Source organism: Monodelphis domestica, chromosome 3 (genome assembly GCF_027887165.1).
Source record: "Monodelphis domestica isolate mMonDom1 chromosome 3, mMonDom1.pri, whole genome shotgun sequence".
Lineage (NCBI taxonomy): Eukaryota > Metazoa > Chordata > Mammalia > Didelphimorphia > Didelphidae > Monodelphis > Monodelphis domestica.
Window position 1 is genome coordinate 105,688,853 of NC_077229.1, and position 60,948 is coordinate 105,749,800.

Consider the following 60,948-nt stretch of genomic DNA (forward strand, 5'->3'; position numbering starts at 1 on the left):
AGCACACACTTCCCAGGGTTGTTGTAAAGATAAAATGAGAAAATATTTGTAAATCACTTTGCAAACCTTGAAGCACTATGTAAATGCTAGTAATTATTATTTGCAATCCGTAAAGTTCAATGTCAGTTGCTATCATCATCATCAATACTTGTCTTCAGAGGATAGAATTAGGAGCAATGGTTGAAAGTTGTAGAAAGGCAGATTTGGGCTTAATTTAAGAGATATTTCTTAACAGAGCTGTACAAAAGCCTCTCTGGAGGCAGTGAGCTCTCCCTCTTTCCTGGAGGGGAAAGCAAACAAAAAGCCAGATGGGTGGCCACTTGTCAGGGAAAGATTTCTGCCCAGCTGCGGGTAGAGTAGGTGGCCTCAGAGGTCCACCCCAGCTGAGTTTCTTTACATCTGTAATTCCATGGGCTTATTCTGAGGCTGGAATCCAAAGGGCATGATGTCCAGGTGTCTGTGTCCTCTCCTCCTCTGGATCCTTCTGGAGCTGTCCAGGGGCCCAGGACACCTGATCTTTCCTGTATCCTTAGTGCTGCTGATTCAGCCAGATCATCTCCTCCCTAGCCATGGATCAGAGGATGGGCCAAGGAGGATGGAAGGGATGGAACATCTCAGATGCTGAGACAGGAAGGGGTCCAGGAGACAGACGCCAGAGGGGTCAGCTGATGGATGGATGGATCACTGGATGCAAGGAACAAGAAGGCTGTGGCCCTCCCAGGAGACAGCTTCATTTATGGGCTCACAAAACAGAGTCCTGATGTCAGAGGAAGAGCCCAGGAGACAGAAGCCCTGGACCCTCATTGTATTTGCTCTTGACACCACTCTAGAGCGACTCTGTCCTCTTTCTGGACCTTATTATCCCCAATGATTACATGGTAATAAACTGTTCCCTTACCTAAAATGTAAAGTCAGTAGAGTTTTTCCTCTGTCCACTCCTCCCCTCCCTGTGTCCTGCATTGGTACTCCTCCCAGGTATCTCCTTGAGTGTCTATTGCTTTGGCTTCCCGACTCCTCACAGCTGCGCTCCCTCTCAGAGCCCACAGCTCTGGTCCTTCCTCTGACCTCTGCAGGAAGATGCTAACTGGTGAGCTCATTCACCCAGAAAATCACATACCATCCGAGCAAGAAGGGCCCCTGAAACCCAGGCTGGCAGACCTGGAAGGTCTTGTTGCAGCTTCCTAAAGCAAAAAGGAATTGAACCTCAAGTCAGAAGAGTTGGCTGAAAGTGCCAGTTCTGGTGCTTCCCAGCAAGGTGACCTTAGACAAATTATTGATCTCTCCATGCCTCAGTTTCTTTATTTGTAAAAATGAAGGTAATAAAATGTATATTAACCACCACACAGGGTCACTTTGTAAATTCTAAAAGATTACAAAAATGTGGCCATATTATTATTATTATTATTTAATCCTCTTCTGTTTTAGAAATACTACTGTGTATAGGTCTCAACGCAAAAGAGTGGTAAGGGCTAGTCAGTGGGTGGTAAGTGACTTGTTCAGGGTCACACAGCTAGGAAGTGTCTGAGGCAAGATTTGAATCCAAGACCTAAGATCTCTAGGTTTGGATCTCAATCCACTGAGCCACCCATCTGTCTCATATGGCTGTATTATTATTAACACAGACTGGCAGAACTGGAAGGAACTTTAGACGTAGACAGGAGTTTATTAAGTATTTATTCAGAGCCATATTTGGGGCAGAGATAGAAAGTTCAGAAGAGGCAGGATCCTTGCCTTCAGTGGAGTTCACATTCTTGTATGTTCCCTGATGACTAATAATACAGTATATCATACAGAGTTGTTCAGCCTCTCTCTAGCAATGTAAGTATTCACACTACCCCCATGGTGGTGTAATGGAAAGAGACCTGGTATGGGAGTCAAGAGACCTGTCTTCAAGTCACAGAAGAGGGGCTCAACCCCTAATTCCTAGAAATTATGCTTTTTAATGTAGCCAAGGATGACAGTAACTTTTTTCTCTTTCCTGTCACACTACTGGCTTGTGGTCCCCTAAAAGCCTCAGATCTTTTTTCAGCTAAACTATTATCTATATCTCCTCCATTTTGTATTCATGAGACTAATCTTTTTAATGCAAATGTTCTTTGACTTTATCCTTATTATATTTATCTTGTCAGTTTGGGTCCATTGAGATTCTTTTGAACCCTGACCTTTGTCATCCAGTGAGTTAGTTTGCTATTTATTCCTCCCTGTTTTGTTCCATCCGAGTCATTCAGATGAATTCTGAGTCATTGAGAAAAATGTTTGATAGCACATAGCCAATGGCACAGATCTTTGGGCCACTACTCTGAATACTTCCTGCCAAATTGACAATGACAATGGCTACTCGTTTCTTGATCCCAGGAGACAAGGTGTCCAAGAGTTTGGACCTAGCTTCTAGCTACCATTAAAGTGTTCCTTTCAGGTTTCCCTCCATCTAGCCTAGTTGCTCTCACCTGGATCCCAAGAATGTATTTGCACTCAAAAGGGAAGAGGGAACTCATTGGGTGAAAATGTAATTGGGTAGCATTTTCCATGAAAATCATCCCTTCCCAAATTAACTAACTCTACCTCCCCAGGAAGCCCTCTCTGATTGACAGGAGCTAGGGCCAGACCTTCCCTTTCTTTCCCCAGTGCAGACAAATTCGCCTATAGCTCCCTCTAGCTGCAACTAACTCTCTCCTCTTATTTACACATCTAGGAGTTCTATCGGTTCAATGCCCTCCTCAAAGATAAAACATTGGGTTCTCTTCCCCCTAGAGTGGAGCTAGCATCCTCATCTCCTATCCCCCTAGACTGCCACTTTGTCTCCCAATCTAGCTCCCTGTCTTGCCCTTCCTGACCTGGCTGACGTCATTCTCTGCTCAGGACCCTTGTTCTTGTCTTCTCTCCCTAGTCCTAGACCCAAAGAACTGGACTCAACTCCTGCCTCAGACACTTACATGCTGTGGAATCCTGCTTCCTTATCCATAAAATGATCCCTTCCATCTCTAAATCTATGCTCCTAGAATACATATCAGAGGGTCTGTCATGTGGATGAGGGATGTATTCTGCTCAGCCCCCATAGGCTGAGCTAGAAGCTGCAAAGAGGCTAGTTTGAGCACAAGGTTGGAGAAAAAAAGCCCTCATAAGTCAAGCTATAAAAAAAAGAGAGGGAACTGCCTCCAGGGGTAATGGGTCCCTCTCCCATGAGATCTCCCAAGCAGCAGCTGGATGATCACTAGTCAGGGATGTGTAGATTTTAAAATTAATATCCAATACTCAAAATATTGTATTCAATAAGATTTATTAACATTTAACTTGAAGCAAAAGGAAAGTAAAAGCTAGAGAAACAGGGAAAGCTCACCCAGCCTCACACGTGGAAAAAAGAAGAGAGGGCGGAGTTCCCAAAATTTATATGCAATAATGCAAGAACACAGGTAAACAGAAAGGGAAAAGGAATTTTGGGATGAGGAAAGAATTCTGGGAGATAAAGTTCAAGGGATACAACATTTTCTAATTATCCAGATGTTATACTGGGGATTCCTTCTTAGATACAAGATGGACCAAAAGGTGACTAGAGCTCCTTCCAACTCTGAGGTTCTGAGAGGGATGATATCAATGGTGATGAGGATGCACAAAAGTAACGGTAAGAATAACATACTTGAATACAGTGATTTAAAATTTGTAAAGCAGTTTACATTCACTACTGTAGTACCAACGTTGGGACTGGTGATGATCTTGGTAGCTCCCCTCCAAAGACATCTTTCCCATGGTTGAGGACAGATTCAGAAAGACAGAAGCAAGACCTTGAGTAACCAACTCTTCTCTATCCATCTGTGATGGCATCAAAGACCCCACAACCCTAGCCTTGGCCAGTGGAAGGCAAGCCATGTGGAAGTCAAGGCTGAATGAGGTGGTCCTTACTGGGAGGACTTCCCTCCTTCAAACAGGTGCTTAAGCATCTCTTCCTCTTCCTTCCTCCTCTTCGTTTCCTTCCATGATCACTCCAGCCTTCATCAAACTCTACCTCTGTCTTCTCCTCAACTATCCCTACAGGAATGGAGGCAGGAGGTGGATTGTAGTGAATGAAGCAGTTTTTGGTGACCAGGAGAAGTCAAAGGCTCATGATAGTATATGACTTGTCACAACCTATCATAGTCTCCCACTGAATCCAAAATGGGCTACCCTGGGATTGAGGGAGAGATAGAAAGAGGGAAATTGAAAAGGGAAAATCAGGAGAATTCACATATTCTAGCAATGCTTATAGTAACAAGAGTGTTAGACCGTTAAGAGGGACCTCTAAACACCATTAACATGTCCTTGTTGGTCATTCCTATTTAATTTCTCTAGTAATGCTCACAAAGCATTTTCCTCACAACAACTCTATTGGGTAGAGAGTATAAATATCATCATCCCTATTTTACTGATGGGGAAGCTGTGGCTCAAAAAAATTAAGTAATTTACTGAAGATGAGTATCAAGGCAGGGGCTGGAACTTGGCTCCTTCAAGTCCTTTCCCTGGGCTGAAAGGAACCTTAGAAATGAGAAGAGAGAATGTCAGTGCCAGAATGGTGATCATCATCCCATTTCTATGCCACTTCCATGTTTGTGATTGCTTTCCTCAAACATCCCCAAGAAGGGAGCACTGAAAGTATTATTGTCCCTATTTTACAGATGGAGAATAGAGGTTCAGAGATGGGAGGTCATAGTTAACAATCCCACATAGTCAAATGTCACAGAAGAGAGGCAGCTGGGTGGCTCAGTGGTTTGAGATCCAGGCTAGGAGGTCCTGGGTTCCAATATGTCCTCAGATACTTTCTAGCTATGTGACCCTGGGCAAGTCACTTTACCCTGTTTGCCTCCTCCTTGCCTGAAAGTTTTGTTTTTGTTTGTTTTTTGATGTCACAGAAGGGAAGAAGCTTAGTAGCTAGCTAGTACTAGTTTACATTTACAAGGTGCTTTAAGGATTACCAAGTGCTTTTCCACATTATCTCCCTATGAGGTAGGTGACATTATTATCCCCATTTTAGGGTCGAGAAAACGGAAGCAAACAGAGATTAAGTGACTTGCCCAGAGTCAGACAGCTAGAAAGTATGAGACAGAATTTGACCTCAGATCCTCTTAACTCCAAGCCCAGGCCTCTATTCATCTTGAAAAATAGAAAAACATTGTCTGAATTGAAAGATGTCTTGTCCAACCCCCTCATATAACAGAGAAGGTGGCTGAGGTCCAGAGAGGGGAGGTAATTTGCTAAAAGGCACACAGCAAGGACTAGAACCCAAGCCTCTTCCCTCCCAGCCCAGGGATCTCTCTCCCCTGCTCCAAACTGATCCCTACAGCCCAAGGGATGCTGGAGGGCCTGGAGGTGGGGGGCGGGGGGAGTTGATGTTTTCTCCCGGGGACAGGCCCTGCCAACCTTGTCATCCCCAATTAGCGGGTAATTACCTCCCTGACACGCGTGTTTATTAATCAAATTAATGCACCCCGGGGAGGTGGGAGAGGGGGAGGGCTGACCTTGGCAGTTTTGCTGAGCTGAGGATTCTCCTGGGAGGGGGGAGTCTGGCCTCTTGTCAGATAGTCATCGCGTATCGCTGTGGGTCCCCAGGACAGTTGGGGGCGGCCGGAAGGGGACGTCGTGCCTCCCACTCTCTCCGCCCCTCCCGTCCCTGCCGTACTCCCCTTTCCCCACCTTTAGGGTCATTTCTCCGAGGTTCTCGCCCTAAGGGAGGGTAACAAAAAAGCCCCGAAACAGCCCAAGCCCTCCGGGCAGAGCTTTGAGAGACGACAGAGGGAAGGATTCCAGGAAGATCAGAGCTCACGGAAAAAGAAGTCCGGAGCAAGGCATGGAACGGCAGGCTGGGAGGCCGGAACCTTGGCTTTCTCGGTGACCTTGGGCAACTTCCTTCCCTGTCCGGGCCTCTTCGGCAAAATGACAGGGATCAGTCCGTGCTTTGAGTCCTGGGCGTTCGGCGCTCTCAAAGCGCTTTGGGTAGGGGAATGGGCAGGTGGGGAGGGAGGAGAGGGAAACTGAGAGTTATAGCCCCAGGGGACAGGCGGGAGCATCGCCCATCTTTCATTCCCAGAACCCCAGGATGGAGTACTTTGTCAATAATAATAATTATTATTATAATAATTGGCATATACATCAATCTTTAAAGTTTGCTAAAGTCCTTGACATGTTATCTTATCTGACCCTCAAAGGTAGATACTATTATCCTAATTTTACAGATGAGAAAACTGAAGAAAAGACTTGTCCACAGTCACACAACTAGAAAGGGTTTGACACAGGATTTGAACTCAAGTCTTCTTAAGTCCAAGTCCAGGGCTCTATCTACCTTAGAATGTAGAATACAAACTACATCTTGTCCAACCCCCTCATTTTACAGAAAAGACAACAGATCCAGCAAGAATCTAAGAGTCACAAAGCTAGTATCTGAGGCAGGAGTCACACATAGAGAATCAGTGTGGTATCCACTGCATCTACTGGCTGCCTAAAGAAAGTCTCCTTATATACAACTAGGATCCCCTCACCCTCACCCTCACCCCAAGAAGACCACAGCCATAACCCTTCCTCTTTCCACCAGTACTGAGAGAGAAAATGACAGAAACAAGAAAGAGAAAGAAACAGGGAGAGATCTTGAGATTTAGAGCTAGAAATCATTTTGTCCAACTGCACCCCTTTCACTCCCTTCCTATTTTACAAAAGAGGAAACTAAAATCCAGAGAGGGAGTTGGTGATGGAGCCCAGGGCTGGGTGCCAGGTCTCCTGAATTCTCACCAACTGTTTTTGTTTTTTCCATTATATTGAGAGGAAGACACAAAAAAAAAAAAAGACAGAGGGAGCAGCTAGGTGACTCAGGGGATACAAAGCCAAACCTGGAGATGGGAGGTCCTCTGTTCAAATGTGATCTCAGGTACTTCCTAGCTGTAGGACCCTGGATAAATCACTTAATTCCAATTGCCTAGTCCTTACCTATCTTCTGCCTTGGAACCAATACAGAATACCGATTCTTAGATGGAAGGTAAGGGAAAGAGACAGACAGACAGACAGACAGACAGAGACAGAAACAGACAGAAAGGGAGAGGGAGAGAGACAGAGCTGGGTAATACTAGTTCTCCTTACTAACAATGTGTGTCCTCGGACAAGTCACTTATAATTTCAAACTCTCAAAATGACAGAATAAGGGGGCAGTTAGGTGACATAGTGTATTGAGAGCCCATTCCTATCTATGTGACCCTGGGCAAGTCACTTAACCCCCATTGCCTAGTCCTTACCACTCTTCTGCCTTGGAACCAATATTCAGTATTGATTCTAAGGCAGAAGGTTATGGTTGTTTGTTTTTTTAATGACAAAATAAAGGATTGGATTTTAAAAATGAAGGGATGGGTGTCTCTAAGATTCCTTCTCCAAATCTTGTGACCTTATGAGAAGCAGATAAAAAACCCAAAGAAAAAGAGACTAAGAAAGACATAGAAAGAAGGGCAGAGAGAGGAGAGAAATTTGAAGAGACACGGGAAGATGGACTATCAAAGCCACAAGAACAAGAGAACCTAGAGAAAAGAACAAGAGACCTAGAGAAGCAAGAAGACAGACTAAGAGGGAAGGAGACAGAGTGACAGATCGGCAGAGATGAAGAGATCTGGAAAGACAGAGATCTAAAGGAAGGGAAATTAGGAAAAACAAAGAGAGGTAGAAAGGAACATAGAGGGACAGAGAAAGGAGAAAGGAATTAGAAAGAGAATAGAAAGGACTAAGGGAAGCAGAGGAAAAGAAACATCCTGTGAGAAATAGGAAGGACAGATATAGAGTGAGAAAAAATGAGGGGAGAGAGAAATGGACAAAGAAAGAGTCAAGAAAAAAAAATCCAGATACAAAGCCTGAGACAGAGAGGGAAATAGGGACAAGGATGAAGGTGGGGGTCCAAAAAGATAGATTGCTAGAGATCCTAGAACCGCAGGTCCTCCTGTTCCTCCTCCCCACAGTCCAGCCTCCCACTCTCTCCTCCAGCCCATCATCTCTCCTGCCACTTGGACGTGCAACTGCTGGCCTCTGGTGGCCACAGGTAGAACAGCAGGAGTTGCCTCCAAATCCTCAGATCCTGATGGCAATTGACCAGAACTGTTCTCCCAGCATCCCTGTCCTCCAAACCCCTCTGCCCCACCTGTGGTCCTCTCCTGCCAAGGATGCAGTCCTCGGTTCTCCATCTTCTGCCCCATCCTGCAACAGGGATGACAGATAGGCTCCATCTGCCCCTCCCTGACCCATCTATCCCTTCAGACTGCAGATATGGGGAGCGGTGGGGGGGAGGATTTGCATGCTGCCCCCCCCAACTTAAAATCCAGCATCACTCCTGCTTTGGATTAGTCCCTCACTTTGTCACAGGACATAGAATGTGAAAGCTGAAAAGGTCTTTGGATGGATAACCAGAAGGAACGTTGGAAATCTTTTAATCCAGTCAGTCAGTCCATCACAAAGCAATTTATTGTGTTCAGGGCATTCTGCTAAGTGCTGGGGATGTTAAGACAGGCAGTTAGGTGGCTTGGTGGAGAGAGAGCCAGCCAGGCCCATAGAAGGTGGGTTCAAATCGGACCTCAGACGCTTCCTAGCCGTGTAATCCCTCCCCAGGCAAGTGGTATTCTGGAGCTTTGCTCTTCTGAAGCCCTTAACTTTTATCTCAGAATCAATCCCGTGTATTGATTCCAAGGTGGAAGAGCAGTAAGGGTAGGCAATGGGGTTAAGTGACTTGCCCAAGGTCCTTGGATTATAGTAGGGAGAGATTTGAAACCGGACGCCAACCAAATTCTAAGCCAGGCCAGGTTTGTTTGCTTGTTTTTAAGTGCTTTGAGATGTTTAACAGGCTGGGAGAAGAAGGGTGCTCCAACCTCCTCTAAGACAAGTCCCTGTCTCCCTCCACCCCCATTTGTACCCAAATTTGCCCTTTCTCAGCCTTCCCTCCTGGTAGAGTCTAAGGAGCAGCAGCCCACAGCCACACAGACAAACGCCATTTGACTCAAACATTTATTAAGTGCCTACCCCCCACGTCTCTGCCTTCCAGGAGTTCCGTCTAAAAGGACGCTGCTTATACAGAAATAAGTAGGAATCCATGAGAGCAGGCTGAGATCTTTGAAATCTGAGGAAGGAGAGCCCACTTCAGCTGGGGTGATCATGGAAGGCTTCTTGGAGGAAGTGTGTGGACTGAAGGGAGAACTCCTAGGGCCCTTACAATTCCAACCTCTTTTAACGGAGGAGGAAACTGAGGGCCAGAGTTGACTGGCCCAGGGCTAGGGTCAGAGCGAGGACTAGCAGTCACTGCCCCCTCACACAGGCACCAACACATCCCCACAGCAGAGGGCTCCTGGGCACCGTGCTCTCCTAATCATGTAGGCCATGGGCTGGAGCCAGGAGGCCTGAGGCCTAGCTCTGGGCCAGCCTCTAACCCTCGGGGTCACCTGGGCAAGTTGCCCTGCTCAGGACTGTTCTCTCCTGCGGGGCTCCAGGTTCACTAAGGCCCCTCCTAGTTCTGTGGGCCTAAAATGAAAACCCAGAAGGACAAGGGCCCCCTGTGGGACCTGCCAAAGGCCTGTCACAGAGTACCTCTCGTATCCTAGTCAGGATCTCTGAATCTGCCCCTCTGGGAAAGAGGAGAGGGGGAGGGAGAGAAGGAGGAAGACTATTCTTCCTGAGGAACATGACAGTTTTGGGGTATAACCCCCCCAATCGATGGCCTCTCTCACCCCAGAGACGAGTGCCTCCGGGCTCGAGGCAGGAGCACAGGCCTCGGACTGGGACTTTCAGAAGAGCGAAGTCTCGTTTCCGTTACTGCTCCAAGTCCCTTCTCTCTCAGCAATCGTCCCAGGATTCCTTTTTCAGGAAAGTGCTTTGCAAATGTTAACACGTCACAGAAATAGAGGGCGATGTCCTTTCCATTTCTAGACACTTAAGGAAACTGAGCCCTGAACAGGGAAGTGACTTATTCAAAGACAACACAACAAGGATGGGCATCCGGTTCTGCCGCTCTCAGGGTCTCCGTCAGGAGAATAGGAAGATCAGGACTCATTTCTGTAGTGCTTGAAAGTCCGCCAGATTTAGAGGAGGAGATCCAGGGACCCCCTTCTACCCCCGTCTGTCCTGCAGGGGCTGCCTGAGCCCAGAGGGAATCCTCAGGCCCCATTCCCCTAACCAGCCAGAAGCGAGCTGCCTTCTAGACGTCCCCAAGCCAGGCAAGGGCCGCTTCTGGGCTCTGTTCACCAGCCTTTTAGGAAGGGCTAACGAAGATGTACCAGAGCAGGCACCTCAGTGCGAAGCCGGTGTGTTGTCTGTGGATAAGGAGAAAGGTTGGAGCCGCTGAGGGCCCTGGCCCCGCTTAGCCTTCTTGTTCCAGCCAAGGAGGGGCCCGGGCAGTGTGGCCTGGCCGCCATTTTCCTTGTCACTGCGCAGGAGTCCAACGGAGGACAAGGTGGCCGTCTTCTTGTCCACCTGGTCACAGACAGAGAATGGAAGTGAGACAGTTGTTCCCATATAGCCTCCTCTTCCTCTTCCTATCCTCTACCCATCCTTTCCCACCTAGCATCCTGTGTAATTAGAATATGCTCCCCAGGACTTCAGTTCCCAGCATCCCAAAAGATGTAATTAAAATACGCTCCCCAGGAGGCTGGGAACTGAAGTCCTGGGGAGCATATTCTAATTACACAGTCCCCAAGATTACTCCCAAAATCTTTACAGGCAGAGACAAAGACTTGCCCAAGATTATATTTAAAAGCGGGCTTGTGTTTATTTAAAATGTAATTTTAAATTTATTATAATATTTTGTTTAATATTGTATTATTTTATTTAATATAATCATGTAATTATATTCAATTAATATATTTATTAACACATCACATATTATATAATATATAATTATATTAATATAAAATAATAAATTAATTGTCCTAATATATTAAAATATAATTTTACTATATAATATTAATTATATGGTTTATTCAATTGATTGTTTATTTGTTATATGAATGTAAGTATATATATATATGCTATATTTTTTAAAAATCTCAAACAGAAGATGATACCCATATGTAACAGATCATCTAAAAACAATGGATAATCTTTAAACCACAACAAAATTACCCAGAGTACCATTAGAAAATACTAAATGACAAACAGAAAAGTTAATGAAAGATTCTGTTCAGTTTAAGAAGCCAAAGCTAGGAGCAATGGGTGAAAATTATATAGAGACAGATTTGGCTTGATTTAATTTTAAAACTTCCTGCTAACTAGAGCTACCCCAAACTAGAACTTTGGGACATTTGTGAAGGTCTCCAGGCAAAGCTAGATGATCCCACTTGTGGGGCATGGAGGAAGGCCAGGTTGATTTGAGGCTGTGACTCTGTTATTAAAGAAAGAATGCTCCCAAAGCACCCCTTCCTCCGGAGCCAGGGGGCTGGACGTGGTGATCTCTAAGCCCTCATTCCTATAAAGTATTGCCAGCGATACTTCCTCCTCTACCTCTAGAAAACCTCCCCTAGGGGAGAGCTCAGCGGCTGCTGGCCTTCTCCCCCAACCCCCCAATCCCTCCTGAGGTTCAGGGTTACCAGGCCAAGAGACTCCTCTCGAAGGGGCGTGACCACCTGGATGTCCACCCCTTCCTCTCCCACACCGGTGAGCAGGGCCACCACCTCCGAGTGCTTCCCCCACTTGCAGGGCTCCCCATTCACGGACACAATGTAATCCCCCTCTTTCAGTCCAGCTGCCTGCAGAGAGTAGAGGAGAGGGTGAGCCCAGGAGAAGGTACCCCCCCAGCTGGGGTGGCCGCTCAGACCACTGGTGACGGGCAGCAGCCTCAGTGGAGCCAGGCTGTCTTGGGCTACGAGTGCGGCCCCGGCTTTGCTGACAAAACAAGGGACTTTGGCCATCTCCTTGCCCCTTCTGATTCCTTGTGCTGGCAGAAAAGGCCCCAACCTGGGAGTTGAAAGCCTTGGGGTCTTGGTTCAGCTATGTCAAACTTCAGTTAAGTCACTACACCTCTCTAGGCCTCAGTTTCCCAACCTGTAAAAGTGCTTTAGAGTTTGCAAAGCACTTTTCCCCACAACACTCCTCTAAAGGTAGGGATGATGAGTATTTCGATCTTCATTTTATAAATGAGGACACTCTGAGGAGCCGGGGAAGGGACCAGCCCGTGGTCACACAGCTAACAAGCATCCAATCCAAGTCTTCAGCTAGCCCCAACAATTTCCCATCAGACCCTTCCAGGTGATGCCCAGGTCCTTCCCTTTATTATTTTTAATTTAATTTTCACATCCAACTTCGCTTCCTCCTTCCACCTTCCCCTCTCCATGGAAAAGAAGTGAAATAAAACTGAATAAAAACTAAAATAAATATCCGTTTGGTCATGCACAACCTGTTTCTGCCTTAGCCACAAGGTCCTTCCTTTTCACTGTTAAACCCAAGCTAACCCCACACCCACCGGGCCAGTAAGGTTCTAGGAGTCGGGAGGATGGAGAATCTCTGGGAACTATGGAGGCTTCCTGGAGTGGAGGGTCCTTGCTCAGCAATAAAGGAAAGGAAAAACCAGGAGGGGCTTCCTCGTGACAGGAATGGCTTGAGCAAAGATCAGGAATTAATTTCTTGCAGGACAGAAAAATCTCTGAGGTGGCTGGACAGACAGGATGAGTGGTTAGGTCAAGGCCCTGAGGCAGGAAACCCCAGATCAGCGAGCCGCTGAACCTGAACCTGGACTGGCCCTTTCAAGGCAGGGCACTCTGGCCTCAGGCCAAGCCCCTGCCTCACAATGGCTGGTATCCTGGACAGGACGCTTGGCCCTGGGTTCCAGGCCTACTTAAGCCTCGTGTCACCTGTGTGACTGGCAGCCAGTCACCTTGTCTCTATGAGCCTCAGTCTTCTCATCTGTAAAATGAGAGGGTTGGACCTCTAGAAGGTGCTTCTGGACTAAATCTGTGACTTTATGATGCCCTCTCCTCCTCTGGGCCAGAGCCAGAACACTGGTAAGAATTTAGGCTCCAGGCGGAGGAGGCTGGCAGGAGGGCCGTGAGATATACAGAAGACAGGTCGGTGACCTGAGGCGCCCAGGACTCCCTACACCCCCTTTCCTTCTGCCACACCTGATTCCAAATCGGTCTCTCAGAGCCTTCCTCAGCACATTCCGGGATCTCCACGGACAAAGGGATGCTGAGCTGGACAGGTTACTGCCGGCGTCTATGTTCCTGCCAAGTCCCAGAAGGCAGGGCAGGAGCCTGTCTCCCCATCATCCCTAGGGGTGTCTATGAGCAGAGCAAAGGCTCCCTTTCGGCAGTTTCCTGGCCCACCTCCCTCTTCACCCTGGGGGGCTCCTTGTGGACAGGGCCATATCCCAGGGGATTCGGGGTTCACTTACCTCAGCCCGGCCCCCAGGAATCACAGCTGCAATGAGAACGGGAGAATCTCCCCTGAGAGTGAATCCGAAGCCGCCCTCGCCCCGAGTCAGGCGCGTGGGTCCCTTCAGCCGCCACTGGCTCTTGGCAGAGAACACAGACAGAGGCCCCTGTTGGGAAACAGAAGCCTAAGCCTCAGCCAGGGGCCCTTGCTCCCCCATCACCACACCGAGGTCTCTCCCACAAGAGCCCAGGAAAGGTGCGAGGCTTAGACGTAGAGATCTTGGGGTCAATCACCACTTACTGCCCTTAGTCCCAGACCTCCATTTTCTAGAAATAATGAAGGACTTCTGGGGGATGAAGTCCAAGGGTTCAAGATTCTAATTAATACACAAAGCGTTTAGCAGAGTGCCTGGCAATTGGTATAAATGTTAGTTATTATAACCAGGGAAGGACCATCCCTAGATGATCACAGGGAGGGCCTTGAGGACTCACCAAGCGGTGGAAGATGTCTGTCACCTTCACCTGGGAGAAACTGGGTGTCTTTATCTCTGGCTTCTGGTGGGTCTTGGCTAAAAATAGAAAAAAATTTAAAAAAATTGAACAGATCCAGGACAAAAGAGAAAAGCCAGCACCGGCCTAATCCATCATTCTTCCATTAGGTGACTCCCCCAATAAAAGGGAAACACATATTTTTACCTCCCACAGGAAGCTTTCCAGATTAAACACTCCCTTCTTATCTAGCCCTCAAGATTCTTCTCACCATCTGTCACCTAACTATTAGTCTCTCCCCCAAGAAACACACAGACTTAGAAACGTCACCCCAGAGGAAACAAGAAAAGAGAGACTCTCCTATAGTCTATCACCTATTTTCAGTGTATCTCTACAACCTGGCTTCTTTTGGACCCCGGGTCAACACCGACGTATTCTTGGGCAGTTAAGGGCCACACACCAAACGAGGAGAAAGTGTCCCATCCCCAATTTTAACAAAGAAAGAAAAGAGGCAGATCCTGGTTGGGTACATAACCTAATTAAATGAGAAGTCACCGGCTAACGAAAATCCTTGCTCTTTGGGGGGGGGGGGCTCAGTTTCCCAATAAAGGGTTTGCATCTAAGGTCTCTCCAGAATCTGACATTCTACATTCTATGGACTGCTATGATTTTGTGTCCTAAAAAATCACAACATCTCACATTCTCTGTTGTAAATGAGCTTCCAGAGTACATGCTGGTGACACTCTCTGCTTCCATGTGAAGAGAAGGCATGAGGGGAACAGAAAGAGCCTGGAATGAGGCTCTCTGGGCTTTGGTCCCACTTATGCCACTGGCACCCTGAGTGGAACCGTCCTCGTCCAGATCCTGAAACCTCTGTTCATCCTCTGAGCTCCGCAGATTGGGCACAGACAGGTGTGACAAAGAAACATCTTTGCCATCGCCATAAAGGCCTTTAAGCCCCCGTCCTAGACTAACCTCGTTTGACGGAGGCCCAGAGAATTTGCTCACGGTTACAGAGGTTACCAAGACAAGGAGTAGAATCCAAGCTCCCAAATTCAAATCACCTTCCTGCCTCTCTGTAAAGGAGGAGGAATATGATGTTTTTTTAAATCCTTACCTTCTATCTTAGAATTAAGTATCAGTTCCAGAGAAGATGAGCAGTAAGGGCCAGACAATGGGGGCAAGTGACTTGCCCAGGGTTACACAGCTAGGAAGTATCTGAGGACAGATTTGGACCCAGGACCTCCCACCTCCAGGCCTGGCTCTCCATCCACCTAGCTGCCCCATGATGAATTATTAACAAGTCAATTTCCTTATCTGCAATAGGAGGAGACTATCTACGCCCTTTGAACCATGATGCTGGGGAGATTCAAGGGTCAGTGCGTCCCCCTATTTCCTCCCATTGAAGTAGAATTCTCTCCTCCCTCAACACCCCCAGATCCCACGGCCCCATCCCCGGGGTCCCCACTCACGGTGGACGTCAGGGGCTTCCGCAGTCTCAAAGAAGTCATCCTCGTGGTCGATCTCAGAGTACTTAGCCAGGGAGCGTCTGTGCGCCAGGGACACGACCTCCTGCAGGAGGTCCATCTTTCGAAGAATGCGGCAGACCGCGTGGAGACGCAGGGCTTCTTCGTGATTCATCATGGCCTTCCGCAGGTGCGCCTTCGCTGGGGAGGCTCAGAGAAGTTAGAGGTGCCTATCCCCCCTCGTGCTATGGAAGAACCCCTGAGGTCTGGAGAGGGCCACAGGGGCAGCCACAGAACCAGAGTCTTCTAAATCTAAAGTAATTCAACATTTATCAAGTGCCTCCTATTTGCAGAGTCCCATGCTCTGTACAGAGAGACAGAAAATGTAAGAAAAACGCATCCTCTTGCCTTTGTGGAACTTACAGTCTAGGCAGTGTTTTTGCACAGTCTCTGCACTTTGGCCAGTGGCTGGCACAGAGTGGGTAGCTGTGTGGCTCAATGGACACTGAGTCAGGGCAGGCACTATCTGGGCTCATTGCTCCAGCTAAATACGAGGAATGACCAGGTCACCTTCGGTGTCTTGGAGGCTGCGCTAAGGGAGAGATCTAGCAGGCTTGGGAGGACCAGAGAGAAGATCCAGACATCCAGGTCTGGGAGAATCAGGCAAATGGGGAGGACTAGTGTTAGGATGACAGTATTTAGAGCTAACAGGTTATAATGATAATTATAAATTAATAATTAGTGATCAATTTATTAAGTATAAGCAAAGTTACCATTTATATGGTGCTAGACACTCTAACAATGTTCACAACAATACTGAGAGATAAGTGATATTATTATTATTCCCATTTTACAGATGAGGAAACTGTGGTAGTCAGAGGTTAAATGACTTGTCCAGAGTCAAATAGCTACTAAGTGCCAGAAGCCAGAACTGAATTTGGATCCTCCAGAGCCCAAGCCCAACATTCTATGTACTGTGCCACTAGCTGTGATGCCGTTAGACATTCTCTAAGCCAAACCTCGCATCTGATTTACCTAAATATCAAGTAATAACACTTGTATAACCCAGTGGAATTGCCTGTTAGCACTGGGAAGAGGGGGGGGATGAATCATGGAAACATGGAAAAATAAAAATTAAATTATTTACCTAAAGCCCCACATTTAGTAAAGGTCAGTCAGCCCTTGAATCCAATTCCTTTGATGTCCTCCCCTCCCAACTTTACACTCTACCACATAACTGGGTCAGGCTGGACTCTAACCCCTGCTGGGTCCCTACAATTTTCCCACTTATGTCAAGCTTGCATCCTGAGATTCTTCCTGCTTAAAAAAAAAGGGTTTTTTATCCTCTCTCTCTCTCTCTCTCTCTCTCTCTCTCTCTCTCTCTCTCTCTCAATAGCAAATTGAGCTCTGAGACACTCTTGATTATGTGCCACTGAGGAAGGAATTCTGGGAAGGATTATGGGGCCACAGCACCCCCTCCTCCTCCCCATCCTTGGGGCCCTCTCCTCCAAGCCCAGTGGAACCTTTACCAAGTTTTCTCCGCTCTTCTGAATCCTGAAGGAGAACAGGCAGCGAAGGGCCCTCTGGTGCTGTGACATGGAATTGGATAAAAGCTTTCTCATATTTGGAAATCTCAGAATCTGCTACAACTGCCAAGAGAAGACAGGGAAAGACGGCTGTGACACTCATAATGTGGGAGGGCACCCTACTGTCCTGAAGTCAGGAAGATTAGCCTTCTCTACTGATTCTACAAAAGTCACCTCTTCCAAAGACTCTCCCTGATTAATCATCTAGCCTTGCTCAGTTTACTCTGGAATTCCCAATGCTGAGGAAGAGAGGGATGCTCTCCCAGCAGGCCCCTACTGCTACCCCAGGGCACCTCTCTCTCTCTCTCTCTCTCTCTCTCTCTCTCTCTCTCTCTCTCTCTCTCTCTCTCTCTCTCTCTCTCTCTCTCTCTCTCTCTCTCTCTCTCTCTCCCTCTCTCTCTCTCTCTCTCTCTCTCACTCACACACACACACACACACACACACACACACACACACACACACGTCAGGAGAGGAGGGCAGGGGGATCACTTCTGCTCTCTGGAAGAGCCTCACTTTCTACTTGTCTCCTCTTTCCTGAGTCTGCACAACAGTGAAGATGCCCAAAGCCATCAAGCTTGCCAAGGGTGGTAATTACAACAAATGAGCTGGACAACGGCAATGATGTTTGTTTGGTTTTTTTTAAAGAGAATCAAACGGACAGAGGAGATAACAGTGACAATAAAGGAAACGAGCCCCCAAAGGGGTAGAGATGCTGTCAGTAAGCGAGCAGAGAGGGTCAAAGGAGGTCATGGGCAGAGGAGACACACACGCAAGCCTTCATGGAAAGTGTGACGATGTCAGGGAAACAGTCAACAAAGGAGCTGGATGGGAGAAGGCATAATTGGCTGGCGATGGAGCTAGCATCCCCCTGGGCTTGGGAGGGGTGTGGGATAGGAAGGGAAGCCCAGGGGAATGGGGCTGGATCAGACTGGGAGTTTACTCACCAGGCCCATCACAGAGGGCAATGGCAGCATAGTAGTGGGACAAGCCTCGGAAGTGCTTGGCCTTGACATTCACCATGGTGGTCCAGGAGAAGGGCACATAGTCCCTGACGGGTGGCTGAGCCATGGTCTGGTACACAAGGGAGTACACATCCTCCACCTGCCAGCAGTGGTACCATGAGGGTGACCCATCAAAGCAAGGGGAGCATGTGACCCCCAAACCACCCAAAGCCCCAAAGGAGCCCACCACATCCCACCCCACAGACAGGAGCTGGATCACTCTCTGGCCCTGGTCTTCTCTGTCTCCTCTCCCTGGCTCTATCTCTTTCCTTCTCCAGCCCCCATTCCACTCCTTCTGCTGCATCCTTCATCACCAACTTTAGTCCTCTCTCTGCATATTCTTCTTCCATCTACCCCTCACCTCCATTCCTTTTTGTGACCTTCAAAGTTCTCCCTTCACCTTGCCATCCCCTCCTTTTAGCCCTTCTCCAGGCTCCTCTCTTTCTAAATTCATTCATTCCCTTTTCCACTGCTCCATCATTTCTTTTATTTTTTGTACTTTCTCTGTTCTCTCTCTCTTCCATACTTTCTTCCTCATTCTTTCCATTTACTCCTGTCATCTTCATCCCTTCATACCTCTTCCTCTTCTTTCATACCCTCCAGGATCTTCCATGACTATATACTTCTTTCAATGTCCTCCCACCCCCTACTCATCTTCTGAATCCAATCTGTGCCAGTCATAGTCTCCATCTCTTCTTGCTTCCTTATATCCAATATCTTAACTCTTTTCATCTACTCCTCTATCCTCCCACCCTCCATCTCTCCTGTCTCTTCCTCCATCCCTCTACCCGTCTACATCTCTCTGCCCCCTTCTCTATTCCTCCTTCTCTGCCCCCATTCCTTTTCTGCCATAAGAAAGACCTAAAATAATTTTCATGTGCAGAACACACACACACACACACACACACACACACACACACACACACACACATTTTCTCAATCCCAAAGTTCAACTCTGGAGGCAAAGAGACTAGAGCCATAAAAAAGGTGAAAGAGAAGACAGAAAAACATGGAAACAGAGATAAAGGTAAAGATACAGTGGATATGGGGGCAGCTGGGTGGCTCAATGGATGGAAAGCCAGGCCTAAAGACAAGAGGTCCTAGGTTCAAATGTGGCCTCAGACACTTCCTAGCTATGTGATCCTGGGCAAGTCACTTCACCCCCATTGCCCAGCCCTTACTGCTCTTCTGCCTTGGAACCAACACACAGTATTGGAGATGAGAGATGAGGCAAAGACAGAACAAGAGAGAAATGGAGTCAGAGGCAGAGTTTTGATATTGAAACCAGGGTGTGAAAATTCCCTTCTATTACAGTACTTTCTTGCTCTTCTTTTTTTTTATTTTTAATTTTTTAACCCTTACCTTTTGCATTAGAATCAGTTCTATGTGTTGTTTCATTGGTTCCAAACCAGAAGAGTAGTAAGGGCTAGGCAACTGGGGTTATGTGACTTGCCCAGGGTCACAGAGCTAGGAAGTGTCTATGGTCACATTTGAACCCTCTAGGTCTGACTCTCTTTCTACTCAGCCACTTAGGTGTCCTAGTAGAGTATTTTCTTGACCCTTCTTGCCTAACATCATTTCTGCAAAAGTTTAGAAAATACAAGATATATGGAATAAAAGGAAAGGATCTTTCATGATCTCATCCTATTCCAAAAGGGTTAATTCCACTGACAACCCTTCCATATGTCTCTTCCCAAGTTTAGTGGCAGCTAGATGGCATAGTGGACACAGTGCTGCAGCCCTGGAGTCAGAAAGACTGGAGTTCAAATCCAACCTCTACAAATACCTACTACCTGTGTGACCTGGGACAAATCACTTATCCTCTTTGTCTTAGTTTCCTCATCCACAATATGAGGATAATAACAGTGCCTACCTCCCAAGTTTGTTGTGAAGATAAAATGAAATAATATTTGCAAAGCACTTTAAAAAGAAATATAAACACTGGGATATTGACTGGGTGTCAATTTCTTCCCATCATTCAAATGTCCTTGAAATGTCTAGAAATTAAGCCTCAAGGTCACTATTCAAAACTATGTCACAACTGAGGTTAACCTTTTATTCTTTAACTTTTTTTATATCCAAACTGTGCTACCTTAATACAGCAGTGCTATGTCTATTAATGGCCAACATGTCAACTGAGCCACTTCAAATCATAGTTACAGCTAAAAGGAACCTTAGAAGTCAAAGGCAGTGCAGAACATTGGGAAGAGTACTGTGGCTGAAGTCAGAAGATCTATGTTTAAATCCCACTCTCTCCTGCGTGACTTTGGACAAGTCATTTCCAAGCTTCCATATTTCCCCATCTCTAAAATGAGGCAATAAAACTGAATGATTTCTAAAATTCCTTCCAGCCCTAAATCTATGGATCTATGAGCTACTTCGAGTCCTTTCATCTTACAGTCAAGAAAACTGAAGCCAAGTGACTTGACCAACATGACATGGGTAATAAGTAATAGAACAGCAAGATTTAAACCCAGGCCACAGAATCACCTCCTTTCAGAGTTGTGAGGCTCCTCAGAAGTCATTTAGTCCAATCCCTACCTGGAAAAGAATCCCCATGCTATAATATAAGCAGTACTGGAGCCTTTGTTTCAAGACTTCCAGAGAGGAACCCACTCTGAGCCACACACAGTAACAAACTTCTTTCCCCGTACTTGCTAGGAAGTTTCACCTAACCTCAAGCCCAAATCTGGCTCTTTGCAACTTCTGCTCATTGCTTCTAGGTCTACTCTCTGGGACCAAACTGACGCAGTCTCCTCCTCCTTCCACATGAGGGTTTTTCCAAGATTTAGAAATGGCTGTCATGTTCCCCTGAGGTCTTATCTCCAAGCCAAACGTCGCTCATTCTTTTATCTGGTCATCTATGGCACAGACTCAAGGTCCATAGCTATTCTGGTTGCCTTTCTCTTCATACCTCCTCCCTTATTAATGGCTTTTTGGGGGGTTGAGATTCTCCTGACCTATGGAGCACAGAAATCTAGGTGTTTTACAGGACAGATTTCACCAGGGCTCTCCATTCCATATCCCCAGAGGCCAATGTCTGCAAGTATGATATTCTTATCCCTGCACTATTCCTCAATTTGGGGGTTGTTTATTTGATTGTCCATATTAGGACCTGTTGGCATATCATTTGTTACCTCTGTGTCCTCACTTCTTAATCTCTCGCAATCTGGCTTCTAACCCTGCCACTTAGCTAAAGCTGGACCTCCCGAGCTTACCAACAATCGGTTTATTACTAAATCCAGTGGGCTTCTTTTTAGTCTACATCCTTCTTGACCTCTCTGTAGCATCTGACATTGCTAGCATCTGACAGTTTCTATTCCTAGACATTTTTTTCTCTCTTGGTTCCCATGACACCAGTCTCTCCTGGTTCTCCTCACAGCTGCCCGACTGCTCCTTCCCCATCTCCCCTGCTGGTTCATCACTTCGGTAGGCAAAAAAGGCTGTGTCCTGGGTACTCTTCTTCCTTGGCGATCTCATAAATTCCCACCGGTTCCATTATCCTTCCCACAAATGGTTCCCAAATCTATATATCTCATCCTATTTCTATTCTCAACTCCAATCACCACATCAGTAACTTCCTCCTGAACATCTCTACTGGATGTCTCAAAACAGAAGTTATTATCTTTCCCATTAAACTTGCCCTCCTTCCAAACTTCCTTATCTGTGCCCTTCTCAATCACTCCTTGACTCTTTCTTTCCTCCTTTACCTTCTGCTCAATTCCACATTCAATCAGTTGCTGAGTCTAATGATTCTACCTCCACAATGTCTCTTACATTCATTCCTTTCTCTACTTTTCACTTAGACAAGGCCCCATCCCAGTTCAGGTCCTCATTACCACTCATTCAGACTACCATGATAGCTTCTCAATTGGCTTCCTTGCCTCTATAGTCTCTCTCTTGTTTCCAATACATCTTCCACCTGGCTGCCAGAAGACTCTTCCTAAGGCACAGATCTGACTCCATTTTTCTCCTCTGCTGAAAAACATTAAATTAGCTCCTGAGTGCACCTAGAATAAAATATTCCTCAGTCTGGCTCCCAGATCTTCCACAATCAGGCTCCACCCTACTTTCTCAGGATTCTTTCACACTGCCTTCTTTTACCCACTTTATATCTAGCCAAATTAATGCCATCAAATCCAGTGGATTTTCTCAATCCCTATCCTTCTTGTCCTCTTCAATCTCTGATGCTATCAATCATCCTGTTCACCTTGATTGCCTCCTCCGTGTTTGTGTCTCTCTCTCTCTCTCTCTCTCTCTCTCTCTCTCTCTCATTCTCTCTCTCTCTCTCTCTCTCTCTCTCTCTCTCTCTCTCTCTCTCATTCTCTCTCTCTCTCTCTCTCTCTCTCTCTCTCTCTCATTCTCTCTCTCTCTCTCTCTCTCTCTCTCTCTCTCTCTCTCTCTCTCTCTCTCTCTCACACACACACACACACACACACACACACACACACTCTCTCTCTGTGCGTCTTTCTCTCTCACACACATACACACTCTCTCTCTCTCTCTCTCTGTTTCTCTCTCTCTCTATTTCTCTCACACACACTCTCTCTCTCTGTGTCTCACACACTCTCGCTCTCTTTCTCTCTCTCTCTCTTTCTCTCTTCTCTCTCTCTCTCTCTCTCTCTCTCTCTCACACACACACACACACACACACACACACATACACACACACACACAGGTTTTCTTCTCTTAAGGTTACTGATTCTCCTCCTACTTGTCTGACTTCTTTTCCAGTGTCCTTTGCTGGATCTTTATACAGGTTGTGACCACTGAAGGTGTCCCCCAGGGCTCTTTCCTGGTCTCTCTTCACTTCTCCCTCTACACTGTTTCACTTGATCACCTCACTGTCATTCCTATGCTAATAATTCTCAGATTTGTTTATCCAGCCCCAATCTCTCTCCTCACCTCCAGACTTGCATATTCAACTGCCTATTAGACATCTTAAATTCAATATGCCCAAAATGAACTATCTTTCCCCACCAAAACTCTGCCCCCCTTTGAACTTCCCTCTCACTATCCTTCCTGTGATAGCACCATCATCCTTCCAGTCTTCTACTCAAAACCAGGGTGGTCTTTCTCAATTCTTTACTCTCTTTCCCCATCCCAATATTCAATCTATAGCCAAGTCCTACCAAATTTACCTTCACAATATCTTTCCTATATGCCCCATTCTCCCCTCTGGCACTGCCACCATGCTGATGAAGGCCCTCATCACCTCATGCCTAAACTACTGCAACAGCCTGATGGTTGGTCCCCCTGTTACAACAAGTCTCCCCACTCCACTCAGCTCCCAAAGTGAGCTTCTTAAAGTACAAGTCTGTCTGTATCAATCCTTCTACTCAATAAACTCCAGAGGCTTCCTGTGATCTCTAGGATCAAAAATAAAATCCATTCCAGCCTTCTTAAACTCCTTACTGTTCCCCACACTTGCCATTCCATTCCTTGCTCTTGGGCATCTGAGCATGATTTCCTCCACACCTACAATGCACTTCCTTCCTTAGCTCTGCCTCTTAGAAGTCTGATCTTCTTTCTAAAACTCAATTTCATTTTTTTTCCATTCACAGAACTTTTATTCCACTTACATCAACACAGTTTCATTTTACAGACAAGAAACTAAGAATTATGATGGGAAATGAACTTGTCTGAGGTCACAAAGGTAAGAAGTGGTAGCTCTGGGATTCAAATTTAGGTTCTCTTTCAAAGATTGCCTTATCTCCATTCCCTCTCAAATGCAATCAGCCACTGGCTCAGTCTATTCTGGTTGTGCTCAAGAACCTGAGACGGAGAAGTAGGGATTCATCGAGGGGCCTACCCGGGCTGCTTCTTGAGCAAGTCTCATCTGGGAGAGAGGTTCTCGGGGAGTCCCAGCCAGGGTCAGCTGCTCAAAGACACACTCCTGGACCTGGGCAGTCATGAGTCGAACCAACATGGAGAGAGAGGCCATGCTCATGTCCAGGCTGGGAGCATTAGAGAAATTTTCCTTCAAATAGTTAAAGGCACCTGTAGGATCAGAAAATACCATTTAGGAAATGGTTCCTAATAGGTTCCACAAAATTCCTTTTAAAAAAAAATTCCTTTTCAACCCACTGGGCCAGCTGTAGCCACAGAGAAGGAAAGGAATTGGGCTTTAGGGGCAGGAACGAAGCAATTCTTTCTTAGCAATATTCCTGAGGAGAGCAACAGCCTCTCTCCCACTCTGAGGCTGTCCGGAGGATTCCAAGTCTCTGAGGTGGTGCCTTGTAAACTGGCCCTTATTCTTTTAGTTACAGAACTGAGTATGCTGACAGAAGGGAAAGAAGGAGATCAAAGGGAGACCTCATCATGGTACAGCAGTCTGGGTCTGATGAGTCTGGCACCCAGGGTGCAAATTCTGTCTATCTCCTGTCGAGGTGCCCTCTGTGGCACACCAAAGGAAGAATCTCACGCATTGGGCTGTGTTCCAAGCCCAGAGACCACCAAAGCACTGACACTCTGTGTCACAAAGTCATTTCAGCCCTTTCATCTTTTCCCAGTCACATCTGTGGCCAAGAGATCTTAATACCAGGCAGATCAAAACATGACTCATTTGGGGCAGCAAGGTGGCATGATGAAGTTGGAAGGACTGGGGTTCAAATCTGGCCTCAGACACACCCTAGCTGTGTAACCCTGAGCTAGTCACTTAACCTCAATTCCCTATTTCCTTTCTTCTTTTTTCCCTTAGGATCAATATCAATTCTAAGACAGAAGGTGAGGGTTAAAAAAATAAACAAAAGAAACATAGACTAGTTCCTTCCCCTCTTCTCATACTCTGCCCCAGTGTAGCATTTAGTCTTATCTTCACTCCCCCATCAATTGGTCTCAACCCCTATTCACTGCCCCACAGACTGTTCCACTTGAGTTTATTATCTCTTCATACTGGCTCACCTATATTCAATTTTTGTTTTGCTTTGTAGATAGAATCCACCCCACCCCAAAGTCTCAAGGCCCAGTGATGACAAGGGGGATATCTTCTCCTCCTCTAGACTCCCTTATCCCACATGACAGAGTTCTAAAGAAAAATATGTACACATTATATACAAATTGGGACCTATCATATGGAGATATGCTGCTTCTTCCTAATAGACTCCAGCAAGAAGTGATTCTGTTGCTCAAAGGTGACCATCCCATCCCTAGGGCAAGAGGGAGACCTACCTGCTGCTCTCTGGAAAGCTTCGATGGCACAGTCAATGCCTGTCCTGGTGCCTCGGTCCTGCCGGGCCCCAATCTGGGTATAAAGAGCACCGATGTTAAAAAGGACACTCCCCTTCTCAAAGGCCAGGGTCCTCTGGTGGGAGGGGACCCCAGTGAGGGAATCGTACCTAGAGAAATGAAGAGAAACAGGAATGTGGGTCAAGTTGGGGAGCTCTCCATCTAATACTTAGGCCATTTATAAAACTATCAGCCACCACTTTCTCCTTTCATCGGGCCAATCTATGTGGACCCAGACAAATCCAGAGTACACTATGGGTGAAGAAGAAGGATATGAGGCATAACCCCTGCTCTCAGAGAGTTCATACTCTGATTGAGAAGACAAGACACCCAGAGGAAAGGATAAATGGTTTCTTCATCTGCCTGTAAAGAGATGCTTTAGATTACAGCCTTAGGAATACTAATAACATGGAAATAGGTCTTGATCAATGATACATATATAACCCAATGGATTTGCTCATTGGCTATGGGAGGGGGGTGGGAGGAGGGGAAGGAAAGAACATGAATCATGTAAACATGGAAAAGTATTCTAAATTAATTAATTAAATAAACTTAAAAAAAGATTACTGCCTTAGGAGAGGAAGGGAATAAATTAGGATGTCCTATGAGGTTTTTTGTTTTTTTTTCTATTTGGGGATTCCAATTGCTCAATTATTCTATAATTCCAAGTTTCTGTGAGTCTGAAATTCTCAAAATCCTTCTAAGACACCAAGGATCTGTGAATCTAAGGTTATACAATTCTGTGATTCTAGGAAATAGTTTACTTCAAGCTTTCCCTGATCCAGGATTTTGCCATTCCCACTACAAATGTATATCTATCACACTCTCTCTGAGAACTTCATCAAAGATCAAAGCCAGTTCTTAAGAGTTGTCCAATCCTCTTTGGGATAACCCAAAACCTCCACGAATAGATATCCCCTCTATAGCAGCAACCATGTTTTAGTACCCAGGTTCTGACCAAATATCTCCATTGAAAGGGAGATGCTCATTACATCACAAGGTGGCCCATTTTATATGTTAGACGATTGCTTTCCATCAAGCATGGTAGCTGCATGTGTGGTCAAATTTCAGGAAAATGAAAAGAAAGGAAGAAGGGAATTAAACTTACATTTAGGAAGGTCTGTCAGAACTTGAACATCAAAATAAAGGGCAGAGGCCACATCCTGGATCCTGTCCCCTCACCAGCCCCTGACCATTTCCTGTATTTCTGAGGAAGATACTAACTCATCCCTTGCTCACCAGTGGAAGAAGACGCCAAGATTTTTATTGGGAGAAAAGAAGCGGATGTCCAGAAAATAGAGCTGGTTATAGTATTCCATGAGGAGATCCAGACCAGCCTCATTTCTGCTAGGTGTTCGAATGGCCTGTTAGGGGAAAGATCCAAGATAGTCAAATCAACAAACATTCATGTGCCAGACCTTCAGCTAAGTGTTGGGGATACAAAGAAAGGTGAAAACAGTCCCTGACTTAATGGAGCTTATATTTTTTGGAGAGATTACGTGTAAACAACTACCTACAAATAAGACAGATAGATAGATAGACAGAAGGATAGATAGAGAGATACAGATAGATAGAGAGGTGGATAGGTGGATAGACAGAAGGATAGAGATAGATAGATAGATAGATAGATAGATAGATAGATAGATAGAGATAGAAATATAGATAGATAGAAAGACTGATAGAAAGATAGATAAATGATAGAGAAATAAAAATAAGTTAGTAACTAATTTTTAACTAAGACCTAAAAGAAGCCAGGGAAGATGGGAGGAAAAAGATTCTAGGAAAGGAGGAGAGCTATAACAAATGCATTAAGTCAGGAAATAGACTGTCTTGTTCAAGAATAGAAAGAAGTCCAGTGTCACTAGATCACAGAATAGGAGAGGGTAAAGTGTAAGAAGGGGGCAAGGTAAGAAAGAGTCAGCTTATGGAAGACTTTAAGCCAAATAAAAGATTTTATATTTGATCCTGGATTCAATTAGGCGTGTGTGAGAGAATGTATGTGTATGAGAGAGACAAATAGATAGACAAAGTGAGAGAAAGAAAGATAAAGAGGCGGGGGGGGGGGGGGGGGAGGAGACAGAGACAGAGATAGAGTGCACAGAGAGACAGAGTGACATGGTCAGATCATTTCACTAGCTGAGTGGAGGATCGACTGGAATGGAAAGAGAGTTGAGACAGGAGATCACCCAGCAGACTACTGCAGGAGTCTAGGGGCTGGCAACCTGAACTAGAGTGGGGGCAGAGTCTGAGCAGAGAAGGCAAAATCTAAATGGATCCTGTTGTGGCATGTCCAGGATGCCCTCCAAGTGTAACCCCCTACTCTCCTGTAGAAGTCTTCTACCTTCCAATTAAGCACACTTTCCACTATTACTAAGGAGAGCCATACAGCGGTCTCTCTGAGAGTATGAGGTTTCTCTGTCTAAGTGTGATGATCCAGTTGAGTAATGGAGATGAGAGACACTGTGTGCTCAGGCCCATGTGCATAGGCGTCACACAGTGTTCTGCCATAGCATGAAGGTTCATTTATTAAATAGGTTCGTGATTACATTCTTCTTTGGCACACATATCAATTTTCTACATATATGTTTCCATGGAACTTAACAATAAGACACATAGCCTAAGGAGATAGTCAATGAAACATTGTTGCTATAGATGAATGACATAAACAGGGTGATCTAGAGGTTAGTTCTCCCTGACCTATGTAACCACGAAAATGTGGGTTTCAAGACTGTGAATTGCCAAAACTGTAAAGATAATTTTTAGTGTCTTGATTAAATAAAAAATAAGTGGTCGCCTCAGACACTTCCCAGCTGTGTGACCCTGGGTAAGTCATTTGACCCCCATTGCCTAGCCCTTACCACTCTCCTGCCTTGGAGCCAATACTCAGTATTGACTCCAAGATAGAAGGTAAGGGTTTAAAAAAAAAAAGTGGTCGCAAAAAAAAGTGGTCGCCATGGGAAAAATTCCCAAATATGAAAATACCCAAGTCAGCTGGGTTTTATGGAGATTTTAATTAATACAAATGAAGGAATTAAGGGAAGGGAGAGAAAGAAAGAAGAAATAGTAGGAAGGATCTAGGCCAAATGTCCCAGGCCTGAGCCTTAAGAGAGACTAGTCAGTCTTTTATCACTCACCACAAATCGTCCCAAGCATAAAACTCTAGTCCTTCACTGAAATCCTTAACTCCTACTTAGTTCAGAGAGCCAGCTCCTCCAAACTAACTCCAAACTCCAACTAAGTTCAGAGAGCCAGCTCCTCCAAACTAACTCTAAACTCTCACTAAGTTCAGAGAGCCAGCTCCTTTTAAAGAGAAATTTCTCTTATGTCACCTCCCCTAAATTTTCACATCTACCAATCATAGTAGACGTTACCCCAGGACTGACCATTCTTAGTTCACATCTTCTTTTGTTATCATCTTCTCTGATTAGATTATATCTTCTGAGTATTTCACATCTCTTTGCTAAGTTTGCCCTTTGTAAGTTGCTTGACCTTTTAGTGATTAATTTAACCTTTATAGGTACTTAGTACCCTTTTGTATTGGATCTAAAAACAGACCAACTAGCTTAGGGTTTTTGCTTCACTATAAGTATGAGTTGGGGACTTTTCATTGTTCAGTAAGGAGTTTACAACTTTATCTTCCGCTAAAGTATGCCTAAGTATGGGTGGAGTAATGTTAATATTCCCAATACATTCCTGATCAAGTACCTCCATTTGTTACAATAAGGGAATAGCTTAACCAAATCTTCTAAGGTAGAGTCTAAGCAGTTTTACGATTCACACCTAGGAGAATCATTGGTACTTTTGGTCAGCTTTCACAATCAATCATAATTACCTAGGAGATAGGTAACAAAACATTTTCATATCTAAGTGCAAGGTTAGAGGGCAATTTAATGACAGACCAAATTTGGGGTTTTCCTCAATTTACAAGTTTTGTTTTTCTTGTGTTACTTTAAAGCACCTGGCAATGTTGCCTGGTTTCTGTCCATCAACAAATTCATTGGAGTGTGATAACTGTAAGGAAAGATTTATTATGGTGCTCAAGCATTGGGATAGTGTTTATTGTAGGTCCTTGGAGAATATCTGTACTTGAGTGAGAGAAGGGAGGGGTGATGGGCAATAATCTTTGGGCTTTAATTCTGTAAATACAATCTTTTGGGGGTAATAATCTAGGGGGATTAAAGTGGAATATATATGTATTGATCCTATAAGTATTTGCTCTCATATTATTTCTCCTGTATTGGGGAGAGAATAATAATCATAACAAGTTCATTAGGTAGGAAAGTTGGAGAGAGAGAAGTCACAGAAGGGGATCAGCAGGGGGCCTTGTTTTCAGGGGGTTGCCTTGCAGTTCCCAGCTTCCAAATGTGACCTTGTCAACCAGTGGGAGTTTGTTGGCTCCCCACAGTTTAAGAAATAGACTAAAAAGCTTCTGTATCCAAACATGGGCTATTCTTTGGAGATAGCCCTTCTACAGATTGGCAAACTGATATCACTTTCCAGAGGGCAAAAATGGAATTCCAGAGACTTGGATTCTTGCTATTCCAACCTGGGACAGTTAGTTGGTACAAAGGAGAGAGTGCTGGGCCTGGACTCAGAAAGATCTGAGCTGACCTTAGACACTTATTAGCTTATTAGTATGACCCTGGGCAAGTCACTTACCCTGTTTGCCTCTGTTTCCTAATCTATAAAATGGGGATAATAACAGCACTTACACCCTCCCAGGGGTTTTGTGAAGATAATACAATATTTGTAAAGTTCTTCACCAGGGCAAGGCACAATGTATGCACTATATAAACATTAGCTATAGTCCAGCACCTGGCACATACATGCTCCATAAATGTATGCTCTTATTATTATTACTCAATAAATCACAAAACAATTTAGTCTAATTCTTTCATTTTTACAAATGGGGAAAATGAAGTAAATAAAGGCAAAGCAAGCTGCCCAGGGCTAATCAATCAGCCAATAAGTGACAAAGCCAGGACCAGGTATTTTCTGATTCCTTCCCTCCATCCCATCCTCACTTTGGAGTTCCTTCCCCATAGGCCCTCACTCTCATAAGTCTCATGCGCTACACATGCTTGCCTTCACAGTCCATGGAATACCCAGCCCACTGTGTACACACCTGTCTCAGGTCTGTGAGTTTCTTGATCTCGACTTCATAGGAGGCACTGTCCTCTCCATAGTGCTCCGAGATCATCTCCTAAGGAAGGAAAGGGAGAGGGATGGGGTTCAGTTCTGAAAGTCTCCTTCTAGGAAGGCCACAGATACACTGGAAAGAGTATATAGGAAGGCAGCCAAGATGGCAAAAGGGATTGGAATTATGCCACAACAGAATCCATGGAACAGACTAGGGATGTTTCTTTGAAGACTGAAAACTCAGTAGAGCATAGCAGCTCTTGTAAAGTACTTGAAATAAAATGGTATATTGGAGACAGCCCTGGACTTAGAGCCAGGAAGATCTGAGTGCAAATCTTCCCTCAGACACTAAAAAGCTGTTCGACCGTGAACAAGTCATTTAACCTCTTAGCCTCAGTTTCTTCATAGGTAAAATGAGAAGGTTAGAATTAATGGTATCTGAAGTCTCTTTTAGTTCTAATCTCTATTTTTCCAAGGGTTGATGGGCTATCACAGAAGAAATTTTAATTGTTCCACTTTGCCTCAAAGGACAGAACTAGGAAGAATAGGTAGAAAGTATAGGTTCAGCATACAGAAAAATTACATAAATATTGAAGTTATCCAAAAGTAGAAAGAGCTCAGGAGAGGATTTCAAGGGAGAGCTTAGATGACTCCTTCCTGGATGCATCATAAAGAAAATTCCAGTTGGAAGAATTGAACTAGATGGTCTCAAAGACCCATTCCTACTCAAAGATTCTATAAATTTGGTAAAAGCACCAACTATTGATGGTATAACTCATCAAATTTGTAGATGCTGCAAAGCTGGGAGGGATGACTTACACGATGGATGATATTATTTCGTATGAAGAGGGAATGGTGAGGCTAGACAGTATTTCCTACTTGGGAAACTGATTTTCTGACCTCAAATTAGAGGCTTTATGTTTTCTGTATTAAATTGAATCTTTCTAAATTTGGCCTACCTTGGTAGCCTGTCAAGACCTTTTTGGGTCCTGACTATTATAAAAAGTATTACCAATCCCAATTCTACATCAGCTATAAATCAGATTAAACATGTCATCTATGCCTTTATACAGGTTGCTCATGAAAATATTAAAGAAGGAGCAGGTAGAGGGCTCAGTGGATGGAGAGTCGGGTCTAGATATGGGAGGTCCTGGTTTTAAATGTGGCCTCAGACACTTGTGTGACCCTGGGCAAGTCATTTAACTCCCATTTCCTAGCCCTTATCACTCTTCTGCCTTGAAACCAATACACAATATTGATTCAAAGACAGAAGGTAAGGGTTTGTTGTTTTTTTTATTACATTAAATTAAATTTAAATTTAAAAATTAAAATGTTAAAGAACTCACAGCCAAGGTTAGCATCTGGAATACTCTACTAGAGAAGTCCCTTCAGAATGCTTCCAACCCATACTACTTTTTACGTGTAGTCATTCAATAACAACAATACTAATAACTAAATGTATAAAGTGCTCTAAGGTTTACAAAGCACTTTCCAAATATTCTCTCATTTGATCCTCACAAGCCACAGGTGCTCCTACTAACCCCATTTTAGAGAGGAAACTGAAGTAGACAAAGATCAAATGATTTGTCTAAGGAAACATGGCCGGTGTCTGAGGTTGGATTTGAACCTGAGTTTTCCTGACTCGGGGTCTAGCACTCTATCCATGAGGGTACCTAAGTGCCTCAATCAGTTCCCAATAAACATCTCTCGAGTTCCACAAGGATTGCATGACAGCTTGGCGAAAAGCAGGAGTGAAATCTAGTATTATCATTGCTGTTATTGCAATAAGGAGACCTGGTTTCACTATGAGGTCACAGACAGTCATTTCCCATGAAAGATGCAGTTTAGTATATATAAAATGAGGCTGTAATCACTGCGCTAGCTTACTCTGTGAGCTTTTGGAGGAACGAATTTTATAAACCTTTTTAAGAAGTGCAGACACGGGAGCTGGTATTATTTTTGCTGCTGCTAGAAGCAGGTGCTAGGAAACAACAGCTGAAGATGTTGGCCTTGGCAGAAGAAGGTTGTTGTCAGCCAGGATGCTGGTGGAATTGGGAGGTGGGAGTTAACCCTCCTCATGCTCCCATAATACCAGCTGGAACTCTTGCAAGAAAAGAAATGACCATGAAAACCTAAGGAAATATGGGTGAACTTTGCCCCAGGGTGGTCTGATCTGGGACCCAGCTGTGGCCTCCATTTGGCAGGTGGGAAAAAAAAAAAATATATATATATATATGTGTATACATTAAAAGAAATAATTTAATTAATTAATTAAAATTAAATTAATAGTAATAAAATAATTAAAATTAATAGTAATGAAATTAAATTAAATTAAAGTTAAAAATTAAATTAAAATAATTAAAATTTTAAATTAAAAATTTTTAAAAACAAAGTTGTTTTGCAAGCAGAGACTACCTTTTTCTGATATATGTATATATATGGCAATTTTTAGATTCTGATGGAGGGCTTATGAGACCCCCAAAGAGACCCCCCCCAACTACTGCTTTTATCATTCTGGCATGTGGTTTTTGTTTTTATCTTCCTGGAAAAAAATTATTTAAACCTTTAGCCTCTGTATTGGAATCAATATTGTGTACTGGTTCCAAGGCAGAAGGACTAGGGAAATGTGTCTCATCCAGTCACACACCTAGGAAGTGCCACATTTGAACCCAGAACCTCTGTCTGGCTCTTAATCCACTGAATCACCTAGCTGCCCCCTGAAATGCTTTTTAAGTACCTTGAGAACAAATTCTACCTTAAGACAGTAGAATATGGTTTTAGAAAAAAAGACTGTTTGAACCTTAGAATTTTTGATCCATTATACCAAATCAGGACTAGCAACTGGGACAATGGGATAGGTGATTAGACAAGGCAACAAGGATTTGAGAGAATAAATCTGGGAGTCCTGGGAGACAAGAAAGCTCAAGAACTCGGGAGCTGAGAGTTTGGGAAAAGAGAAGATATCCTGGAGCGGAAAGCAGGTCCTGGGGAATTAGTCGTGAAAGGAAGAGGAGAGGCCCAAGGGAGGCTTGGAGGTCAAGGCTGGATCTGAGCATCCTTCCTAGAACTCTACACTGACAACAACCCAAGTGGAGTGTGAGAGCTCTCTCTTAGACCTGTGAAGATTCCCAGAAGGAAAGATCGCTCTTCTCTTTGGGGAATGGGGCAGGAATCAAAGAAGGCTTCCGGAAAGCAGCAGTTGCCATGCTGGGCCTGAAGAGACAGACAGACAGAATTCCAAAAAGTAGAGATGGGGGAAGGGCACTCTAGGGTTAGGGAATGGAGAGGGCAACATTTAAAAAAAAGAAAGTCGAAACATGTCTGGCTGATGGGTGGAGAGCTGGAGAAGAGGCATCTGTAAGACTAGAGGGGGAAAGACTCAAAATGCTAAGCGGAGGAATCCAGAGTTATCGGGTAGAAACCATAATAATAATTATAAACAGCAGTTGTTCCCTTGCTAGAGTCCTTTCCTTGAAATGGCCTGGAAAGGCGGATAGCCTGAGTGTTATTCTCATTTTATAGGAGTAGAAACTGAGGCAGGAGAACGGTCAGATTTTTCAACATTTTAAACTCAGATGGTCAATTCTTCCCAACCAAGCCAAGCTCCCAATTGGGAAAGGGCCATCTTGCTCTCAGACCAAGGGCCGAGGACTTACCCTCAGCGGTGCGGCCAGATCCAAGTCTTTGGTCTCCTTCAGCCCCAGAGGGATCATGGGGACGCTGATGCCTTCACTGAAACAACAGGCCAAAAGGGACTCTGAGCTCGGAGGTTCCTCCAGGGGGTCCCCCTGCTCCTGGGCCCCTCACCCTGAGCTAAGCAGCTAGCCTAGAGAAGGAAGGGGGGCTGGATCCAGGCTTCTTCACCAAGGCCAGATACTATCTGTAAAGCACTTAGCGCAGTGCCTGCCACAGAGCAAATGTTTCATAAATGCTTCTACCCTCCCCTTTGTGGTGCTATTCCTCCCTCTGCCCCAAATCAAACCTCTGGAGACCCACCCTGGAACCAAGCTTCTGAACCCAGACCATTTTCTGCTTTGGTGCCTCACACAAATCCAGATGGATTCCACCACCACCACCAACTCTCCTTTCTACTTCTACATTTAAAGAACTATATTCAAATCAATGCTACCATATCCTATATGGCCTATCCTTCTCTTCAAACCCTTCAGAGCTTCCTAGACTAAAATACCTCCCCCCCAACCCTCAGGCATCACCCCCTAAGTAGGTTGTCCACTTCCCATTAGAAAGTAGTTCCTTAAAAAAATAAAAGCAAAAAATAAATATGAAAAAATACATTAAGTACATATCTAAAATGAAATAATTACAAATAAAATAATTAAATTAAAAATTAAAAAGCAAAGTTATTCTGATATTTGTATCTCCAGTGCTTATCATAGTGACTGCCAAAGTAATGGGACTAATAAATGCTTTTTTCCTGTATTCTTTCATTCCAACAACCCCTTGAGTCCCTTCTAAGTCTGCAATTTTATGAGCCATAGCTTCCCCTACCACCACCCCCACCCAGAAGCCCCAGCCCTATGGTTCTAGTTATCAAGTACCTGGCTTTCTCCCAACTCCAGATTCAGGGGACCCTGGTTTAAAATGAGGGATTAGAAATGGGATAAGGAGAGGCAATCATTCCTACTCACATTTCTATAGCACTTCATAAACCTTACAGTCTTTTTGCCCATAACAACTTTGAATGGGAGGGAGAGCAAATAGCGCAGACCTGTTCCTCCAGATGGAGAAACTGAGGCTTAGTGAGAAGGAATGGCCACAATTGCCCAACATTACCTGGCTAGCAAGCAAGAGCACTGAAATGAGACACTCAATAGATAGGGTGAGAAAAGCACTGGTTTGGGTTCAGGAGACCAGGTTTTGAATTCTACCTCTGCTCTTTTTTCGTTGTGCCTTTGAACTACATTTCCCAGGAGCCCACTAATATAGTCAGGGGGATATATTGGGTGCAGTTCCTGGTCTCACTCTCTTTGCTTCCTATTGGCGACTGTGGTGGAGCATGGGCTTTTTGAACAGATAGATTAGCGACGGGCATGTGGTTTTATTTTGTTACCTTTTTATTCCTTTATTTCTAGTGATCATTAATAAATAATCTCTTAAAATATAATATTTTAAATTATTACATATTAATTTAATTATTACAGTCTTGGTTTTACTCCTCTAAGACAAAAGTGTTGGATTAAATAAATGATGTTTTAGCTGTGCTCTTTGTGGTGGCCAAAAACTAGAAAACGAGGGGATGCCCATCAATTGGGGAATGGCTGAGCAAATTGTGGTATATGTTGGTGATGGAATACTATTGTGCTAAAAGGAATAATAAAGTGGAGAAGTTCCATGGAGACTGGAACAACCTCCAGGAAGTGATGCAGAGCGAGAGGAGCAGAACCAGGAGAACATTGTACACAGAAACTAATACACTGTGGTATAATCGAACGTAATGGACTTCTCCATTAGTGGCGGTGTAATGTCCCTGAACAATTTGCAGGGATCCAGGAGAAAAAACACCATTCATAAGCAGAGGATAAACTGTGGGAGTAGAAACTCCGAGGAAAAGCAACTGCCTGACTACAGCAGTTGAGGGGACATGACAGAGGAGAGACTCTAAAGGAAACCCTAATGCAAATATTAACAACATAGCAATGGGTTCGAATCAAGAACACATGTAATACCCAGTGGAATCACGTGTCGGCTACGGGGGGTGGGAGGGAGGAAAAGAAAATGATCTTTGTCTTTAATGAATAATACTTGGAAATGATCAAATAAAAGATTATAAAACTAAAAAATAAATAAATAAATGATGTTTAAGGCACCATCTGCTTCTGATTTCATTTCTGGTCTCTTGACCCTATAGTTAGCATTCTTTCTTTCCACTTGATTTCTTGGATAATAAGCTTTCATTCCCAGAGTGAGAATGACTTGAGGCTGGCAGAAATATGTGCCTGGGGGAAAGGGGGAAGGAAAGTAGCCCTTGAAAGCAAAGACCATGGGGGACCCCAAAGTGGGGGAATACTATGAGGTAGTAAAAAAACGAGAAAGAATCTATTAAGTGCCTATCATGTTTCACAATGAGGGAGAAATGAAAATAACTCCAGTCCTCAGCTTACATTCTAGGGAAACCATAAGTATGTAAAAAAAAAAAATACTTGGTGATTTCAAGAAAGAAGGGCTTGTATTGGGGGAAAAAATCAGGAAAGGTCTCAAGTAGGAAATGGAACTTGAGATGGAGCACTTGGATGGAGATTGGGGTTCTAGAAGGTAGATGAGGAAGAAGGATATCCAAGGCTTGAGAGAAAGTTTGTACAAGCAAGGGGACATAAGATGAAATTTTTAGGTAAGAAGACTGGTTTAGTTGGCCTGCTAATCACTTAACCCTGGCTACCTCAGTTTCCTCATCTGTAAAACAAGAGGGAGAAGGAAATGGCAAATCACTCCAGCATCTCTGCCATGAAAACCCCAAACAGGGTCCTGAAGAGTGGGACATGACTGAAAAACAACCAAACAGCAACAAAAAATTCATTAAGGGGAATAATATATGAGATTATAAAGGCTGTTTGGAGTTAGGCTATAAAGGGCTTTAAAATGCCCAATAGAGAAGTTTGTGTTCAATTCTAGAGATAATAGAGAATCGTGGAGTCTATGGAGCAAAGTAAGATCTGTGCTTTAGGAATATGAATTCAGCAGCTGTTTGGAAGGTGGTTTGGAGTAGGAAAAGACTAGAGGCCAAGAGAGACCTCTGTAATAATTAAAAATAAATATATTTATTTCTACCCAGAGATGTATATATTTTTATAAAAGCTTATTAGGAAGGGTAGACAATCATTCCTAAGTAACCTGACTGCATAGGGCCTAGCTTGCTAGTTTCTTCCTCATTCCCCCTCACCTACTGCCTGTCTCTTCTCCTCATGGTTCTCTCATGGTCTTCTCATTGGTCTCCCCCAATCTGCCCCAAACCTTAACTTTTATTGACATACAAAACGTACACCAATGCAACCCTGGTGCAACTGTGGTATGTCAGGAATGTTTGATAGACAGGTAAAGTTACTGAGGAGGAGGAGGGGATGAGCTTCCTTGACACACCTCTCTAATATTATTTTTTTCTGGTGTCTAAAGCTATTTGGGGGGGTGGGGGAAATTTTATTTAATTAATCAATTTAGAATATTTTTCCTTGGTTACAAGAGTCATGTTCTTTCCCTCCCCCACCCCACCCCACCCATAGCCAACGTGCAATTCCACTGGGTTTTACATGTGTCCTTGATCAAAACCTATTTATCTAATATTATTATTATTCAGGGGACATCTAGATGGCCCAGTGGATAGAACTCCAGGCCTGGAAGCAGGACGACTCACTTTCCCAAGTTCAAATCTGGCCTTAGACACTTTACCACCTGTGAGACCCTTGGATAAGTCATTTAAACTCTATTTGCCTCCATTTCCTCATCTGTGAAATGAGCTGGAGAAGGAGATGGCGCACAACTCTAGTATTTTTGCCAAGAAAACCTCAAAAAGGGTTGGGAAGAGTTGGATACAACTGAAAAACAATAATTTAGAGGCAAAAAGGGTCTGAACAATGCTAAATGAGTTGATGAGGAATGTAACAGAATCAAGATGTTTTGGAGTAGAATCAGCAAAATTTGACAATTAACAGCAAGAGAGAGGGAGGAGTTGAAGACTATAAAGTTACAAATCTAAACAACTGAAAGGACCATGCAGCCCTCATCAGAAATAGAAAGAACACTGGGAAAGAAAGATAAGGAGTCCTGATGTGAACATTTGAGTAGCCTGTGGAAAATGACCCCAGCAAAAAATTGGAAAATGAGGGGATGCCCTTCAATTGGGGAATGGCTGAACAAATTGTGGTATATGTTGGTGATGGAATACTATTGTGCTAACAGGAATAATAAAGTGGAGGAATTCCATGGAGACTGGAACGACCTCCAGGAAGTGATGCAGAGCGAAAGGAGCAGAACCAGGAGAACATTGTACACAGAGACTGATACACTGTGGTACAATCAAATGTAATGGACTTCTCTACTAGCAGCAATACAATGACCCAGGACAATTCTGAGGGACTTGGGAGAAAGAATATTATCCACATCCAGAGGAAGAACTGTGGGAGTAGAAACACAGAAGAAAAACAACTGCTTGTTCACATGGGTCGATGGGGAAATGATTGGGAAAATAGACTCTAAACAATCACCCTGGTACAAATATCAATAATATGGAAATAGGTCTTGATCAATGACACATTGGAATTGCACATCAGCTACAGGAGGGGAAAGAACATGAATCTTGTAACCATGGAAAAATATTCTAAATTAATTAATTAAATAAAAATTTCCAAATTAAAAAAGAAAAAAAAGAAAATGGTCCCAGGTAGTTGGGGATGTAGGACTGGAGGTACTCAGAAGAGGGAACCTCAAGATTGGATAGAAAGGTCTGGGTGGAGATGATAATTGCACCCATGGCAGCTGATGAGATCCCAAAGAGGGATGTAGAGAGAAGGAAAAAAAAACCCTGAATTTCTGATAAGAAAACACAAGTTCCAATTCTGGGCTCCATTGCCTGGTCGCTATGTAATCTTTCCCAGAGCCTCCATGCCCTCATCTGCAATATGGAGCTAATCAGACCTGCCTCCCCCTTCCCCAACCTCCCCGACAAGAAGGGCTATGGGGATCCAATGAGAATTTAAATAGGAAACTTTAAATTATTTTAATTAAATAATTAAATGCCAAATAACTACTTAATGATGGAAGAATTAAAGATGACCTAGATGACTACTTGTACACCATCAAAAGTGCCACAAAAATGCTAACTATTTGTTATTAGGAGCCCCAGCTCTGACACTGATGAGATGGAGATCTTCTCAAGGCCTCATTTTCCCCCTTTTGAAAATAAGAAGTCGCTCTGTGGGGTCCCAAGCCAGACCCCTGTCCATCCCCTCGAGCCCTGGGCACCTGTCATTCTGGTACACGTCCATGCTACTGTTCAGCTCCTCCAGTTCCTCCTTTAGCAGCTGAAGGTTGGAATTCACATAGCTCAGCTCCAGGGCAACAGTCTCCTTGACTCGGTGGTTGGTGGTAGCTCTAGGGAAAGACCCACAACATTTTGTTTTGTTTTAATGTGTTTCATTGTATTTTATTTTATTTTTTTTCTTTTCACAACATTTTTAAAGGTGTCTCAAGGGCATCCCTCAAGACAGCTAGATTAGGGTGTTGGGCCTGGAATCAGGAAGACCCATCTTCACTGGCCAATGTTTACTAGCTGGCCAACCCTGGGCAAGTGACTTAACCTGTTTGCCTCAGTTTCCTCATCTGTAAAAGGAGCTGGAGAAGGAAATGGCAAACCACTCCAGGATCTCTGCCAAGAAAACCTCAAATGGGGTCACATTTCAGACACAGCTGAAATGACTGAACAAAAAAAAAAGAGAGAAAAGGGCTGCCTGGGGAAGTCCCAAAGTTTCCAGTACCTGAAGGTTTTCAACTGGAGGCTGGATGGCCTCTGGTCAGGGATATTATAGCATCTATGTGATGTAGTAGGTAGAAGGCAGCTAAACTCAGAGTCAGAAAAATCCAACTTCAAATCCTGCCTTGGACAATTGCTAGCATCATTTTGTTTCTCTCAGCCTCAGTTTCCTCATCTGCAAAATGGGGATAATACCAACTCCCTCCCAGGGGTGTTACAAGGATCAAATGAGATAAAAGTATTTTACAAACTTTCAAGTGCTTGATAAATGCTACCTATTTTTTTTTAAACACTTACCTTCCGTCTTGGAATCAATACTATATATTGGTTCCAAGGCAGAAGAGCAGTAAAGGCTAGGCAATGGGGTTTAAGTGACTTGCCCAGGGCCACACAGCTGGGAAGTACCTGAGGTCAAATTTGAACCCAGGACCTCCCATCTCTAGGCCTGGCTTTCCATCCACTGAACCAACTAGTGCTATCTATTCTTGGCAGAATTCCTATTCTGGTACTGACTGGGAAGACTTAAATCTCCCCTGAGGATGCCAGGTTGGGGAATACCTCCTGCCCACCTCTAGTTCTAGCATTCTAACCCAGATCTCCTGGCTCCTGGATCCTTTCCCCTCATCTACCTGAGCTCCTTCTTCTGTTTTGCAGAGAATGCAAAGGAGGAGGGTTTTTCAGGGTTGCTTTTTTGGTGGAGTGAAAGTGGTGAAGGAGAGATTTATAAACCAAGTCTTCCTAAGACTCCCTGCTTAGGCAAGTCTAACTTTTTTTCCAGGCCTAAGTTTCTTATTTTGTAAAGACACAAGTTTGGATAAGAGTCTCTTTCAGATCTAAATTTTTATATTTTTTTCTTGAAATTATATTTAGAGGTAGAACAGTGTCACAGAATGAGGGCTAGATCTTGAATCAGAGATGTTTCCTTCAGTAGTAGTAGTAGTAGTAGTAGTAGTAGTAGTAGTAGTAGTAGTAGTAGTAGTAGTAGTAGTATCCCTAGAATTTTACACCATAATAATTTTACACAGAGTAAACACTCATTGCCTGACTGACCTGGATTCAAATTCTGGCTCTGCTACTTACTACGTGTGTGATTTGGGGCCCCTACTCCATCTGGGGAGCTATTTCTTCCTCGGTAGGAGGGGAGTCTCTTTCAGCTCTAAACCTGTGATTTCTGTTTTCCAAAATCTTAAACCTTCTCTCGAGTCCCTCCTGTGAGCTGCTGAGACAGCGCCTTCCTCCCTAGAGGGGGGCTGAAGGAACAGAGGAGGCCCAGCTGAAGAAGTCTGGAGGCCTGTGGGGGATGGCCAAGGGAGGAGACAGCCAAGCATAAAGCCATCATGATCAGGGCCTGCAATATCCTCCCAACATCCCGGGGCGTCTAGGCCTTGGCAAAGGGCCTGTGGGGCCAAAATGGGCACAGCGTGGGCAGGGAACATGAGGGAGACGAGGGACACCTGGACCCACATTCCAAGAGGGAGCCTGAGGGGAGGCACTCTTGCAGAGGAGGAAGAAGTGCCAAAGGAAAGAAAAAGGAGGGGCTGGTCAGTGCAGAATTCAGAATAGGAAGCCAGTCATGAGTTCCTGCTCCCTGAAGGAGAAGCCCATGTTACTCTCTCCCGGGACACCCAGAGAGACCCTGAAACACAGTAAAGCTCTGCCCTCAAGGAACTTGTGCCTAGAGAAAAGTCCGTTTAAAATGTCCAGTGGGTGGGCAGTGAGGCAGCTCAGTGGATTGAGAGTCAGGCCTAGAGACAGGGAGTCCTGGGTTTAAATGTGGCCCCAGACACTTCCTAGCTGGGTGCCTCTGGGCAAGTCACTTAACCCCCATTGCCTACCTCTTACTGCTGTTCTGCCTTAGAACCAATACCTAGTATTGATAAGATGGAAGGTAAGAGTTTAAAAAATAAAATAAAATGTCCAATGGGCAGTTGGTGAGGCAGGACTGGAATTTAGGGAATCCCTAGAATGGGAAAGAAGACACAGACCTTGCTTTCAGGAAATCCCTAGAATTGAGAGATGTTCTTTACCCTCAGGATGGAAGGGAAAGACAAAGACCTTGTCCTGAGGATGCATCCAGAATAGGGAAGAGGGGGACACAGATCCTGCCCTTAGAGAACCCCTAAAATGGAAGGAGGAGACAGCTTTTGTCCTTAAGAAGCCTCCAAGACGAGCCCCACATATGAAGGTGGGTTAGACCTAATTTCCACAATGAGTTTCCCAAGGAATAACTCTGGAATGTGGCATTCCCTGGACCATTCTGAGAACCTTCCGACTGGTCCTGGGCACTCACCTGAAGAGGTTCTCTGCCCCAGTGCGTATCCTCATTTCCTTGTTGATCTGTTGGTTGATCCTGGCTCGGTGGTTCTGTAGGCGGCTCCTCTGGGTCTGGACCAAGGGATTACAACCCTGCACAGAGGTGAATGAAGAGAGTCCCCAGGAGGACGTTTGGCCTGTCCAGCTGGAGCCCTCAGATCTCCTTCTCCACCTCTCCCTGCTCTGTCATGCCTCTTTCTAGTCTCACTGGCTCCAGAACTCTCCCACAAAGGTTACTCATAAGAACGTTATCTCGTTCTCTTCTTCCCCCTTGCCCTGAACATCCTCCAGAAACTGGGCACTTTCCTCTGTGCCTTACATTATCAGGCACGAGCCCCTGAGCCACATTTCAGAAAATAAAGAGGATTCTTCCATCATTTAAAACCACTCGTTATTCTATCAAATCTCATCTCAGAATCATAGAAATGAAGAGCAGGAAGAGACCTCAAAGGCTACCAGGTTCAGCCTCTGTCTGACTATAATGTTCCCCATAAAAAGTCACCTATTCCTCTTTGAGAACCTCCAATGATGAGAAGCCTAATTCTTCCCTAGAGGACCCTATGAGACAATATGGATCACGTGACTTTGGAAAACTTAGGTGGAAATTTATTTTTACAAAGAGAGCGTTCCCTACCACAAGCTCAAATCCACCTCTCCTCCCTCTCTCATCCACTATTCCCAGTTCTTCATCTGAGACCAAAAAGAAAAAGTCTGATCTCTTTTCCGGCCCTTCAAATATTTAAAATAACTATCATGGTTCAAGTCTTCTCTTCTCCAGGTTAAACATTCCTTGTTCCTTCAATCAAGCTTCCTGTGGTATGTTCTCCAGTCCTCTCACTATCTTGGTAACCCTCTTATGGTCCAGGCTGAAAAGCATGGTGCTAGGAACAAAATACAAGCCTGATACAGGTACAGTCTGACAAGGGAAGAACACAGAGAGATGTTACCTCCTTTGTTCCAGACATTATACCTCCCTTAATGCAGCTTTGAAGGCCACCCTATTGAGTCAGACATCCACAAACAATTCAAATATTTTCAGATGAACAGACTACCTAGCTACGTGCATCCTGGAGATAAGCTAAATGTTCTGTGATATACCCCAACCATTATTGTACACATCCTGTTGCTCCTGTGCTGCTCATATTCAAGAACGCCCACCATATAAATAAGTGCGTAATATCCCTTCGATGCCATACAGCTTCTCAATGCATGAAAGGTCAATAGCTTTTCCATGACAAGCAGATGGCATCTTTATATCCTTGTTGTTCTACCACAATGCTATCAGTCTGGAGAGCCATACAGGTGCCTGGGGAAGAGTGAGAGTTATTGTGGCTATTTATGTGCTAGAGTGTGAGTCTTTGGAAAGACCAAATTCTAATATTTCCCTCAGAAATCATGGTGAAAGCCAAAGTGTTACCTATAAACAATTTAAAACTAAGCCCGGTCCATTAGTTAATTCACCATGAGAAGCCCCTATCCCTCTCTCTCTTCTCCCCACCCATGACCTCCTAGTTTGGGCTTGGTCCATGTAAACTCAGAGTTTAGATTTTAGATCATAGCTTATACTCTTTTCAATGAGTTTTGATTAGCAATATCAAGTAAGGTATAAAACAGATGATCTGTTCACAAAAAAATGTTCACTGCTGACATGGAATATTTCTAGTTTTGGACAGAATTTCAGGTGTGGAAAAGGGATTCCCAATAGATGGTTAAGAGGCTCCAGATGCTGCTATTGGTGGATGACATAATACTGTAGCACAAAGCCCTAGGATAGTAGAGTAGACTAAGAGTCCAGAGGAAAAATGATATGGATAACGATTAAAAAAATGCCTACTATCCAAACAATGGCATAAAGGTAGGCTGGTAGGCAGTCCAATGAGTCAGTCCATTAGCACAGATGCCTAAGATAGGCATTATGGATGGAATAATGACCAGGACTCAGATTTGAATAGGAAGACATGAGCAAGCTAGACTGTGTCTAGCTTTGTAAATGATGTAGGCTGTCAATGACACCCCACTTTTCCCTAACATAAAAAGTCCATCATTTTAACACCAATATTTTTCTGATGATGTTATTTGGCCAGGCAATATGGAATACCATAATCACAGCTGATGCAGAAGGCAAAATGGCAGATCAAATGAGATAATATTTGTAAAATGTTTAGTACAGAGTCTGGTATATGGTCAACATTTAATAATTCCTTCCCTCCCTCCCTTCTTTTTTTTTCTCTCTTCCCTCCTTCCCTCTACCTATTCTCTCTCTCCTTCCTCCCTTCTCTTCCATCCTCCCTCCCTTCCCTCTCTCTACCTATTCCTTTCTTTGCTCCTTCCTTCCTTTTCTTCCTTCCCCTCCCTCTCCCATCTATTCCTTCCTTCTTTCTCTTTCTTACTTCCCTTCCCTCCCTCCCTTCTTTTTTTTTCTCTCTTCCCTCCTTCCCTCTACCTATTCTCTCTCTCCTTCCTCCCTTCTCTTCCATCCTCCCTCCCTTCCCTCTCTCTACCTATTCCTTTCTTTGCTCCTTCCTTCCTTTTCTTCCTTCCCCTCCCTCTCCCATCTATTCCTTCCTTCTTTCTTTCTTCCTTCCCTCACCTCCCTCTCTCCACCTCTTCCTTCCTCCCTCACCTCCCTATCTCCACCTAATCCTTCCTTCCTTTCTCCTTCCCCTCCCTCTCCATCAATTCCTTCCCTCTCTCCTTTTCCTCCTTCCTGCCTTCCTTCCCTCCTCCTTCCTTCTTCCATCTGTCCTATGAAAAAGGCTACAGTACACAACCAATGCAATAAGCGAAGAAAATGTCATTATCTAGACGATGTATATTCAGAAAAGGGCTTGCCAGGTATCAGGGGTGAGAGATCACAGGTGGACAGTGGAATACTGCATTGGTACCTTGAGAATGTTAAAAAACCTAGGAGTAAGATTCTAATCCATAGAATAGATTCTAGAGCAGCGCAGCTTGGTGACAAATGGATAGCGTACTAAACCTAGAGTCAGGAAGACTATCCCAAAAGAAAATCAAAGAAAAAAATCAGACTGAGTCATTTTTCCATCCTAGGCAGTCAGAGAAAGTCAGAGAACAATGCCGTTGGACACTGGAGATGGGGAACAGCCAGGTACAGCCACAGGTAGACCATTCGTTCCAGCAGGAGAGGCTGTGTACAAAGCCAAGAAGAGGCCCCAGCTCCATCAGTCAGGCCTGACCTTCTGAAGGGTAGAGGAACAGGAGGTTACTGGCACCTTGGTTACTCACTACCCAGTTCCGGATCACAGATCTTGGACAAACTTAGGGTGTCGTTTCAGGACATTGCCACTGAGCAAGAAGCAAGTCAGAAGTAGGCAGCTAACTGTGTGACTGACCCCAGAAGCAAAACAGAGCTGGGGTCTCAGTTCTAGCCTCCAGCTCAGCCTGAAGCCTACAACATAATCAACAAAAGAATCTGGGATCAAAAGGGAGCCTGAATTCTGTAACTGCGAACAAGTAGTGTTTTAGCTCAAAGTGGCTGAGTCCAACAATAGTCTACTGGAACTCCAGATGTGGCAAAACCACAGGCCTGTTGCTCATCCCCAAATTCAGGTAAAGAACTTTACAGAAGATAACAACCAGCCCTTGCTTTGGACTAGACTACTCTGGGAGCACTGAACACTTATTGATTCTCCCTCTTGAGCTGTTCCTGAAATTCTAAAATAACACAAAATTCAATAATCTTTGGAAAATGGGGGTAGTTAGGTGGCAAGTCACTTACCCCCATTACCTATCCCTACCCCCTCTTTTGCCTTGGAAATTTTACTTAGTTCCTACATAGTTAACATACAATTTGGAGGGAGGGAAAAACAGGAAAAGCAAGATACAGAAATTGAGACACCTAGTTTCCTATTGGTGGAGGGGAGTGAGAGATACTACTTGGGGGAGAGGGAGAAGGTTAGTGGAGGGGATCTAGAGAGGGGAGAGAGGTGGTTTTGTTACATAAGTTGGGTGATAGTTGGGAGGAAAAGTAATCTTGTAACTTCCTCAAAAATCAGGAGACTTACATGAAGTTGAGACTTAACTTCACAAAATGGCAGGTAAGGAGCAAATGGTACTCATGCTATTTCTTAATGTAACAGGAGTCAAAGATGCTACCCAAGTTGTGAACCTGGGTGATTGAAGGAGGGGTGGTACCCTTGACAAAATTAGGGAAATTGGAAATAGGTTGGTAAATCTGGGTGAGGGGAGAAGTGATTAAACAGTGGGGTATGGTGGAAAACAAATTATTGAATGGGGGAATCGGGTATCAGATTGGAGCAAAGGCGCAGCCAGTTTGCTAGGATACAAACAAAGACATGGTTTATTACTAATAGATGGAGACCAGACTATGAAGAGCCTTGAATGCCAGGCTACACTTACACATTACCGCCAGGATAATAGAGAGCCAGAAATAGCTTCTCAAGCAGGAGAGGCGCAGGCAGAATATAGCAGAATAAGAATAAGAAGGATGTACTTTGGGGCAAATAGGGAGAAACTGGGCAGAAGTGTACGGCAGGAGTCTCCCTCTAGGAAGTTTATGGGAATGTCTGGAAGGAGGAAGACCCAGTCCTTGGGTCTTGTCAGATTAAACCCTCTCATTCCCTCATTCTTTGACTTCTTGCTAGGCAGGATAATCATGCTTTGACCTAATTTATTTAATCTAGACATCCTCTTCTTCAAAGGGCCTTTTTCACAGTGCAACAGTGAAAAGAGCAGATAATCCCTAACATACTATAAAAATTTGGGTTATTACTGGAGGTGGCAGTGGTAGGGGGAAAAGAGTGCTAGAGTTGGAGTCAGGTAGCCTGTGTCCAAATCTCAACTCTAATTCTCAACAACTCTGAACTCAGGCAAGCTTCTATCCTGGGCCATGACTTGCCCAGTTCTTCAGGCTGAAGTCAGAATCTAGCAGAGAGTCTTGAAGAGTGACTGACCTGCTTCATCCCTTTCTCAGGGTAAGGACCAAACCACCTGCCTGGGATCTTGAAGGAGCAGTAAATCATAGGAGGAAATCACAATAGAGCAGGGTATTAAACTCAAATATAAATGATCTCTGCCGGGAGAAAGAAAAGAAGAGAAGTCGAGAGAAAGAAAGAACTAGAGAAAGAAAAAGAAAGAACTAGAGAGAAAGAAAGAACTAGAGAGAAAGAAAGAACTAGAGAGAGAAAGAACTAGAGAGAAAGAACTAGATAAAGAAAGAATGAACTAGAGAGAGAAAGAAAGAACTAGAGAGAAAGAAAACTATAAAGAAAGAACTAGAGAAAGAGAGAATGAACTAGAGAGAGAAAGAAAGAACTAGAGAGAAAGAAAAAACTAGAAAGAAAGAACTAGAGAGAAAGCAAGAACTAGAAAGAGAAAGAACTAGAAAGAAAGAACTAGAGAGAAAGAAAGAACTAGAAAGAAAGAACTAGAGAGAAAGCAAGAACTAGAAAGAGAAAGAACTAGAAAGAAAGAACTAGAGAGAAAGAAAGAACTAGAAAGAAAGAACTAGAGAGAGAAAGAACTAGAGAGAAAGAACTAGATAAAGAAAGAATGAACTAGAGAGAGAAAGAAAGAACTAGAGAGAAAGAAAACTATAAAGAAAGAACTAGAGAAAGAGAGAATGAACTAGAGAGAGAAAGAAAGAACTAGAGAGAAAGAAAAAACTAGAAAGAAAGAACTAGAGAGAAAGCAAGAACTAGAAAGAGAAAGAACTAGAAAGAAAGAACTAGAGAGAAAGAAAGAACTAGAAAGAAAGAACTAGAGAGAGAAAGAACTAAAAAGAAAGAACTAGATAAAGAAAGAATGAACTAGAGAGAGAAAGAAAGAACTAGAGAGAAAGAAAACTATAAAGAAAGAACTAGAGAAAGAGAGAATGAACTAGAGAGAGAAAGAAAGAACTAGAGAGAAAGAAAAAACTAGAAAGAAAGAACTAGAGAGAAAGCAAGAACTAGAGAGAGAAAGAACTAGAAAGAAAGAAAGAACTAGAGAAAGAGAGAATGAACTAGAGGAAGAAAGAACTAGAGAGAAAGAAAGAACTAGAGAGAGAAAGAACTAGAAAGAAAGAACTAGATAAAGAAAGAATGAACTAGAGAGAGAAAGAAAACTATAAAGAACTAGAGAAAGAGAGAATGAACTAGAGAGAAAGAAAAAACTAGAAAGAAAGAACTAGAGAGAAAGCAAGAACTAGAGAGAGAAAGAACTAGAAAGAAAGAACTAGAGAAAGAGAGAATGAACTAGAGAAAGAAAGAACTAGAGAGAAAGAAAGAACTAGAGAGAAAGAACTAGATAATGAAAGAATGAACTAGAAAGAGAAAGAAAGAACTAGAGAGAAAGAAAACTATAAAGAAAGAACTAGAGAAAGAGAGAATGAACTAGAGAGAAAGAAAAAACTAGAAAGAAAGAACTAGAGAAAGAGAGAATGAACTAGAGAGAAAGAAAAAACTAGAAAGAAAGAACTAGAGAGAAAGCAAGAACTAGAGAAAGAACTAGAAAGAAAGAAAGAACTAGAGAAAGAGAGAATGAACTAGAGAAAGAAAGAACTAGAGAGAAAGAAAGAACTAGAAAGAAAGAACTAGAAAGCAAGAACTAGAAAGAAAGAAAGAACTAGAGAAAGAATGAACTAGAGAGAAAGAAAGAACTAGAGAGAAAGAAAGAACTAGAAAGAAAGAACTAGAGAAAGAATGAACTAGAGAGAAAGAAAGAACTAGAAAGAAAGAACTAGAGAATGAATGAACTAGAGAGAGAGAAAGAACTAGAGAGAGAAAGAAAGAACTAAAGAGAAAGAGAAAGCAAAAAGTCAGGTATAAATAAGAGATTCAGGAAACCTAGGTCCAAGTCTTGACTTACTACTTACCAACTGTGTGACTTTAGACACTTAAAATAAATCCCTTAAATTCTCTAGCCTTGGTTTTCACATCTGTCCATTGGAGGATAATAATAGCACCACCTACTTAAAAGTATTGATTTGGAGAAAGCAAAATGAGAGCTCCTATTATTCATTAAACCTTAGGTGTTCATTTTAGTTTCTGTTTCAGTACACTAAACACAGAACAATGAGGTATGGCAGAAAAACAAGTCCCTGGGCCAGAGGCCTGGGTTCCAGTGGCAGCTGGACTGTTTCAAAGTCACAGGTCTAGAGCTCGAAGGGCCTTCAGAAATCATCTAGATCAACCTCCTTGTTTTATAGATAAGGAAATTAAGACCCAGGCAGAGAACATTTCTAAAACCCTAGGAGTTCATACAATGTTGCATCAGCTAGAAAGTTTGAATCCAGCCTCCACCCACAAAGCATTCTGTCAGGTTGCCCCCACCTTGTAACCCTGTTTTATTAATTTATTAGGTAGAGTTTGCTGACTGAGCCAGGAAGAAACTACTCAATAGTGAAACTAGCTACTGACCTAAATTACCCTCTTAAGTAGTGAGCTCTCCATTACTGGAGATATTCCAGTAAAGGCTAGATTACCATTTATTTTGTTTGGGGATGTCTTGAACTAAATGTCCCTGGGGATTTCCCTAACAACATGGTCTAGGAAAGTTTTCTGAGAGAGTCAAAGGCTGCAGTAACCAGGATACTTTCTGGGTAGCATCAGTATTCCCCAACCTAACTTCCTGGGGGGGTCTCTCATCAAAGGCTCTTTCTTCATCGCCTAGATGCAACATAACTTGGCATCCTTATCTCCCAAGGTTCCTAGACTTGAGTTCCACTGTTGAAACTGGCCATCTCTCCACTGCTCCCTACTCTTGGTCCCCCATCCAAGTATAACCCTAGAATATGGGAGGTAGAAGAGCCTTCAGGGAGTCCATCTCCTTTCTACCTGTTGTAAAGGGAATAGCTGTATATCCCCAACAAGAGATCACCCAGCCTCTGCCTGAAGGCCTCTGGTGAAGAACTCACTACAGCCCAGTTCACTTTTCTTTAGCCCTAATTGCTGGGAAGTTTTCCTTTCAGTCAAGTCTAAATATACTTCTGAACAGCTTCCATTCTGTGCTTCTAGCTCTGTCCTTTGGAGCCAAAAACAATCTCTTTCATACACACACAACCCTTCAAATACTTGAAGATGGTCATATTTGTTTTAAATATATTTTTATTTCTTTTGTTAAATATTTCCCAATTAACATAAAAAAAGACTTTTAACAATCTTTTTTTTTTTGTTCCAAATTCCCTTTCCCTGTCCTCCTGGAGAAGGCAAGCAATTTAACATCAATTATACATATGAGAAAGCAGCTAAGTGGCTCAGTGGATAGAGAAGCAAGCCTGGAGACTGAGAGGTCCTAGATTCAAATTTGGTCTCAGACTACCTACCTGTGTGACCCTAGGCAAGTCATTTAACCCCAACTTCCTACCTCATCCACTCTTCTGTCTTAGAATCAATACATGTTGATTCTAAAATAAAAAGGTAAGAACTTTTAAGAAAAATTACACATGTGAAGTCACCCATCTTTTCTACACTAAACATTCTCAGGTCTTTCAACCTGTCCTCATAACGTTACAGAACTAGAAGGGACCTTTAAGATCTTAATCACTGGCCTGGATACGGGAGGAGGTAAAACTTGTTTGAAGGGGAAAAAAACCTTTATTTTCAATAACCTGTAATTTAAATTTAGCATTTCCTTCAGTTATTTAAAAACATTATTTTGAAAAGTCAGTCATAGACTTCATAGGGTTGCCAAAAAGGATCCATGATACACAAAAAAAGTTAAGAATCTATGGTCTACAATATGTACAAAAATATGGAGCAAAGAATTAGAATTTTATTTTTGCTTTATTTTTAATGAATATTTGCCATTCAGAATAAGATTGTGTGATCTTTAAATAACAAAATAAAATATGATTTTGTGCAATTAACAAAGCTTTTTGACAAAAATATGTGGCAAAGAATTGGAAACTGAAGGGATTTTCCTCCATTTTGGAATAACTGATCAAATTACAGTGTATGAATGTAACATTATTGTACAGTAAGAGGATAAAAGGGATGGTTTCAGAGAAACATGGGAAGATTTATAAGAACTGATTCAAAAGGAAGTGAGCTGAACTAAGAGAATAATTTCTACAATAACAAGCCTATAAAGACAAACCCGTTGGAAAGACTTAGGAACACTGATCAACACAAAGACCAACCACAATTCCAAAGGAACCATGATGAAACATGCTCCCCAAACATCCAGCTAGAGAACTGATGGATTCATACATCATGCCCACTAAGGCACATATGTGAGAATTTGTTTTGTTTGATTCTATGTGTTTGTTAACAGTTTTTGTTTTTCTTGCTTTCTCAATGAGGAAAAAGAAGTAGAAGGGAAAGAATTTGGAGCTGAAAATAAAACTGATTTTTTAAAAAATAAAATAACCCCTGGCTTAGAACAACCCCCCCTTTGACAGAGATGGAAAGTTTTGGAAAGTTTGGTACAGAAATCTCTCTCTCTCTCTCTCTCTCTCTCTCTCTCTCTCTCTCTCTCTCTCTCTCTCTCACACACACACACACACACACACACACACACACACACACACACACACACACACACACCTCACATGTACTTATCATATTTCCATTTTATATCACAGTTATTTGTGCAGAGGGAGGAATTCTCTCTTTCCTGTGATGGAAAATGTTGCTCTGAGGCAAGTTCCCTGGTTCATTCTGTGGGCCACTCCTTACCCTAGTCAGGCAGACAGGTCTTGGGAATACTTTACTCTGCAATTTAATTTAGCAAGTCTTGTTTTTTTAATGTTTTTAACTGATTCCCCACATCCCTCACCCTAGTCCTGTTTCAGTTGGCTCATTGCTAGGAAAAGTTTGATGGGGAGATAGAAGAGAGTGAAAGAGACCAGGGCCCAACTCCCAGAGAACTATCTCAGAGGGAGATAAAATTCATTAGTTCTTTTAAGGTTTTAAGCACTTTCTTCTTAACAACTCAAAAGTTAATTCATGCACATATCCTTATCTCCATTTCACTGAGACAGAAACTGAGGCTCATGGTCACTCATGAGGGGAATAAGTAGGCAGAACCAGTTCTCCAATCCAAATATCTGGATTCCACATCTTTCCCAGTGGGGGTAATATCAGCACCAACCACCTCACCAGACTGATATGGGGAAAGCATCTTATAAGGTTTAAAGAGTCACTAAAATGCAAGCTATTACTATTCATTAAAAACTCTTAAGAGTTCATTTGAGGGGGGCAGCTGGGTGGCTCATTGGATTGAGAGCCAAGCCTAGAGATGGGAGGTCCTAGGTTCAAATCTGACCTCAGACACTTCCCAGCTGTGTGACCCTGGGCAAGTCACTTGACCCCCATTGCCTAGCCCTTACCACTCTTCTGCCTTGGAACCAATACACAGTATTGACTCCAAGGCAAAAGATAAGGGTTTAAAAAAAAAAAGTTCATTTGAGTTCCTGCTTCAGAACATTAAATACAGAACAATGGGGATGTGGCAGAAGAAAAACAGGTCTCTGGGCCAGGAAGCAGGAGATTCAAGGGTACAAGGGGCAGCTGATCTGCTTCAAGATTGCAAGATCACAGGTCCAGAGATGGAAGGGGCCTCAGAGACCACTGAATCCATCCCCTGCTTTTACAGATAAGGAAACTGACTGGGAGAGGTCATTGTGAACTGGCCTTGGAGCCAATGCAGGGCCCCCAGTTCCCAATTTGCCTTCCACAGTCACTGGAAAGAAACTCCTATGTTGAGATGGCACCAACCATCCTCACCAACTGTCATCTTCAGGGCAGGCAAGCAGCCTAGATGAAGCAGAAAAGCACCCAGAAGGAGAAGCAGGAGGCAGCATGGGCCATCCAAGTCAAACCACCAAACCACCACCATGACCATCAACTCCTCAGTGGTTCTCAACCTTTCTAATGCCGTGACCCCGCAATACAGTTCCTCATGTTGCAGTGACCCCAAACCAAAAAAATATGATTCGGAATGTAAATACTGATAGGCATTATGTATTCTCATTGCTACAAATTGAGAGGTTGAGAACCGCTGCTAGATCCTAATGGAGACAAGCCCAGGACCCTGAACCTGCCCAGGGCCCTTAGCCATCATCCTGGGAAGTAACCAGAGGTTCCACCAGCAGCCAAGCAACTGCCCTGTGAGGGCTACAAACATAGCTACTGAAGACCCCAAAAAAAGAGTTCTTACCCCCCAAGTCCTTGGTTCAGAAACTAATATTTTATCAGTGGAAAAGACAGTAAAGAAGAGGTCTACATACCTATTTTTCACATCTTAACAACAGTGACTTTTCCATCTGACCTGCAGTTTAAACCCTCCCAGGGTTGTCTCCCCATGAGAATGTAAACCTCTTAAGAGCATGGATTGATTGTCTTACTTTTCTCTTTATATCCTCAAGACTTAGCTAAATAAATGCAGTATTCCTGTTTATTCAATCCAGTCCTCTGTACAAGGAACAAGCATAAAATACCAGTTCTGACAGCACCTCCCTCCAGCTCATAATCCTCCCATGGCTCCCCAAATTTCTCACAGGAGAAAGTCTACACCACTCAAGGCCAGCATCCAAATCCTTCTACAACCTGACAACCCACCCTTCTAGTCTTATTTCTCCTTTCTCACCTCCAATCCAACTAAAACTGGATACATACCATCCCTGAAATCTGCCTCCATGCCTTGTCTTTGAAATGATTCAAGGGGAGGGGAGGAGGTTTCAGTGGCAGCATTCTAGCTCCTGGAAGTCTCTACCATGTCCATCCCCTCCTCTTTCGATTTACCATCTGCCCCTATCCACATTCAAGCCAACACCATTCTAGAAGAAAAGAGGAAATTCAAAATTACAAGTGAGAGTTCACCTTGCAGATCTGGAGGGAAAAGAAGATTGACAAGTGACGTGGAGACCCAATGAGATCTTTCCTCCTTTCAATCACCTGTCTCCTTTGAAATTTTTTTAATTTTTTTACAATATTCAACTGTCTGCATTGATCCCCTGGCCTGTAGCACTTAGCCCTCAGCTTCATGCCAATAGGATTATAGATTTAGATCTGGATGAGACTTGGAATGCCATCTCATCCAATCCCTTGACTTGTATAAGTAAAGGCATTGAGTCTCTGAGGTCTTAAGAGATTTGCTCCTACAGGCAGTTAGTGGCAAAGGCAAAGGATTTGATCGTAGGTCCTTTGACTCCAAATCTATACCCAGATGCAATCTAGTACCTTCTCTATGAGAGGCAGGAAGCTGGGACTAGATTCATTTCATGCATATCCCAATTCCAATATTTACTAGCTGTGTAACAACAGCCACATCATATGCCTTCCCAGAAAGAATATTTGCCCAACCTATTTCATTGGACTGCTGAAAGGTAAGTGGGGTCAACTGTGAAATTCTATAGAAACTGGAGATATTGTTAAGATTATTATTCCCGTTTCCCTTTGACTAATTACTGGGACTTAAGCTTCTCTCTATTCAGGTCCAATATTATATTATAATTATATAACATATAAATTATATTTTTATTAAAAATTGATAAAAATCCTAAGAAAGTTATCAAAGTATGGCATTTGGGAAAGAATGTATGCCCTGTCACTAAAGATGGAAAAATAGCTTCCCTGTGTTATAAGATCCCCCAGAACAGGGCTGCAGATGGCCAGTCCAAGTAAGCAGCTCCTGATTGAAACAATAGCCAGCCCCCCCCCCCCAGCCAGTCTGGGGTTGGAAACAAGATAGCTCCACTGAGCCTCCTGGGAACACTGTGAATTTTCAGCCTGTGGCTTGACTGTTCTCCCTTCTCTTTAAAACTATTCTGAAAAGCACAGCACCCAGAAAAATGATCTGGGCTTCAAAGAGGAAGATCTGTGTTCCAGAGTCAGCTGGAGAGTCTTTATCAAGCCTATTCTCCTCTCTGAACCTCAGTTTCCTTGTCTCTAAAAGAAGGAGATGAACACTTAACCTATTTTATAGGTTGGTGATGGAAAGGATTTTTGTTAACCTAAACAGAAAAAAAGATCAAATCAAGATCATTAATTCAGCAAATTAGCAGTCCAGTCGGGACTAGAACTCAGATTCCAGAGCCAAGGTTCTCTCCAATGAATCAAAAGCTGGGACAGAACTAAAAACATCATGATCATCTGGAAAGCCTCACTGTAATCCCCCCTATGATAAGGCTTAAAACTCATCCTGTGAAAACTGAAAAATCAAACCAACAAATAGGGATCATCCATCTACTTGTATTTCCTTGGTATACATTTTATAGACTTAGATACCATTTCCCTCAAATAGAACCGAACATAAGATCCTTGAGGGCAGAGTGATCGTTTTTTAATCTCCTGCACCTGGCCCAGAGCCTGGAACCTAGCAGGCTTTAATAAGTAGATCCACTGATTGATTATTTATTTAGCCAACACTTTATCAGTCACCTACTATGTGCAAAGCAATGTGCTAGGCACTGGAAAAGGCAGCATGACCCAGCTAGGAAGACCCTTGAAGTTTGGAATGGGTGGAAAATGGGTTTGGATCCCACCCTGGATACTTGCCAGCTGTGGCTCTAGTCAAGTTAACCTCTCAAGATATCCATAGTTTCCTCAATCAGGAAAATACCCACAATACTAAACTCCACAAACAATCAGGGAGGTTTCAACTGAGATAAACTGCTTAGAAAAGAAACCTCCTAAATTAAAAGGAAACTCAAAGCCTTAGATTTAAATAGTCTACTATAATAATAATGATGATGATGATGATGATGATGGATCCATGGGAGGAACTCTTTAGTCAGAAGAGGAAGACTTAGAGGGAGATATATAAGGACACTGCCTTCCAACAGGGCTGTCTTGGGAAAAAGCAATGATGAGATTCTCTGTGATTCTTAATTTTGGATCCCCCACTCAGCCTCTTGGATTCCCTAACTTCCCTCTAGTACCAACTAAAATCTTATCTTCTACAGGAAGCCTTTCCCAACTTCTCTTAATTCTAGTACCTTCCTTCTCTAAATAATTTCCTATTCATTCTGCATGCAGCTTGTTTGTCCATATTTATCTTATAATTATCTTTCCCATTAGATTGTGAGTTCCAGGAACAGCTGGGTGACTCAGTGGACTGAGAGCCAGGCCTGGAGATGGGAGGTCCTGGATTCAAATCTGGTCTCAGATATTTCCTAGCTGTGTCCTCTGACAAATCACTTAACTCCCATTGCCCACATTTCCCTGCTCTTCTGCCTTGGAACCAACACACAGTGTTGATTCTAAAAGAGAAGGTCAAGGTTTAAAGGGGGAGAAAAAAAGATTGTGAGCTACTTGAGGACAGAGACTTTGATTTTCTTCTTTTTTATTCCCAGCACTTAGCACAATGCCTGGTTCATAGTAAGTGCTTAATAAAATGCTTATTGACTGACTAGCTATGTGACTTTCGGCAAAGTACTTCATCTCTTGAATCTCAGGTTCCTTGTCTACAAAGTGGAGATAAAACTACCTATTTCCCAAGATAGGAATAGGTTTTCTGAATCTTAAACTGTTATAAAAATGTTATCATAATCATGCTCATAACAGAAAATTTGGATAAGACAGGTCCCTTCCCCTAAGAGGCCTAATAAGGGGGAAAGACACAGCCACAGAACTTTAGAGAGGGGTATACAAAGAATTGTGTGAGGTGGAAAGGAAAGGGTCATTATTACCAGTGAAGAGTATCAGGAAAAGGTTTCCTGGAGGAAGAGGTATTTGAACTGGGCTTTAAAGGATAATAAAGGGTTTAATGAGGGGGTACATCATGAGCAAAGCTGTGGCAGTAAAAGAAAGTATGGCATGTTGGTGGGAAGAGACTGGCTGAAGCACAGTCATTTGCAAGGGAATCCTCAAGAAATAAGGCTAGAAAGGAAGGTGTGGCAGAATTATTCAGGATCTTTAATATCTCTATTCTGAAAAGGACTGAATATTTCTGAGCAGAGGCACAGTTTTGCAACAGCAGTATGAAGGATGGACTGGAGGAAGAACGTGGAATAATCTATGAGACCACAGCAATGGTCATTGCGATGGTGGCAGAGCAGGCCTCTAAGACCGTGGCAGTAGCAATGGAAGGGAGGGAAAAAGAGGGATGTGAGAGATTGGAAAAGGTGGAATCAAGAAGATTTAGTAAATGAGGGGCCTGAGAGAGGGATGAGAACAAGAAAACTTTTCAAAAGTTAAACAATAAAGCTTTAAATAATAGTCCAGGACAACCACTGCCACCATAATAACAACAACAACAAAAACTGTGAAAGCTGCCAGTGGAAAAGGGCAAATGATGTAAAACATCTAGTTGTGGAGAAAGAAATTATGGCTTCAGGCTGGGGCAGTCCCAGAAGGCTTCTCCAAGGCAGTATATCTAGTAGGAAAGTGCCAGACAAAAGAAAAATTGCTAATCCTAACAGTAGCAAGTGATGAGTTTCACCCAAAGCTCTTTCCTAAGTTTAAAGGGAGCCAGGAGTCCTAGATTCCAGTATCAACTTTAGAACAGACTGTAACTCTGGCCAAATTCCTTCCCTTCTTTGAGTCTTAGTTTTCCCATCTGTTTACTGATAGGCTAAATGGTTAAGAGGTTGTTTCCATCTGCCGGAGTCCTCATACTTCCCCAAGTCTTAAAGCCCCTTTTAGCTCTGCCTTCTCTAAGTTCTAAGGTCCCTTCTGCCAGTCTGTGCTCTAGGATCCTATCCAGCTCCCCCAGGAAGGACTCCCTGATCTCCTAGTATGCCCTACACACTTGGAAGTTTCTTTTGAAAAATGGCCAGTTTCCCTCTTGGGCCTGGGGCTAGGGACTTGGTGGTCCCAGTACTCTCTGGGGACTCAGAGATAGTCCCCAGAAGTAAGAGAAGGAAAAGATGTAGATGGTGGGATGGGGGGAGCATTTTAACTATTGGTTGGATATAAGGACCTGGAGAGAGGGGGCCACTATAGGCTTGTCCTTAGGGGTTGGGGTACAGTCAACTCTCCCTCCTCTTCCTCCATCCTCCCTATCCCTACCACCAGGTCTAAAGCAGCAGGTGTCAGACCCTGTAAGACCTGTCACAAAAACGAAAGATACTTTCCTTTCTAGTCCCCCCAAGCCACCTCCTCACGCTAATCCCTCTGTGGGGGGAGGGGGAGGATGTAAAGCTGGGAACCCTCGCCCCCTTCTAGTACCCAGGTTATGGGCCGCCCCCCTCTCCGCTGGGGGTTGGGGTAGGGGTGCCAACCCTGCACTCGCCTTTAGCGTTCCTAGAGAGGATACCCGCCGAGCTCGAACACCCTCCCCATACCTTTTGAACGCTACCCCCGTCGGGGGGCTCGGACAAGAGGCCTCCGTCGCCGCCTCCCTCGCCCTCCGGGCTCTCCTCAAGGATCATCTCGGCCCGCGCAGTTGGAACATCCAGCAGCTCGGGTCCCACGGAGGACAACCTGTGGCGATCCCTCGGGAGCCGCGGCCAAGTGCAAGCAAGTGCACAAGCCCCGGGAAGGACTGGAGTCCACTGGGCCAAGCAGTTTGGGCACTCGGGCAGTCCGATCCCTCCTCCTTCTTGTTCTACACCTCCTCCTCCCGCAGTTCCCGCCCGCTTTCCACCCCTCCACTCCCACTTGACTCCCCTGGGGAGGGAAGGCGGGGTGTTGGGGAGAGGGCCGGAGGTGACCGCTGGAAAGAGGACTTGGAGCGGGGCGGACAAAAATCTAGCCTTACCCAATCACTGGCGGTGCTGGCTCGGACGGAGGTAGCCTCGGGCCAATGGCAGTGGGATGGGAGGTTTCCATAGGGGCGGAGCGGTGCCGGAGAGTCCTCTCGGCCTCTTTCCCTCCCCTGCAGAGTCCCGGGGGAATTCTGTCTCCCCTGGCAACGATGGGAATTAGAACGCTGTGAGACTAGAAGGCAAGAGCCGGGAGGGGCCGCCTGGGGGCAGCGAGCGATGATCTGCGCCTGCGCTGCCCCAGGCAACTGGATGCTGGGAGTGGGGCACGGCCCTCGCGGGACGTCTATCTGTCCTTCCACTTCTCAGAGTTCTGCTTCTACGGTGTCTGGTTGTCTATCTCTGTCCTTCCCCCTCTTCTACTCAGCTTTGGAAAGAAAGTCACAGATGCAATTCCCCAGTCCTTGCAAATTTACTTTGTAATCTCTTATGTAGAGAACGAAGGATTTTACCGTTGGATTTACATTTGAGGAAATTGGATGAAAGCGGGAAAAGGGATCTCATTACACAGCAAATAAGTGGCAGTCTTCTTGCTCTCTTTAGTAAAGTTCTTTCCACTTCTCCTTTGCCTTTCCTAATTACCTTACTTTGAGGAGCACCCGCCCAGTATCTGGAGACCTTAGGACAAGTTTGAGCTCAGATATTTACAAGCGATGCGACCCTGGATTCCTCCTTTCTAGAGGTTTCATTCTTCTCTGTAAAATGAGGGCAATAATACTGCCATTGCAGAGTGGTTGTGAGGAGTGCACTTAAACCTTAAAGAGCTATAGAAATGGAAGCTATTCAATTTGGAATGGTGCAAATAAAGTGACTAAAATGTTCATACTTTTTACCCCAGAGTTTCCAGCACTAGATATATACCAGAAGGAGGTAATTGATAAGCAAAGCCTCACACACACTGAAAAGTTTATAGCAGTACTTTTGTGATAATAATGACCTTGAGAAAGTAGATACCCACCAATTGAGGAATAGCTAAATCATGGTTCAGGAATGTAATGGAATAATACTAAACTGAAAGAAACTAACAATATGATGAATAGAGAAGAATGAAAAGATGTATATTCAGATTCAGAATGAAGTAATCAGAACCTCCCCTCAAAAAAAAAAATACTGGTGGCACTCCCCTTACATCCCCTTTTGTATGTTATCTTCCTCCATTAAATTGTAAGCTCCTGGAGGGCAGGAACTTTTTTTTTATCCTTAGCTGCTAGATAGCCTAGCACTTAGTATAGTTCTTGTTGCCTAGTGAGTGCTTAATAAATGTTTATTTAATTGAATCTTTTTGAATATATGCAACAACAATAATGTAAATGGAAACAACTTCAAAAATCACAAATACTGCAAAATTACAAAGAACTACATGACCTGAGATATAATAAGACCTACTCTATTCTGTGCAGAAGTGTGGAAGTCAATGGGTGTGGAACACTGCATATAGTTCCTAATTTTTTCTATGTATTGATTGGTTTTGCCAATTTTTTTCCTTTTCTTCCTATTTTTTCTTTAAAATATTTATTATTTGGAATAGCTCTTTGGCAAGGATAGGGAGAAGGAAATAATGGTATGAAAAACAAATGATGGCGATTTAAAATTTTTTTTAATATATTGAGAGGCAGCTAAGTGGCTCAGTGGATAGAGAGACAGGCTGTTCTGGGTTCAAATATGACCTCAGATACTTCCTAGTATCTGGCTTGCCTAGACCAAGGCAAGTCACTTAATCCCAATTGCCTAGCTCTAACTGCTCTTCTGCCTCATATTAACTTGAAATCTGGAGACCCCAAGTTTGTAGCAACTTGAAATCTGGAGACCCCAAGTTTGTAGCAACTTGAAATCTGGAGACCCCAAATTTGTAGCAACTGAAATCTGGAGACCCCCAAGTTTAGCCTTGTCACATGAGAGTTCCTGACTTATCCATATCAGACTGAATAATAGACCTTAAAGTACTTGATTATCCCTGCTTAGGTGGGGCAAGCCACCTAAGAAAATGCTAAGTACCCTTTTAGTCTTAGAAGTTTACCCCATTGTATCAGAGATCCAGCAGGGACTACCCTTTTAATATCTATTGCAATTAGGCCACTCCCCAGTACCCCAGCCTCTGGCCATGGTTCCTTTCCCAAGCCTGTTTGTGTCTGGTCAGTGAAGTTTGGACTTCCTTGTAACCATGGTAATGTCAATCAATCATACTTCCCTGTCACTTAGTTCCCCAAAAGGTATATAAGTTCCCCAAGTTCTATTGTTCCTCCGAGAATGATCTACTCCGGTGATCCCCTCAGGGATACTGATGCCAGAGTGCCACA

The 60,948-nt window shown here is 43.8% G+C and overlaps 1 protein-coding gene across 2 annotated transcripts; it reads right to left on the bottom strand.

Annotated features, from left to right (window-relative positions):
* Nucleotides 1-8,977: 8,977 nt before the first annotated feature.
* Nucleotides 8,978-58,800, bottom strand: RHPN1 (rhophilin Rho GTPase binding protein 1). Of its 2 annotated transcripts, XM_007488840.3 has the most exons (15): nt 58,232-58,800; nt 42,020-42,135; nt 39,222-39,350; nt 33,905-33,980; nt 30,235-30,312; nt 26,349-26,473; nt 25,053-25,219; nt 23,695-23,882; nt 17,826-17,982; nt 16,825-16,944; nt 15,302-15,496; nt 13,833-13,909; nt 13,361-13,507; nt 11,562-11,720; nt 8,978-10,449 (listed from the first exon to the last, which is right to left on the bottom strand). In XM_007488840.3, exons 1-15 carry the CDS (start codon nt 58,316-58,318, stop codon nt 10,267-10,269), a joined length of 2,004 nt encoding a protein of 667 aa, XP_007488902.2. In that variant the 5' UTR covers nt 58,319-58,800; the 3' UTR covers nt 8,978-10,266. The 2 variants fall into 2 exon arrangements, with proteins under 2 accessions (XP_007488902.2, XP_056678925.1); XM_056822947.1 differs by lacking the exon at nt 42,020-42,135 and having other exon boundaries at nt 58,232-58,722.
* Between the last annotated feature and the right edge of the window lie 2,148 nt (nt 58,801-60,948).

Bases quoted from the DNA above. Each gene is read 5' to 3' on its own strand.
- RHPN1 (XM_007488840.3), bottom strand. From the start codon at position 58,318: ATGATCCTTGAGGAGAGCCCGGAGGGCGAGGGAGGCGGCGACGGAGGC. The intron at 15,497-16,824 runs GTAAAGGTTCCA...GAGCCTCCCCAG, and splicing joins AGAAGAGCGGAGAAAACTTG to CGAAGGCGCACCTGCGGAAG. The intron at 10,450-11,561 runs GTAACCCTGAAC...GTCTGTGACCAG, and splicing joins GAGAGGAGTCTCTTGGCCTG to GTGGACAAGAAGACGGCCAC.